Here is a 69,657-nt window from a genome sequence, read left to right on the forward strand (position 1 = left end):
TGGGACATGAAAGAAGACTTGAATAGTTAAAAAACATCTAGCTGAGGAGATTCACTACTGAATAGCGATCATTTATATTTAAATGAATCCATAAAGTCAATGTGATCTTAATCAAAACACTAAGAATTTTTAAAACATGACTAAATAGTTAATAAAGTTCATTTGGAAAACTATGTTTGTAATGAAGAGTCAGAAAAACAAATCTGTAAAAGAAGAGTTTCAAGGAAGAAATTAGTCCCTTCAGAAATCAAAATTCATTATAAACTACAGTAATTTTAAAATTATAATACTGGTTCAGAAACAGACACAACTGATTAATGTTCAGAATGGAGTTTAGAAATAAACCTAAGTACCTACAGGTATTAAGTTTTTCATAAGGGTGCTATTTGAAAATCAATAGTAAAAGATAAAACGTTTAGTTGAGATAAATAGCTAATCTTATAAAGAAAAATAAAACAAAATGTATTCCTACCTCATACCTTTTAGCAAAGTAAATTTCGTATAGCTCAACTACTAATCCAATGTTAAGATAATTAATAATATCATAGCAGATTGAATTGAGTATATTAAAAGGATATCTAAGTGAATCGAACATCATTCATGAATGCAGATATTTTTGTCTGTTTTCTTCACTAATGGAAGATGCCTGACACACAGTTGTCATACAATAAATATTTGTTTGATGAATGCATGAATTACAGGCCAAAAAATTAATAAAGATAATAACTACCAAAGAAAATATAAATGATTTTTAAAAAATCTTTGAATCTCATTGTAATAGGAAATCCAGAAACCACTGGGGGAAAAAAAGATTGATAAGCCCAGTCAAATGAAAATTAAATTTGTCCACTCAATGAAATTCCCATATATAAAAACACATGAGTGGCAGTGTGCCTGAGTGGCTCAGTGGGTTAAGTGTCCAACTTCAGCTTAGGTCATGATCTCACGGTTCGTGGGTTTGAGCCCTGCGACAGGCTCTGTGCTGACAGCTCAGAGTCTGGAGCCTGCTTTAGATACTGTGTCTCCCTCTCTCTGCCCCTCCCCTGCTAGCTTTCTCTCTCTCTGTCTCTCTCAAAAATAAATTAACATTAAAAAAAAAAAAAAAGAAACACATGAGTGGCAAAAGAGACCTTTTTAACATTCAAAAAGAATTTACTAATTAATATTAAAACAACAACCCAATACAAAACTTAACAGAAATTAGTGGATAAATAAGCTATGCACAGAGAAAGGAATACACGTGGTCATCAATAACTTCATCATTATGTAAATAAATGTAAATTTTTTAAATGCCACATTTTCTAACCAGTAATATTGGAAAAGATAAATTAAATGGATTACATCCATTATTCACATGTGTTGCTTTTTTTAAAAAAAGGAACTCTCATGCACTATTAGTGGAAATACAAAAATGGAACACATTTGTTAAGGAAATTTAGCAATATATATCAAAATGCTGAAAATATTTACCATTTGACCCAGTAAGTGCTGGTCAACTACTTTGGGGAGTTCCCCAGGTGAAACTCATTATTCAATTTTTTTATTATTTATAGATAATAACAAATCTGGTCCCCCTACAAGGGTTTAATAAGCAAAGGAACTTATGAGGCTTGTCTTAGATGGCCATGAGACTAATCAATCTCCACACTCACTCACCAGAATCTTAAAAGTTTATATAGCGGCCTTAACTGGGTTCAGACCCATATTCAATCTACTTGGTCTCAACAACACCTTGCTCTCTCAAGGCTTCATCCTTGAAATGGCCGCTAGTATGGGAATCGTAGGCAGAACATACATTTTAGGGACAAGGGAGCAGTCATACAATAGTAGGCAAAACATACATTCTAAAGACAGACCAGATCTCTGGTCAACCAGCAGTCACATCCTCTCTATGGCCTTTTTCAACAGTAAGTTTTTCTAATAATTTACCTGACAGATATACTGTCACAAATGTTCAAAGATGTGTAATAATTACAGCATGTTTAAACAGTGAAATTTTAAAACAATCTAAATATTCATCGGTAGGGGTCTGGTTAAATAGCAATGCATAAAAACAAGGGAATACCACAAAGTCATTAAAGTAAACTGTAAGATATGAAAAATAACTATAATACATATTTAAATTTAAAGGAAACTCACAGAACAATGCGAGAATGCTTTTTTTTTAACCTTTAAAAGTGTAGAGGTAGGTTAATATATACCTCATGTGTGCACTTAGGGCATCTGGAAGGGAATACATCTCACATTTCTCACATTGCACAATTTTGAACTGTCAGATCTTTATAACCATATGTTGACTTTATAATAAAAACTTTCTAATAACTGGTTAAACTTTTAAGACATAGGAAAGCCTTAACATTTCTAAAATAAAGAATGAATTTAATATAGGACATATAATAAATTAACATTAATTAATATCACATTAATGAATATCAACTATATTATTATAGGACATAATGTAGTGGGCATTAGATGTCTTGGAATGAGAAAATCTGTGTTTGAATTCAGCTTTATCCCTTACTTACTATCAATAATTTATCAAACCCATATTTACTGAGATACTAGTACCTGTGTGCTAGCTATTAGAATTCTAGCAATTAGCAAAACAGAAGAGACCTTTCCTTTATGGAGCCCACAACTACTAGTTATATCATTTAACTTTTCTGGAATGCAGTTTTCTCATCTGTAAAATGGGAGTAGCAATGCCCACTTCCCAGGTTACTGTGACAATCAAATGAGTTCATGCATTGAAAGTATCTAGCTAGTGCCTGGAACATAATAAGCACTCAGAAAATATTTGCTGAATGTAAAGTTTATGCAGTAACAGTTGACTTCACTAGCCTGAGTTTTCAGAGAAAATAAAAAAGACAACAAAAGTAACTTTGTTTAGAAGACAAATGATAGATAGATGCTATCTCCAGGCTGCTCTAACAAAATATCATAAACTGGGTAGGTTAAATAACAGACATTTATTTCTCATAGTACTGGAGGCTAGGAAGTCTGAGATCCAAGTGCCTGGGGATTCTGTTTCTTTTTCTTTCTTTCTTTCTTTCTTTCTTTCTTTCTTTCTTTCTTTCTTTCTTTCTTTCAGTTTATTTATTTATTTAGAGAGAGAACATGAGAGAGAGAGGGAGAGAGAAAATTCCAAGCTGGCTCTGCACTGACAGACGTGAGGGCCCGAACTCACAAACCATGAGATCAAGACCTGAGCCAAGATCAAGAGTTGGATGCTCAGCCGACCTAGCCACCCAGGCACCCAGGAGATTCTGTCTCTGACAAGAGCTCTCTTCCTGATTTGCAGATGATCACCTCTTTGCTGTTCCCCTCATGGTAGAGAAAGAGCTCTGGTCTTGCTTCCTCTTCTTATAAGGACACTAATCCCATCATGAGGGCTTCACAATGAAGACTTACCCAAACTTAATCGCTGGCAAAGGCCCACCAGTAAGTACCATTGTAGTAGATGTTACAGTTTCAAGGTATCAATGTGGGGAAGGGCACAAACATCCAATCCATACAGATACCAATATTTATATACTCATTGCATAAGAGGCTATTGCTCCCTCCTCAGAATAAGCCAAGATAGGTAAATATTTCATTTGAGCAAATTTGTCAGTGATCTTATGAACAAAGAATAGATTTGATATGTCAGACTAATTAATGTCATCACAGAAAAAGCTCTTGGGATATGTTTGGATTTGCTAGTTATTGCCAAACTCACATCCTGACATTCCCAGCTTACATCTGTAAAGGAAAGATGATAGGATTGGTATTACATAATTTTTTTCAAATTATTGACTAATCTGACTTTGGAAATATTTATTTTAAATGTATTTTCAACAATTTTTGTTTACGATACAGTTGCAAACCATTTTGGAGCAACTTTTTTGTTTGTTTGTTTGCTCAACTAAATTAAGTTGGCAGTGAAAAGGGATGAAACCAATAATAAGGGGGTAAAGGGTAAAAAGGAATAGATAATACTTATGTTAAACCCACTGAGAACAATAGAGATTAATTGCTTTTATACCAATATTATAATTTTATAAATAATGACTGAAAAGCCATTTCAACTTTGAAGTTACTTGGTTGACTTGAATTAGAGTAAAATCTGCTATTTTACTATAGTAGGCAATAAGGGAGATTGCATTAGTTTCAGCAAAAGCATTTTTGTTTTTTATAGTTTGGGATTATTCTTGAGATTTATTCTCCCTGGTAGTAAAATAAACAACTTAAGAAGATCGAGTGACGTAAGTAACTTTTAAGACAATAACTTCAATGTTAAAGCCAAAAATGCAATAAAAGGACCCAATAATTCAATTCAACATACACATTATGAGCACTTCCAAAGTACAGAGTTTGTCCTAGCTGCTAACTTAACATAAAGATGAAGCATGCCCAATCTTTGTCCTTGCAGAGCATATATTCTAGAAAGGGAGCTATGACACATTCATAAATGATTATTAGACAGTAAAGAATGATTTCTGTTCTTTAAGAGAAATAAAAGATGGTTTAGTGATAGAAGAGAGAGATATTTTTTGGGTGGCAGATGGGGTAGGTGATAGGGTCAGGAAGTTTCCATGAGCAACATGGCATTTGAGCTAAGCCTTGAAAAATGGATAAGGTTTATTTGACAGGTGGAGATGAGGAGCAGGAATGCCAAATGGAAGAGCATAAGCATAAGCACAGTGTAAGACCATGCACAAGAATGAGCAAATGTTCTGGTTTGCCCAGTTCACTCTGACAAATTCTAGGGTGGGATCTCTACATATTATGCAGGAGCAAAATATTGCCATCATTTATATAGTATGTTGGACTTTATTCTAAGTAAAGTCACTATTTTTTTTTTTTTTTGGTATAAAAGTGACATAGTTTAAGCTGTGGTTTGAAGGGATTACACTGACAATGTATTGGATAAGGGCACAAAAGGAAGCTGGAGGAACCATTATAGACTGCATTGACAAAAGGGTAAGTAATAATGGCCTTGGAGTTTGGGGCTAGGGTTGTGGCAAAAAGGAAGAAATCTTAAAACCCAATGAATGACACATAGGAGGGAAACAATACATATTGAGCTCTTATTTCATTCTAGATGCTTTCTATATGAGCATATATATTTTTTATATATGAGCAGGGGTGGCTGGGTGGCTCAGTCAGTTAAGCATCTGACTTTTGGTTTCAGCTTAGTTCTTGATCTCTTGGTTTGTGAGATGGAGCCCCACATTGGGCTCTGTGCTGACAGCGTGGGAGCTCCTTGGGATTCCCTCTCTCCCTCTCTGCCACTGTCCTGCTCGTGTGCTCTCACTCTCCCTCAAATAAATAAATAAAATATTTATATATGACTGTGTGTGTGTGTATGTAATCACCACAAGAATCCTAAGTGTTAATAATATTATCCTCCTTGCTTAACTGAGGCTAAGAGATCAAATAACTTGCTAACTAGATGTGCCCAATTTGAAAAGGCATAGTTTTTCTAGTGTATTTTTCTATAAAATTTACTTGCTAGTTGATTAATGTGGGAATGCGAGAAAGAGAAATGAGTAAAGGATGACTCTTTGGCTTTGACCATGAGTGACTAACAGTATGTAGTTGCCACCAATAAAAAAAAAAAAAATATATATATATATATATATATATCCTAGAGAACGAATAGATTAGATTAGGAAGGAGGGGGATAAGGGTCAAATTTTAGATACTTTGAGTTTGAATCAATTTAAAGGTGCTATCAATAGGCACTGTTTCTAATTCCTGCCACCCCCCTCTCTCTTGTTCACTCACTCAGATCAGGCTTTCATCCCTACCGTTTCACCAAAACTGCTCATATGAGGCACACAAACAACTGCCTCATTGTTAAATCCAATGGCCAATTCTCTACTGTCCTCATAAATTAATAACAGCATTTAATACAACTGTGCTCTCTCTTCTCCCTGATAACTTTTTTTCACTTTGTCTCTAACTCCTTGTGTTCTCCTGCTTTTCCTTCTACCTCTCAGATAAACCTATTAGTCTCCTTTCTTTGGCTCTTCTCTTCTCAAACTTATAATGTCATAGTGTCTTGGGGATCAGTTCTTGGTCCTTTCGTCTTTTCCATCCATGCTTATCCTTGTGGTGGTCTCATCTGGCCATGACTTTAAATACCATCTATCTGGCACCAACAGTCACGTTCATATTTCCAGCCCAATGTCACTCCAGAATCCCAGAATCCTATAATCCAACATCCTGTCCAACATCTCCATGTGAACGTCAAATGGATGCCTCAAATTTATCATGTCCAAATGTGATCTCCTGATCCTCCCCATCAAACCTGTTTTACCTGCCAACTTTCCAATCTCAATTGATCACAACTCCATTCTTCTAGTTTTTCAGGCTAAACAAATCTAATACATCAGGAAATTCTAATGGCTCTTAATTCAAAATATATCCACAAGCTTTCCGTCTCCCATCGACTCTACTTCCAATGTGGTACACTATAACACTGTGCCCAGATTAGAAAATAGCGGTATAATTGGTCTCTCAGAGCTACCCTTACTACGCTACACTTTGTTCTAAGTACAGTAGCTAGAATAATCCATTAAACCTGTAAAATATCTCATGTCATTCCTCTGATCAAAACTCTCCAATAGTTTCTCATTTCACAAAGGATAAAAGCCAAATTCCTTACAAGGCCTGCCAAGACCCTAAACCTTCTCATTTTCTCTCTGACCTTCCCTCCTACCACCACTATTCTTTGAATATACCAGACACATTTGTGCTTTGCAATGGCTATTCCTTTGCCTAAAATGCATTACCCCTGAATATTTTCAAACTTAACTCCCTCACTTTCTTTGAGACATTTACAAATGTTTTTGTCTGAGCCAGGGCAGTGCTGACCACCCTATAGAAGAGCACAACCAATACTCCTATCACCACCCCTGCTAACTACACTCCTGATTCTCTTTATCCTGTTTTTTTTCTCTTCTTTTTCATAATGCTTCTCACATACAATCTACTTTTTATATTTTTTATGCTTAAGGTTTCTTGTCTGTCTTCTGCCACTAAAAAGTAAGCACCATGAGGGAGGGTAACTTTGTTTTATTCACTGATATGTCCCAAGCATCTAGAATATTACCTGCTACCTAGTAGGCACCAGTAAATGTCTCTTGAATAAATGAGATGGTTAGCAAATGGAAATTTAATTCAAGTACTATTTAGTGAGTCTTTACTGTGTTCAATATTCTGAAACTGATCTGGAGCTCAGGGGAAAAGTTAGAGATACATTTGAGAGACATCAGAACAATTCTAATAACTGAAATTGTGGAAGTGTATATATTTCCAAGCAGAAATCCATGAAGCCAAAGGAAAGGCAATTACACACAAATCTTGAGTGTAGAAGGATAAAGAGCCAGTGAAGCATAGATGGAGAGCTCAGAATCACGCACATGCCACTTCATAGAAAGAAATTTTCCAGAAGAAAGGGGATGTTCAATGGTGTGAAGTGTTGTGAAGAGAAGGGGACAAGGAAATGGTAACTGGATTTAGTAACTATACTTCAAAAGTTACTATGAGCTTCAGGGGCGCCTGGGTGGCTCAGTCAGTTGAGTGTCCGACTTTGGCTCAGGTAGTGATCTCGCATTCTGTGAGTTCGAGCCCTGCATCGGGCTCTGTGCTGACAGCTCAGAGCCTGGAGCCTGCTTTGGATTCTGGGTCTCCCTCTCTCTGCCCCTCCACCACTCATGTTCTGTGTCTCTCTCTCTCTCTGTCAAAAATAAATAAACTTTAAAAGTTACTATGAGCTTCAAAACAACAGTTATTAAAACAATTATTTCATAAGAAGTTTTATGATGCTCAGTTACAAAAATAGGACAGTGGAATCAAGAAAAGATTTTGTTACACTAGTGAGAAAGCCAAACATATATAAGAAACATTTTATGATATAAGCATTAATTATTAAATGTTAAGCAATCAAAAACCAAAAATTATTCATACTTCATTGGCACTTCTTCATCTGTTGGTCACTTGAGTAGTAGTAAAACTTAGACAGCAGGCAGCACTTGGACTTGAAAAACAAGAGTTTGAGTCCTGCTTCTGCCACTTTCTAGCTTATGACTTTGGGCAAATTACTTCAACCCTCTGAGTCTCAGTTTGCTCCTCTGCCAAATAGATTTAATAATATTTGCCTTATCTACATCACAGGTTGATGGGGAGAATAAATGAAATGATGTAAGAGAAGGAGTAAACTATAAATCTCACCATTCCAAGCCAATATTATTCACAGGCAGCATGCTGTGTTAAGAGTTTTTCAGCTCTGCTATGGTTTGACCAAGACATTGGGCATGACAAATACCCATTGTCCCCACTTGTAAAATTAAAATATCAATACCTGCCTTGTTTATCTCATTTGATTCTTCGAGGGATCTAAAGAGTGACTGTATAAAAGTGCTTTGCAAACTTGAATGTACCATATGTTTGAAGAAAATACCTACAGGCTCTCTGTTTAAGACTCTTGAAACAGCGGTTCTCATACTTCAGTGTATATAGAATCACTTGGGGAGCTTAGTAAAATTGTAGAATCCAGGGACCCCACCCCAGAAATTCCCAGTCAGTGCTCCTACCGGGACCTGGGATCTACATTTGGTATAAGCCCCCTAGGTAATTCTGTTGTACAGTCTACCTGCAGAAAGTGGCAAGATTGGGAGTACTGAGGAGATGTGAAAAGAAGGGTAGAGGGGTGCCTGGGTGGCTCAGTCGGTTAAGTGTCAGACTCAGGTCATGATCTCACGGCTCTTGAGTTCCATCCCCACGTCAGGCTCTGTACTGATAGCTCAGAGCCTGGAGTCTGCTTCAGAGTCTGTGTGTGTCTCTCTCTCTCTCTGCTCCTACCCTGCTCTCCCTCTGTCTCTCTCTCTCTAAAAAAAAATAAACATTTAAGAAAAAAGAAAAATAAAAAGAACGGTAGAAAGGGTGGTAGAAAGAAGGTGAGGCCCCTTCTTCATTCCTGCTGACGGAGGCCTGGAGGTATAGGAAGGGGTGGGCTTATTCTGACATCTGGGTCTCACTCCTGATGCCTACTGAGGAGGGATGGTCTTTCCTCCAAACAGTCAAGAAAGTTCTAGAAGCTCTTTATCTAACTGCAAAGAATTTGATCAGAAAGTGAACAAATAACATCACTGATCATTTTATTAGTTTGAAATTGGAATAGATGCTTGAACATTGAGAACACATTAATATAATGGGATATGGAATATTTTTATACCAAAATGTTAGACTTTCTCATCCTTGATACCAAAACCACTAGGCATGAAAACTGATGATCAGTATGGAAACAAGCACATAATTCTCTCCTACTGGCCACAAAGGTAATCCTCCCAAGTCTCCCTGTGATTGCATCTCAGTGTTTTGATTCATAGGATGCCCAATACCTTACTTGAATAGGATCTTAGCCATCCTGGTCCTTCACTGATTTCACACAGCTGAGACTTGCCCTGGAAATAATTGCTATTTTCCCACAAAAATCCCCTTTCTGCCATTAAGGGTTATCATTTGTTTAAGTGTGGGATAGTACATTTCCCACAATTAACCTGGAATAATGTCATAGTTCTCCATAGCAACACAAAGATACCATAGATGGTTGCTAAAATAAAAACAGTTAATGAAACAAATCCATGTGTAATTTAAAAAGTAAATCCATACTCCCTTGCAATGAAGTATTTCTCAATGATAAAAATAAAAAGCTTCTGCACAGCAAAGGAAACAATCAATAAAACTAAAAGGCAACCTATGAAATGAGAGAAAATATTTGCAAATAACATATCTAATAAGGGTTAGTATCTTAAACCCATAAAGAACTTGTCAAACTCAACACCTAAAAAATGAATAATCCATTTAAAAATTGGCAGAATACCTGAATAGACATTTTTCCAAAGAAGACATATAGACGGCCAACAGACACATAAAATGCTCAGGACCACTCATCATCAGAGAAATACAAATCAAAACCATGATGAGATATCATCTCACACCTGTCAGAATGGCTAAAATTAACACAAAAAACAACAGGTGTTGGCAAGGATGAGAAGAAAGGGGAACCTTCTCACTGTTGGTGGAAATGCAAACTGGTGGGGCCACTCTGGAAAACAGTACAGAGGTTCCTCAAAAAGTTTAAAATAAAACTATATTACAATCTAGCAACTGCACGGCTAGGTATTTACCCAAAGGATACAAAAATACTAATTCAAAGAGATACATGCACCTCAATGTTTATAGCTACATTATAATAGCCAAATTATGGAAGCAGTGCAAGTGTCCATCAATAGAGAAATGGATAAAGAAGAGTTGGTGTGTCTATATGTGTATACACACACACATACACACATATACACGATGTAGTATTACTTAGCCATAAAAAAAGATAATGAAATCTTGCCATTTGCAAAGATGTGGATGGAGCTAGAGAGTATTATGCTGATTGAAATCAGCCAATTAGAGAAAGACACATACCATATGATTTCACTCGTAGAATTTAAGAAACAAAACAAATGAGCAAGAGGGGGAAAAGAGAGAGAAAGGAGGCAAACCAAGTCACAGACTCTTACACAGAACAAAGTCATGGTTACCTGAGGGGAGATGGGTGTGGGGATGGGTTAAATAAGTGGTGGGGATTGTTGCGATGAGCACTGGGTGTTGTATGGAGGTGGTGAGTTGTTATGCTGTACACTTGAAACTGATATTGCACTGTGTGTTAACTAACTAGAATTTAAATAAAAAGTTAAATTTTTCTTTCAAATAATTTTCATCTCCTTTAAAACATTTCCTGTGTGTATTTACCATAGATCATCAAGACATTTGAAATAAATTCCAGGGAAGTTAAAAACAAAAATCGTCTGTCTCTGAAGGGTGTATACGTTCCACAAACACTAACTCAGAAACGTTCAGGTTTTCTGGTTCAATGTGACAAGTGTCTGTAGTTCCCCTTGGGAAACAGTGCCAAGAGTCTTATTTTACTTTTATCTTTCACTTTTTTCCCTGCAATACTATTACGCTACTTTATGTCCAAGTTTTATCATTTGAAACATAGGAGCACATACAAGCATTTTATTTTCCCTTGCTGAAGATCTATACACGGTGACTTTGCTTCTAGGACATCATGAAAAAAGTCTTTTAGCACATGATTCGAGATTAAATGTGCCAGATAATATGTTTAACGGTGATGATCATTCTCTTCATTAAACGTGTGTACTACAGCCATGCTTTACAAGGAGATAAAGAAATATGGTTTAAAAATTTTTTTTAACGTTTATTTATTTTTGAGACAGAGAGAGACAGAGCATGAACGGGGGAGGGGCAGAGAGAGAGGGAGACACAGAATCGGAAGCAGGCTCCAGGCTCTGAGCCAACAGCCCAGAGCCTGACGCGGGGCTTGAACTCACTGACCGCGAGATCGTGACCTGAGCTGAAGTCGGACGCTTAACCGACTGAGCCACCCAGGCGCCCCGAAATATGGTTTAAACAAATTATGATACATCTACCAGTACAATATAGTATTTTCATTAAAATTACAAATAGGTAAACTATGTTAATATCACAAATGTAAACATGTATGTAAAATGGTGTTCATTTAAATGTATTACAATATTTATAATATTATAAATACAAACATGTATGTAAAATGGTGTTCACTTTAAAAGTAACTACAAAATACAATGTGCATACTGTTTAAAATTATTACAGTTTATTTAAACTGCCTTATTCAAAAAATATTTGGTCACTTTGAAGGCTTATGGCACACAACAAGATGATAAAAATTAGAAGAAAATTTTAAAAAGTAAAAAGATATAAAGTACAACTATGTGAACGTTTATATCAAAACGAATAAAGTCCTGAAGATAATTTAGTGAAATATAAAGTTTTATGTTCCATGAATTGTTTTTTCTGTAGAGTCAAGTGCATAATAAAATATTTTTCAGCCACAGATCATGGAAAATGCCCAAAACAACTTCATGAAGGAAGTTGTCTCACTGAGACAGAAGACAGGTTCTAAGACTAGTGTTCCTAGGGTATATTATCTGAACATTAAATTATTAAGGACCTTGGTCTAATTCTTTGGCTTCTAGTTCCTTCTTTTGGAATGTAAATTCCACTAATCTAAGTCAACAAACATGAGAGCCCATTATATATAAGACCCTGTTTCAGTCTCCTTCTCTGTAAAAAAAAGTCGTTAGTAATGATTAATGTCTGCTTCACACGTTGAGGGTAATTATTCCCCCTTTGCTGAAACAAGCTTTTCCTGATTCCAACAAAGCACAGCACATTTAGAGGTCAATTACAATCACCTGAGCAAATCTCATTGCGTGCTACATTTATCTGAATAATCTAAAACAACTAACGGGAAATAAACGTTTCTAGCTCTTAAGAACTAGGATTCTCAATACCTCAGAAAAGTATTTTAACACAATGAAAGGGTTCCAGAGAAGGGAGACTAAAACACATCACCACAATCTTGGCATTTATTCTATACTAATTACATTTTCGTCAAATTAAGTATGAGAGGAAAATGACTCAAAGCTTCTAATATATTTAACTGTGTACAAGATCACTAAGTGCCCCTGGGTGTGTTTCTTGCCTTTAATAAATTAGCATCATTTTCCTTTGAAGAAGACAGTTTGGCATGTGGGAAACCTGAGAGGACAAAGTCCTGTGAGAAAGTTCCGCATCTTCCCATATACCTCTGTCTGAATTCTGACAGCAGGGAAGCAACAGAAAAGGAGAGAAAGCAGTGGCTGAGGATCAAAACAAAGACTTTAGACAGGATTCCAGCAGGAGAGACAGGATAGGTTTGGTCCCATTCAGCCAGAGGTCAAGTGGTCTCACTTAAGGTGGTACAATGTGCCTGATGACACAATCCCCAGGCAGCATCCCTTGTGATTCGTTTCTCCATCACACACACACTGCAGGGGAACTCCAGGTAGCTCCCTGAATACACACATGTTCACTAGATATACCTGCTTGAATTCCCTGGCCTTTTTCAATTGCTGAATATTCCTTTTTTATTTTTATTTTTCCTTGAATTTTGAGTGGTTTTGTTGGTCCTTTGACATCGGGGTTAACATACATCCTTCGAAATACAAAATATACAGCTCCACTGTACTTAATATGAAAAATGCTTGCAAGAAATTCATGGTTTAATTTCTAGACTGTCTTAAAGGGGAGGTCACATTCAGTATTATTGCTCTGATTTTTACAGTTTAAAAAAAAAAAAACCCATAAAAAACTGTTAGACTTCAAGCTCTGGGAGAGAAGGGACCATGGTATAGACATCAGCATGGTCATAGAACGGTGGTTCCACATTTAGATTCTTGAGTAAGCCTGCCTGGTTCAAATACTAACTTTATGAGCTACGCAATCTTTGGAGAAGCTAGATCAGGTCTCTTGGGCTTAGCTATCTCATCGATAAATTGGAATAATAACGATAATAATATCTATCTCAAAGATAGGTTGAATATATTGAATGCAATAATCTATACAAACCATTTATCACAATGCCTGTGACAAATATATAAAAAATGTTTAATAAATGTAATAAATACCCATGACATATTGGCTAGTAACTAAGCATTTTAAAGGATTTGAACAGAGCTACTTGATCTCCTTTGTTGCAAATAAACTAAGTTGATATTGCAGATATACCTCAAATATTTTCAAGTCTGCTTCATATTGGCTTTTGGTACATATAGTTCAATTCTCCTTTCATTTATCTTTATTAAATTGAGGAAGTACAAAACATTGACCTGCGATATTCTTCCCTGGTTACTGTTTCACTATTTTCTTTGGTTGCAGAATGCATGATGTGTCAGAAAGATAAAGTTTATACTCAAGACACTGATTCATGAGTTCTTATTTTTACTTTGAGTAATTTTCTATTTCTTTGGGACTATTTTAAGTGTTTCCTCTGTTAAAGTTGAGTTTCTCCTCTTGAGTAAAATTGAATTCACATTTTAGAGTATTTTTACATCTTAAAATATTGCATCTTATGGTTTTCTTTTTCCTTTTTTTTTTTTTTTAATGCACTTCTATGACAAATGATCTTATGGGTGATGGTGAGAAAATTCCTCATTCTTTGGCCTTTTTCTTACTAGATTTGGTCAGGAGGGCTGGTTCCTTTGTCCTTGTGCTCACAGTGTCCTGGCCTCTTTCTAGCTATTTTCTGATTTTTTTTTCTAATGTTTTCTGAGTCACTTCAACATATGTAGTAATAAGGAATAGTTGTCACTATCTCCTCTACATTTGAAAAATTAAAGTATTTTCATGACAGGAAGAACAAGTTTGCTAATATTGTTGCCAGCACACTAGATCACAAGGCATTTGGTTCTCCTGGCTTTTCATGATCTTTCCTGTTGTTGTTAATCTTGTTTTTATATTCTTCTCTATATCATATTTTATGCAGAACTTAGAGAACGTGCGTTAAGTTTCAATAAATTCTTACTTTCAATTTTCTGGAGGAAATAATGATAGGATAAAAGGGACTCTAGCAATCGCACCTACACCAAAATCTAAGTATGTCTTATGTCTTATTTGGGTGTCACAGTCCTAGCACGGATCCCCATTCTGTCTTGATCTCTCCAAGGTTGAGCACATAAATCTCAACCTTCCTGGGCCTTGATTTTCTTTACTGTGTTCTGTTTTGTTTCTGTAAGAAGCGGTTGAATAAATGAGTTGTAAGTTTCCCTGCAGATACAAAATTTGTCCTCAGATGAACACATGCTAAAAAAAATACAACCATTGATACTACTGTGGCTCTTAAAAGGAATTAGAAGAAGCAGCACAGAGTAATACAACAAAATCCACTTTAGTAAGTGACCATTCTTTTTTCTGGAAAAAAAAAAAGCCAAGTGTAAAATGTACTTCCTTAAAAGAAACATTCCTGTCCCTTCAATATTAGATGGTATTTAAATATACTTTTTTCAGGGGCACCTGGGTGACTCAGTTGGTTAAGCATCTGGCTCTTGATTTCAGCTCAGGTCATGATCTCATGGTTTGTGAGCTCAAGCCCCATGTTAGGCTCTGTGTGGACAGCACGAAGCCTGCTTGGGATTCTCTCTCTCCCTCTCTCACTGCCCCAACCCCACTCGCACTCTAAATCTCTCTCAATATAAATAAATAAACATTTGAAAAAGTAAACTTTTTTTAGACTTGACATTTTAAAATTTAAAGATGTATGAGTGCTTTAATAATAATAACAACACTTTTGACCATTAATGAGGGTTCAGATGTTATAAAACATTAAACTTCAACCGCATATCTGTAACAACTCAGAAAATTTTGCTATATAAAACTGCACCTTGGATATGTGTTTGTCGTCATCCTTGCTCCTGGTTCTCTTTTCCCTGTTAGTGCAGAATGATACCTCGTCCAGTACATCTTATTGGACAGACAAGCACCCAAAGGGGTTACTGTCTCCAGGAAGAGTTGGCCTTCCCCCTAGCCCTGGGAGGAGGCGGAGGAACTAAAGAATAGAGCCATTTGGTATCACTATCACAAGGACCAAATCATCCTGCTCACAGCAATGACTGTGAAATGGGCAGTCTCCCATTTCACCTGGAGTGGGAGGATGTCACTCATCTGGGGGGGAAAAAAAGCATTAGCAGAATAGAATCTCTGTTATTACAGAGGGAGATGGAGATATGTGTGTAAATAAACTGACTTCATTATTTCACTCGAACATGAAGGTCTACTGAACTACAGGGTGTGTTCAGCTGTTTTTTATTTTAATGAGATTCTGTACAATGGTTTCTACTTTTATCATCCCCAGAAGAGGCTTCAGAAAAACATTCTCAAATTTTCACTCTTAAAAGCGTCCCACAGCTTTTGCTTTCAATATTTTACTCCTTATTTTAAGGTCTAAATCAAAATTGAAGTAACTGTGAAATGATCCCTACCCCCTCTTTGAGGATTCAAGTAGGAGCAAAAAGAGAGGAAATTCTATCAGAAAACCTGGGTCTTCACCTTAATCCTCAAAACAACCAACTGTGTGTTTATGGGCAAGTTGCTTGACTTCTCTGTGCCTCAGTTTCCACCTCTGCAAAATGAAAGCATTGGACTTGATCTTTAGGCGCCTTCCCTGTAGCTGTAAAAATCCATAGCTCTGAAACAAAAATAATTTTTGAGAGCCAGTTCAGTGAAACAACCCCATTTGCAGATTCAGTCAAGTCATTCTCTGGTTTTGATGTTAGGAAGAATTTACCTGATCAGCGTTGGGGGAGAGAGTATGAGACTGGAGACCTAAGAGAGAAGATGATTTCAGTGAATATGTTGACCCTCAAGCAAGTATGTTAATACTGGGCTCTAGAACTAGTCGAGATGGACAAGATGCACTGATTAGTGGTCCTTCTCTATCACTGATAGTGGGTTTGAATGCTGGGACACTGACCAAGTTTAGATACCATCACTGGCCTCATGATGCTTTAGATGCTTTAGGTTAGAAGGTTAGGCATAAAGCTTCAGTCTAGGAGGCCCCGGTCTTGTCCCCTCAGCCACTGCATCATTTCCTGAGTCTTGCCACTGTTACATTCACTGAACAATGGTTGCAGGTTGTTTCAATAACTTAATACAATCTTTCCTGTCCAAACGTAAACATCCCAATGTGAGACTATATTCAGTTTTTTCTTCACTGCACATAAATTTTTAGACTCTTTCCCCAGATAAGATTTTGATGAGAAAAGATAAAAAAGGAGAGAGTACTGCACCATCAGGGGTTAAAAAGTGAGTAACCAAGAATGTAGAATGCAAAGGCAAACTGGCTGGGAACCCAGACTTTCAGTTTACAACAAATCTGCAAGGGTGCCATGGTGCTCCCTAGGTCCTGTTTAGCAAGGATAAGAACAGCTTAAAACCCAGATTGGAGAATGGTGGGAATCTACATTTAAGCAAAGAAAGTTGGTAATGAGTCTGAGTAAGAAAAGTATTGACAAACGAAAATCTTATTATCTGCCATTATCAACGGATAAGGGGTGGGAGTTTACCAAATAACTCAACTCTCATTTAAATTCCAATACATCTCATGATTTTAACATTTTTTTAAAGTTTATATTATTTATTTTGGGAGAGAGAGAGTGAGACAGAGCGCTTGTGCATGTAAGCAGGGGGAGGATAAAGAGAGATGGAGAGAATCCCAAACAGGGTCAGCACTGTCAGCACACAACCCAATAAGGGACTCCATCTCATAAACCAGGGGATCATGACCTGAGCCGAAGTCAAGAGTCAGATGCTTATCTCACTGAGCCACCCAGGAACCCCTTGATTTTCACAATTTTGGCTGTAATCTTTCCAAGCTATTAATAGAGTACTATATAATTTATCAACCAAATGGGGATACTTTCAAGAATAAAGGAAATACTATTTTAACTTGATGATATATTTATACCAGGACTGTTCCAGGAAAACCAGATGTATGGTCACCCTTGGTAACTATCATATCTTCTTGGGTGAGGTATTCTATATAAAAAAACTTTACACTATGATCCAAGTCATGAACACTCATGCAGTGTTCATGCAGTGGTGCCCTCTGGATTTAGAGAGCTCTGTGCAGTGGACTTCACACCAGACTGGACACCAGAATTACTGGAGGATCTGTTAGATTGCTGAGCACTACTCTCAAAGTTTCTGACTGGGTAGGTCTGGGGTGGGATCGGAGTATTTGCTTTCTAAACTTCCAAGCGATCCTGATGCTGGTCCAGAGACCACACTTTGAGAAATATGTATCGTATACTTAGTGGTGATCTCACGTAGCTGTGCCTTGCTTTGTTCTTGTGTCTTCATTTTGTCGTCCTTCAGTATCGCCGTATCAAACGCACTGTCAGTGACAGAGAAGGACCACTATCAGTATTCAGGGAACTCAGCTGTCATCCCTCCCCCCACCTTTTTTGTTGAGCTCTCCGTACACCTGTCCCAAACAATCCTAGTTTTCTAATTCTTTCAGTTCCTTCCAAAGTGCTTCTCATTTCCTTCTGACTAGGAAAATCAATATGCAAGCTTATTAAAACTCTCTTTAAAATAAGTGCACATATATCCTTATTCATGCATTTATTCACTCAGCCAACATGTATTTGTGTTTTCCTTTGGACCATCACTAAGATCTACTTGGAGAATATGTAATTTAAAAGATATCTATTCAATTTTGTTAATTTTGATTTGTTTTGAGAGAGAGAGAGTGAGCAGAGAGGAATAGAGAGGGAGAGAGAGAATACCAAGCAGGATCCTCACTGTCAGTGCAGAGCCTGATGGAGGACTCGATCTCGTGAATGATGAGATCACAACCTGAGCTAAAACAAGAGTTGGTTGCTTAACCAACTGAGCCACCCAGGTTCCCCAAAATTTATTCGATTTTTGAAAGGACATGCCTATAGAGACATTGCTATATAATACTCCTTTATAGAGAGAATGACTAACATTTTTACCAAGATTTTTTTGTAAAATCTTATAAAAATATTCCATTAATTCATAATGTCCATCCCATATTTGTCGTCAATACTGCTCTTGCAAAATTATTTGTTTCCTTACAATACCATCACCAGGTTATCCTTATCCTCTTGGCCCATCCATGCATATTGCCAGTGTCACTTCATATTTAACTGAGATATACAGATTCTGCAGAAGTATAATGGAACAAACTCAGCTTTGAAGGAGGCCTTTCTGGAGCACCGGGGTGGCTCAGTCAGTGAGGCATCTGACTTCGGCTCAGGTCATGATCTCACGGTTTGCGAGTTCAAGCCCCGTGTTGGGCTCTGTGCTGACAGCTCAGAGCCTGCAGCCTGCTTCAGATTCTGTGTCTCCCTCTCTCTTCCCCTCCCATGCTCATGCTCTGTCTCCCTCTGTCTCTAATAAATACATGTTATAAATAAATAAGTAAATAAATAAAGGAGGCCTTTCTCACAGACAGTAAATCCTCATTTAGCCAAGAAATCTACTTTAGCTAACCTCAGAACTTCGTGGCTTGTTAAGCTATGACTATTTCTTTGTTTTTCATTGCCGTCTAATAGATACTCCTTGACACCAGAAAGTTGTTCTAATTAAAATTGGCATTGGAGTGGAGGGTGAAAAAACAAGAACTCTCATGAGCTGAGAGGAAAAAGAGAAGCCCCGGTAGTAGGTCCAGTCCAGCGTGGACTTCGGGACAACGTACGAGACTGTGCAACTGAATCGCCTGCACTTCATCCTGTGCTGATGCTGTCCACACAGGGCAGGACAGTGATCAACTAGGAAGGAACTGGGCTTTACGCTCAAGATTCTTCTCCATCACCTACTAATAGGATCAAAGAGCCCCAAGACTCCTACTGTCTAGGATTCTCCTTCTTTTTAGTATCTAAACAAAATGATTCACACTCTGAGACAGGTTCAGCCACCACCACCACCCCCCCCCCCAATATTTCTGAAGATTTTAGGAGAGACCTTCATGTTTCCATTCCTTCTTGTTCCAAATTTGACTCTCACCCCCACTCATATCTTCTCTCTTGTAAACTACTTTCCTTTCTCCTCCTCACTTCTCCCTACATGTGAGCCACACAACCAAAATGCTATCAAAGCAAGACTCCAACGTGTAACAAAGTTTTACTAAGCTTCGACTAGAACTGAGAGTAATTGCACACAGTGCGGAGGTGGGGGGGGGGGGGAGGGAAGCTTTGGATTCAATGCAGATCTCACTATCCCCCAAAATACATCCACCATTTCCAGTCAGATGGCCTTTTTCTTTCACAGTTATAGGTTGCTACTTACTAGATGACTGGCCATACTAGGTCTCCATGTACTCTCCATTCTGTTCACTCCTCTGTCTTCCAGAAATCCTGCCCTCCTCTCAGAGCACTAGTGTGTAGTCTAAAAACTTCTGTTACTTTATTATGCAGAGCCATTTCATTTCTCAAACTCCACTCTAGACTGATTGTTGGTTCCTTCACATAGCCCAAACAAGCTCTTCTCCCCTGAAACTAACTTTATTGCTATCTTATAATGGTAGTCAGTGTCTCTAGTCATCTTTTTGAATTGCATTTTTTCCTGTCCATGACCATGGCTGCATGAATGTGTGTGAGCCAATTAGTCCTTTACCTAAGCCTCAGTTTACTCATCCACTTCATACGGTTGTTACCAAGATTAAATGTAAAAGCCTAGCATAACACTTTCCAAAAGGTAACTGATAACCATGAGGAATTACCACTGGAAAGGATAATTAATAATGGCATCACTTGGGTAATATTAGCTAATACCCACAGCCAGTAGCTCATGTGCCAGGCTCAAGCTCAAGCTGAGGGTGTCACCCTCTGGCACCAGGGACGACATTTCCTGATGCCTTTCATCGTACATTTTTGGCAAATACATAGTTAGAAATATTAGGCAAATCATCATACCCAAGTGCTAAATATATCACCACTACCCCCCAACAGCAAGGGATGGTGTTCTATCTTGCTTATGTTGTTTACGTCTTTCTCTCAGAGAGGAGAACAGAGCTGGACAGAGGCCCAGCTATGTGCTACACGCTTCTGCGATCCATTGCCTGCCATCATATATCTGCTCTGAGAATAAACTGCACGCACAGTTTTACAGGGATTTAATTCCCCAATGAGATCAAAGTTGGTCTATAGATAATCTGCAAATCATTTAAACTGACAGATGAGTTAATGTCAGTTAATGTCAATGAAATGAGTTAATGTCAATGAAAAAGGAGCCAAGTTTAAGGTGAATACCAGGGGGGAGACTTGAATCAGTTCCCACCAGCCTGCATCTTGTTCCCAGGTTCCTTCAAATCAAAATGACCCAAGGCTTTCCCTGAGGAAAGAGACCCTCACCCCCTGTCTCTTATCCTTTTTACATTTCCAAGATGATGCTTCCTATTCCTACAGATCTTTCCCAGAGCTGTAACTCAAGCACTCATCTAAAAAGGAGGTGCAGCCCGAGTATCTTTGGCTTTTTGTGGTACATGGCTTGTACAACAGCTGTGTGTCAGGCCTCTGCTATGTGGCTTCCATCAGATGATTTCTACTTAGACTCAAAGAATTCTAGAAGTCTTAGCTCAAAAGAACATTTAGGCTCATAGCCTAAAATATTTCCAAATATGTTTATCTCCACCCAACTGGTGACAGTGAGGCATTCCTGTGGGATTCAGGAATAGTCCACCATTTCTAGCTAATCTCATAAAGTACCAGGTGCTGTCTCATAATACATGGGTGATTAATATAGTTAGAGTCTTAGAACCACCTTGACAATAGAGTACTCATTCCCAGCCTTTGTTCTTCCCAGTAAAGCCTATGTCATGATACAATCTACTGTTCTGTTTCCCAGCTCCCATTAAGGCATTTCTTTCCTTAAAAACTACCTTTCACCTTCTGATGTGCCTCTATTTAGTGTTCAAGGCCCTGTTCTTCCTGACTCTAATGTAATGTTTCAGCTTCATCTTTCATTGGCCCTGACATTTAGATGTCCCTCCTGTCAAGTGAAACCACTCAAGGTCCCACTCATATGCCTTGACCCTTTGTTCTACAGTGCAAAATGCCCTAGTTCAGGGTAGAAGTTGAGAGTAAATTCCTCTGAAATAAGAAATAACAGAAACTTACCACAAAGAGATACCACTTCATACTTACAATGGGATTGGCTATATAGGACAGCTATAATCAAAAAAGTAGAAAATAGCAAGTATTGATGACGATGTGGAAAAATTGGAACCCTCATGCATTGCTAGGGAATGTAAAATGGTACAGCTACTGTGGAAACAGTTTGGTGGTTTCTGAAACAGTTAAACATAGATCTGCCATATTACCCAGTAATTCCATGCCTAGGTATATATACCAAAAAATGAAAGAAAGGACTTGAACAGGTATGTGTGCATCAATGTTCATGGCAGCATTATTCACAATAGCCAAAAGGTAGAAACAATCTAAATGTTCATCAATAGATGTGTGCATAAGCAAAATGTGGTGTGTGTGTGTGTGTGTGTGTGTGTGTGTGTGTGCGTGCGTGTGTGTGTATGCAATGGAATATTATTCAGCTTTAACAAGGAATTAAATTTGGAAATATGTTACATCATAGATGGACTTCGAAATCATTATGTTCAGCGAAGTGGCCAGATATAAAGGCCACATATTGTATGATTTCATCTATATGAAATATCCAGAATAGGGAAATCCATGGAGACAATAGAGAAGTAGAGGTTGCCAAGGGCTGGGATGAGGGGAAATGAAGAGTGACTGCTTAATGGGGATGGAGTTTCTTTTTCGGGTGACAATAATGTTCTGGAACTAGATAGTGCTGATAGTTGCATACTGTAAATGTACTAAATGCCACTGAATTTTAAACTTTAAAATAGTTAAAATAATCAATTTTGTTATGTGCATTTTATCAAATAAAAAGTACAAAGTCTATAGAATTGGCATAAAAACTGTTCTATCATATTTATTCAATAACTCATACCCAAGGATGCTTGCCTTAAGGAGAAGTGAGATTCCAATTCTAATGCAATAAATGTTTATTTGGAATTGTTAAAAACAAAAATGTACCTTAAATCAGAGGTCAAAGTGAAAGAACTGGGCCCCTTTTTTTTGTTATTAAAGCTCTAGGCATGATGACTGACACAGTATGTGGATATGAACTGGATAGTATTAATATTTTGAGAAGTTTATCAAGTTGCTCAAGGCATACTGGATTCAAGTCAATTCCGAAAATAATCATCCCTGAGAAATAGCAAAAAGGATTTTTAAATTTTTATATCTATATTCCTGAGACGCTCCCTGACAGAGAATCTGGAGCCCAATCTAACCACTAAAACTTGCATTTCAGGCATTCATCCATTGGCACCAATTATCTGTTAATCTATTAATCAGCGGTAAAGACTGAAAAACACTTTGCAATCTATGCAAACCCAAAGGGAAGGACAGCCTTGGTAAATCCTCACCTTTCAGGACTGGTAACCAACTAGAAAAATTGTTCAGTGTATCAAACCTAATACAGCCGTTAGTTTCTATAAAAATGCACCTTCCTTCCAGACAACTTAAATGGACAAATACCATTGAAGGAGAAAATGTGCATTCCTCCTACCATTTGGGGCAATGCTTTACATAAAGTTTGCAGTAATTTCAACTTTAGCCATTTATTAGGAAATACGATATTATTCCTGGAGTCATTACAATCAGTTGGAACAGAGTTGCCAGGAAAAAACACTGTACAATTTAATATCTGGCACTCTTCCGCCTTTTCTTCTTACAGCTATTGCTTTTGAATAGCAGTTCTGACTCCAGGACCTTTCAAATTTATTGATTCATATATTATTATCTGACGTCCTGGGGCTAGTGAAGATAGAGCATATATTGCATGGGAGAGATAGCAATGACTTTTGAAGCTAGAAGATTTAAATTGAAACCTCTTCTCTGCTTCTTTCTAGTTGAAGGAGTGAGTCCCTTAAACTTGGTCCCTCTTGATCTCTGTCTGTAAAATGGGAATGATAATCTGTCCTACCTACTTCACCATGTCGCTCTGAAGATTACAATGGGTTGGTGATTGCCAAAGTCAATTGTAAGGGGCGATGTTGAAAACAGCGATTAGCAATCATAGCTCTTTATAACCTGGTCATTACTTACAGCTAATCAACTGCCTGTGCTCTTCATACTCTCTTCTCTTATAGTTGTTGAACTGACCTGCCTGGAGATTGTGAAAGAAAACTGCACAAGAGGAGCAGCCTTGTTTTTATTTTGATACTACTGCCAGCAATAGGGGAGAAAGCACAGACCAAGTCGAGATACCTAGCCCCACAGAGAAAAGGGCTGGAGAGACTTATTTAAGAGATAGCATGGTAGATCATAGGCCACCTATGTTTGCTAATTGGCCTCATCCATAGGAAAAGTAAACTTTCTCATATCTTTGGGACAAAAGTAGTTTTACAACTTGGAGCGAGGAGGCAGAGGAAGTGAGGCTCCTCCCTTTCCAAGAACTGGAAGACAGGAGCGCTATCTCCTTAAATAATTGTATTTCAAAGGGTGGCTTTCAGGTCCTTGAGAAAGACATTTCTAGGTGGCAAAACTGGCAAGAGGTTGACTGAAAGATTTACATCTCGGAACGCCTGGGTGACTCAAATCAGTTAAGTGTCTGACTTTGGCTCAGGTCATGATCTCATGGCTCCTGAGTTCGAGCCCTGTGTTGGGCTCTGTGCTGACAGCTCAGAGCCTGGAGACTGCTTCAGATTCTGTGTCTCCCTCTCATTCTCTCACTTGCTCGCTTTCACTTTCTCAAAAATAAATAAACATTTTAAAAGATGTTTCCATCTCAAAGGAGCAGAATAAAGGATATACAAAAACAGGTTTTAGTTTCTAAATTTTTTTTTTTTTACATTTTATTTATTTTTGATAGAGAGAGTCCGAGCACAAGTGAGGGAGGGACAGAAAGAGACGGAGACACAGAATCTGAAGCAGGCCCCAGGCTCTGAGCTGTCAGCACAGAGCCCGATGCAGGGCTTGAACTCACAGACTGTGAGATCATGACCTGAGCCGAAGTCAGACGCTTAACCGACTGAGCCACCCAGGTGCCCCTAACAGTTTCTAAATGTTTTCTAACATTTTCTAAAAAATGCTCTAGGAAAAGAGAGGTTAGGAGCTTAGAGTCAGGAGAACCCTGTCTAAAGTTAGTCAAGCTAAAGGGTACTTTAAAGCCGTTTTGGTTGGGGTGCCTGGGTGGCTCAGGTCATGATCTCAGGGCTTGTGAGCTTGTACTGTTTCAGATCCTCTGCCTCCCTCTGTCTCTGTCCCTTCCCCATTCCCTCTCTCTCTCTCTCTTTCTGTGTGTGTGTGTCTCTCTCTCAAAAATACACATCAAAAAAAAAAAAAAAAGCCATCTTGTTCAAGAACTGTGAGATAATGGCAGCAAACTGATTTTTTTTACAATTCAGAAAACATGTGCCAAAGTGTTCTGGTTTCACCGGATTTCCTCATCAGAGTGGTCACAATTTTATTCATTCAGGAAAAAGATTGTGAATTAATGTCCAGCAGTAAAACTTGGGTTCCCCTGTGTGATGCCCCCTAGTGTTCTCAGGACACAGTGCGGTCGGTACTAGCAGAGCACAAAGTTTTATCCTACAAGACCTGCCACAGAAATTACCCAAGAGTTCACACGCTGGCCATTATAACCTGAATACAATTTTGGGATGTTATCAACAAAGGGGCAAAGAGTCAGTAATGGAAGTCAAAGTCCCTTTACTGCAGCCTTTTAGAAACTTCAAAGGGGAAGCGAATGAAACATAAAAGCCATATCAAAAAGGAAGTAGAGTTAAGTTAAAGAAAAATCTCATTCCTCTCAAGCTACCAAATCCCCTCCGGGTTTCCTTCCCTCCCTACCAGGCCCCTTGATCAATCAACTCAATAACATCTACCAGCTTCTTTCATTCACTTACCTCCTTGTCCTTATACCTTAATCCTAGTCTACCAGTCCCTCTGTGCTGACAGCTCAGAGTCTGGAGCCAGCTTCTAATTCTGTGTCTCGCTCTCTCTCCCTGCCCCTCCCCGGCTTGCACTCTGTCTCTCTCTCAAAAAACAAAAAGTAAAAAGAATGTCTTCTAAAAATATGTTTTAAACAGCTCTAACAGTTACGTAACAAAATTTGTCTATAATTTACAAGTTCCTAGAGAATTTTAGAAAATTGACAGTAGGGACAACCAGTTACATATTTCTTTCGATATTTGTACAAGTAAGCTGGAAAACTAATCAGAACAAGGCATCATGAATGAGGCATCTGTTTAAATTTGCTGCGTGTCGCGTACTATACCCTGTAGCCATCAGCATCAGAGTGCTAGTGGGGCAGTGTGAGCCTGGGCTTGCACAAAGGCATTCATAGTTGCAGACCTGGAAGATGTGCAACCCACATTACAGGCATTGCCCCTGCCGCTTTTCTGTATTTTGTGATCAGAAATGAATACATTATTTCAAAATAAATATACATTGTGTTATGTTAAGCCACCTAAGTTTGTATTCATAAGTCCCAGTGGCAGTAGAAAACTGCTACAGTTTGCAACCTCCCACGAGTCTTCAAACTCTCAGAAATTCTAGGGGAGAGACTTCAAAGACGACTGTTTTCAGTTCCTCCCTTCCCTGCCTGCGCACGCTGCACGTTACTTCAACAGGTGCCACCTATTTGCCTTCCTCTTAAATCTGGGCTGGCTTCATCACTTGCTTTGACCAATAGAGCCAGATAGAAGTGACTCTGTGCCAGCTGCTTTCAGCAGCTTCTTGCTTTCCCCCTCTGGGTGACCAGCCACCATGGAGGAAGTCTGACCGTCCTGAGACCATTATGCAGTGGGGAAGCCCAAGCTGTTCCAAGCATCCCAGCTGAGACACGACATGTGAGTGCAGAAACCATCCTGGATAGTGCAGCTGACACCACGGGAAGAACTGCCCACCTACGCCTAGCCCAGATTTCAGAATCATAAATAATAAATGGCTGTTTAGTAAGCCACTAAGTTTTGGGTGGTTCGTTACCAAGCAATAACTAACTGAAACAAAAATAATTTCCGCTTGCCATTAGTCAACTTCTTCCCCCTTTCCTTTACCTATCCCTCTCTACAGATGATCTTCCCCTTTATTTCAAAGAAATTCTGGTCCTTCCAGCATATTTTCCCTATTTTCAACCCTAATCTCCCCTACCCTATCTGTAGCCATATCAATCTTCTGGTCTTTCTTAGAATTACCCTTCTGCTTTAAGCCCTTCCTGCATCTCTAAGTTTCAAACTTTCTGCATACTCCGTCACTGTCAGTCTCCACTGGCTCCTTTCTTCAGGTGGTACACACACCCAGGCTGACCCCAATCCCTTTAATTATAGCTTCAAGTGGTTTCCCTATCTCCTTTCTCGGTTTGATCTTTTTGAAAAGAGTCTGCACATGTCATGTCCACGTTCAATGTTCAGCCAGGTAGTGAGCTAAACCAGCTGAAGGACCTAAAAGGGTTTATTGGAAAACAAAATGTACCTGGGAGTGGGGCAGGAGGTCTATTATTTAAACAGAATCTAGATGCCAAGACCACTAAGGGTAGATGGGTTGTGGCAAGTAGTGGCAGAGTCAGGAAGAGGACCAGTCTGTGGGGTTAAATGCACCGTGCAGGCTGGGTGCAAGTCCCAGGGAAGACGTAGGGAGGGGACTCTGTCCAGCCAAACCAGGAGAAGGTGCAGGGTTGGAGCCTCTATTATCCAGCTGTGCATGGTTGCTCTTGCTGGGGGGGACAACCAGGCCCCTCCCTTACAGATGAACTTGCCTGCCCAGACTTTTCTGTTCAGTGGTGAGGGCTCCAACCCTATACTTAATGGACGATACTCAGAAAATAATTGGGGTGCCCCAGTAGCTCAGTAGGTTAAGCATCTGACTCTTGATTTTGGTTCAGGTCATGGTCTCACAGTCTGTGAGATCGAGCCCCGTGTTGGGCTCTATGCTGGCAGCACAGAGCCTGCTTAGGATTTTCTCTCCCTCTCCCTCTCTCTCTCTGCCCCTTCCCCACTTGTTTTCTCTCTGTTTCAAAATAAATAAACGTTAAAATTTTTTTAAAAAAGAAAACAGTTAACACTTAGATGCCTACAATAAATCAACATTTCTTTTTTTTTTTTTTTAACAAATCAACATTTCTAAATAAAGTAACATTGAGGTGAAATAACCAAATTAATTCTTTCAAATTATTTTTTCCCTGAAGATATATTCCCTTTGGACTATATATAACTAAAAATCTGCAAACCTACTTTCCAAAAATAATAAATGCCAACACTTTCGCATTCTACTAGGAGGGTGAAACTGTTAAGAGCATGCTCTTGGGAATCAGACTGTGATATACAGAAGAGTACACGCACACCCACAGACATACATCAAAACAAAAGTCTGCATCTTAATGCTGGAAACTGTGACGATCTTATCTTACGTAGCAAGGGGATATTAAAGTTGCAGATAGAATTGAGATTGCTAATTGGATGGCCTTAAAATGGGGAGAGTATCCTGGTTTATGCAGGGAAGCAATGTTATCAAAGGCTGTTAAAGTATCTGAGAGAAGCAAAGGAGCAGGGGAGAGTGACGCAGTGTGAGGACTCAACACCTTTACTGGCTTTGAAGTTGGAGAAAGGTGGCCAGGAGCCAAGGAAGGCAGGAAGCCTCTAGAAGCTGGAGAAGGCACAGGAAACATTCTCCTCTAGATCCTCTAGAAAGGAGCTCAGCCCCACTGACACCTTCATTTTAGTCCAGTGAGACCTTCATCAGACTCGTGACCTATAGAAATGTAAGGTAATAAACTTGTGCCGTTTAAGCTGCTAAATTTGTGACAATTTGTGAATGGCAGCAGTAGAAAATTAATAGTGACTACATGATTCACATCCTGACTGTCATTTACCGCCTGTGGACTTAAGGAACATTACTTAATTTTTCTATTCCTGTTTATCTGTAAATAAGACTAATAATACTATCTGCTTGAGGATGAAATGAGATGAGATAATATATAAACTATTTTGAATAATGACAGACACACAGTAAATGCTCAATGTTAAATGTGGCTATTGTTATTTCATTGTTGCTTTGAATTTACCCTTCTCTTTGATTTTTATCCCAAGATTTTACCCAAGAACCATACTTCAAATACCTTTATCCTATATCCACTTAAACAGCACAAGACAAATACCTACTAAAAGATTAATACCCTCGAAGTTATGAATTGCCTGAAAACCTTCTTAGAGTGTTTTGTTTCTAGCTTTGAACATGTAACTCATCTTGCTTGTTCCTAACTTGCTGGAACAAGCCGTGGGAACACCATTTTTTAAAAAGAACTTTGCTACTTCTTGAGGACTTAATTACAGAGCTGCTGGTTGATGAGTTTGCATTTTAAACCAAGACCTTGAAATAAACACAGTCATTTCAGCTCTTGATAAAACCCAGTGAAAGTGCATTCACTGATTAGCCTGTCGCCCTAGGACTCAGCCATGACAATGGGATAAAATTAGCCACACTTGCCAAAGACCTGATACCCATTACAGATTTTGGCAGTTTCTGAACTCTTAATTCTTTCTGAAGTATACTGCATTTGATATATTTAGTGTGTTTACAGGACATCTAGGCATTTTATTTGAAAAGTGTAATAAGTGTTTGCAATATGTGACTTAAATAATTTATATTTTCACAAGACAGAAGTTTTTTTACACACCTAAAACATAAAGTCCTTTTATTTTTACTAAGTCCTGGGATCCACTAAGAGGTCACAATCCTAAACAACATCCTTCTTCATGCCTACAAATCATGAAAAAGATCTGGTCTTGCATTGGTCTGAAGAGTCCCATGCTCCTACTCTTTATGGTTAACAACAGGAGACCCTTTTATTACGATTGACAAAAATATACATAAAAAATATCAAATAACATTGTTCGGACAAAGATGTGATGAACCATACCTTTGGTAATTTCAATGGCTGGTGAAAGAGAATGGATTGAGCTTCCTTGTTTGCCATTAATTCATTCTTTCAACAAGTGTTTATTATGTTTATACAATGCCTCAGGAATTATGAAACTCTCTCAAAAGCTAAATCATGTATTGTTTAGGAATATACATATACATGTGATTAAATGGATTTTAAAACCCACAAAATTCAGAATAGTACCGCCTCCAGGGGAGATAAAGAGATGGGAAGGGTGAGGAATATACAGGTAGTCCCCAAGGGTATGGGTGTGTTGGAGTTCTGGAATAGGTGGTGGGTCCTCAGCTGTGCATATATATACATATATACACACATATATATATGTATATATATGCTTTACTTATGTTCTTTCGCTGTATCAAATACTCATTTTTAAAAAGAACAACCAATTCCTATTTTAAGGAGCTTATAGTCTTGTATAGTCTCCAGAGCTTGACTGTTTCTCATATCTTACATCATAACCATAGCCTCTCTCAACCCCGCCATCCCATATTTAAAAGTCTGTCACCATTTTTTAGGGGAAAAAAAAAACTACACGAACCCACATTTAAAAAAATCCTTAATTAAAAAGCATCATAAATTCACATGTGCTTCCCTATCCTGAGTTCAAAGGCCCCAAATCATCACTGTCTAATGAGAAAAGCAATAATGCACTTTTTTCTTTCTTACCTGTTTCCTGCTACTGGAGCTCAAGGCAGGGTCAGTCCCTGACATACCTTGTGTTTAACATAGTGTTACATAGTCGAAAGACAGGTTTGTAGACCAAGTTCTACCCTTAGCTCAGGGTGTGAATTTATGTAAGTAATTAAATATTCTGTGGGTTTTTAAAAAACTTTATCGCTGTCAAAATGCCCACATATATAACCTATCTCCCTGGGTCTATCAAATATAATTACAAATATGAAAGCATTTTGAAAAGTTAAGTGGTTTATTAAAGTTGAATACTATTATACGTATTCTTATTACAAATATATGAATTTAATAAACATTTATAAAGAAATGTGTTGCCTGTAATTCAACACAAATAAAAAGATAAAAAGAGCATAGTGGGGCCAAAAGAAGGTAGATTTACAATCAGAGAAGCTTTGGTTCAAACCATGGCTGTGTTTATTATTAGCTGTGTCATCTTTATCAAGTACATTTATTCTTTTGAACCTCTATTTCTCCACCTGTAAAGTGGGATAATAACACTAGCCTTATGGGGGGGCACCTTGGTGGCTCAGCCAGTTAAGCATCTGACTCTTGAATTCAGCTCAGGTCATGATCTCATGGTTCCTGAGACCGAGCACCAAGTTCGGCTCTGCATGGACAGCACGAGCCTGCTTGGGATTCTCTGTCTCCCTCTCTCTCTGCCCCTCCCCTTCTTGTGTTCACTCCTCTCTCTCAAAATAAATAAATAAACTTAAAAAAAAAATAATAGCCTTAAGGGATTGTTGAAAAGATTATCTAAAATATAACAGTAAATCCTACTATTCATCCAGTGGAAACGGAAACTGGTACAGCATCTGAAGAGAGATACATGGCAACATCCACCTCATCAAGTTGACATAGCCTTTGAACAAGCACTCCCAATTCAACAAGCCTATCGCACAGTCTCACACAACTATGAAATGACAATACATGCAGGGGCGCTTATTATAGGATTATAACAGAGGTTTAGGAATCATCTAAATACACAAGAATAAAACACATCCATACAATAGGAACTTATAAAACTATTAAAAAACCTGAGGAAGTTCTTTGTATATTTATATGGAATGACCTTCAGGAGAACTTGTTCAGGGAAAACCAAGTCACAAAGGGAAAAGTAGGTAATATACCACAATTTGTGCTTTTTTTAAAAAAATAGAAAAAATATAAGCTTAGTATCCATGAAATATTTCTCTGAGGACACACAAGGATGGTATCACTTTGAGGAGGGAGGAGAGAGGTTGGAGGCACCCTGTGTACCCTTCTTGACATTTCAAATTTGGAACCAACAAAGTTTACCACCTATATGATAAAGTTGAATGGATATATGGATGGATGGATGGATGAATCACAATATCTGGCATAAAGTAAGTGCTCAAAAACTCTTAGCTTTCACTCCCCACTCCTCTCCACCTAAATTATTTTAAAACTAAATGTATAAATTTTAACCCTTTACTAATTTTCCCTCCAATAATTGCAAATATTCAATTATTTAAATAAAAGAGTAAATCTGTCAGTTTAAAAAAAAATCCATATTTGCCTATGGCATCAGTTGCAGAAAACGAAATAGAACACTGTATCTTTCGGCAGATTCTGACTCTTTGGCAAAAAGAAAAAAAGCAAAACAAAAGCCCATTTCAAACCCAACGCAAACTCAAGGACATTGGCAATGAGAGAACAAGCTCAAACATCTCTGTACCTCCCTCCTCAAAGGGAACAAGGTGAACTCTCTTCCTGCAGAGCCTGAGCCACGTCATCATGTGAATTCAGCCTCCTTTCCCACCTGACCTTTACAGCCACTTTCCAGCAGCAAAATGAAATTTCCTGATTGAAGCGTCAATGAGGAAGGAAATGTTCCAGGAAAGGGAAGAGGCCAACAGACCTACAAACTCAATAACGCAAGTAGTTGGGAGGACAGACAAAGTAATTTGAATTTATTAACTTTTCCATTCTTCTATGATTAAAGTGATCTCCCTTTACCTATCCTTCTGCTCTCTATTTCTAGGACCATTTTTAGAATGCTTTTGGAGTCCTAAGAAACTAAAACAGGCTGGAGTTCGGTTGGTATTTCCTATTTCAGTTCTCAGACTCCCTGCCTTTTCAGTACCTTCCCTTTCTTTTGACTTCATTTACTATATCCATCATGCTTTTGCAGCTCATTATGTGTTTAATCTTGAAAACATGCTTAAGGATATAGAACTGTACATGATATAGGACACTGAAAAGGTAAATAATAACCCCAGACAAGAATGTTGAAAGTAAAACAGTGCAGCCTGCCATAAAAGTCAAATGCATGAGAACAGTAGATGCTATGGGCCCCTAAAGGAGGAAGTTGCTGTGGTCTTAGGGAACTGGAAAGGTTTTATGAAGGAAGAAATACTATTGGGCACCAGAGAACTTGGATAATGGAATGAAGAGGTGAGGACATCCCAGGTGGGAGAAACAGTGTGAGTGGAGGTATGGAGAATGGAAAACCTGAACCACATTAGGCCAGGAGTTGTCAGTTTGGGGCGGTATTTCCCAAAGTGTGTTTACGAAGAAGCACTTTAAAGATCAAAGGGAAAATGAATAATAATCAAGGAGACACAGATTTCCAAAAAAATGGGTTATTATCCATGTGAAGATAGATGTAGATGCCAAATTCTTAGACTTAGGCAGGCTCATTAATTTAAAATGAGAGTTTTGTTTTTCATTTGGAGTATAAGAACAAATAAGATAAATTTGGGATAATTAAAAACTTGGTTTTTCCAGCTATCATAATATTTTTATATGCTATTAGTATCATTCCATCTGTGAGAAAAGACTAAAAATAAAGACATCCAGCAATTAGTATTATCAAGGCCACATAATTTCTTTCCTTCCTCAATCTAGTGCCCTCCCTCCTTAAGTTGGTGATTCTTAGTATCATCAAATGTGCATTTACTTTACCCAGATTAGTACAAAGTTTCAGGCTTTCAGTACAAGTCCTTTCTAATTTAATATCTCTCCAAATCCTTTGAAAGACCTGTGCTGTCATTTTGGTTTCTTTTCTTCTAATTATCCATGAATGCTGGATTTATGTTCCTATTTTTCAACAATCTAGCATAGTCTTATAAAATGTAGCCCAGCATATAGCTCCAGAAATAGTTAGACAATGAAGAATTTTCAAACCTAGGGCAGATAAAAACTACAATATTACTCTCCATTCCATGATTTTTTTTTCATCTCTGTTGTCATCAATTTAGTCAAGAGTCCTTCAGTATGAATTCTCAACATAGCAGTAAATTTGTTTCTGTTCTTTCTATCCATACTCATGTCTCTGGGGCAAATGTGAAGGTCAACTTTTGCCTTTATTACTTCAAGGGTGGTTCTGCCCTGAATCACCATGTACCACTGTACTTTCATTTTTTTTCCCTCAACAAGAGGAAAAAAATCTATAGCCCCACATAGTTACTCGCTGTTTCTAAGGTATCATAACATGTGAGGTCAACTTCTGTTTTTGAAATACTGGAAATTTTGGAAACATTCACAATTATTAAGATGAAAAGCAAATGTATGGCTAAAATTTAGAGATTTTTTTAAAAGATATTTAATACTTTTAAAGTTTTGTCAAACATCAAGGGGTATCCAGTCGTTTATTCTTTTAACAAATATTTATTGATTCCTTGAATGTGCTAGTCAATATGGACTAGAAGCTGAGGACACAGCACTGAACCAAATACTAGCACCTGTCCTCATGGAAATTATATTCCAAAGAAGAAGCAGGTAATAAATACAAACAACACATGTCATATTGTAAGAAAAACTGAGTCAAAAGGTAGAGAGTGCCTGAAGAGAACACAAGGAAGTTCTCTCTCAGGACATAGCATCTGAGCTGAGACTGGGGGATGAGAAAAAGACATTCATGTTATGGGGTTGGATCAGGACAAACTTCCAGGCAGAAGGAATACAAATGCAAAAGCCTGGAGGCTGGAAAAAGTTCCTCAAAGTCAGGAGTTAGGAAGGAGGCCGCTGTGGTTAGATTGCTATTTTCACTCATCTCTATAATCACACATATGCCCAGTTCAGAGACATTATTTCTTGTTTTCACTTAATGCACCATTTTAGTTCCATGTTAAGTAACTGACTTCTTCACTGTAATTATGACTGTGTTTTTCTTATGCATTTGGATCTTTGGAATTCTCTGAATGAATCTGTCTTTAACAATAGAGAAGCCTTCTGAGAGCCAGTATATTAAAAAGCATCAGCTACCATTCCAGTGGTCAGGAAGAGTTAATAGACCTCCCAAAATGTCCAGTTCACTGCCAAGAAATCCTGTATACCCTGAGAGAATCTGGCTGGGTATTTGCAGCCAGCTGGTATTGAAAACTAAAACCCATTGTGTAGAACTGGCCAGTATGTTTTAAATATAATACAACTAATCTAGGTTTTAAACGCATACACACATTGAATTAGACTATGCTAATCTTTGCCTTTGAGTGCCCTGGTTTTAATCACATTTCAAACTAACAAAATGTCATGTAAAAATGGAAGGAGCAGGGCTTGATTGTCCCTTTTGAGCTCAGCAGGATCCTGGTGTCTGCTCCATCTGCTTCCTGTAAGCACTGGGCCAATCAGAAATCAGTCAGTCTGAAGATAACAAAATGCTGACTGCTTCCCCAGTCCTGCTCCAGTTCTCTGGCAAGTGGGAGAAGAGCTTCCTTGGCAAGGAATGGGGTAATCATTGAGAGGATGGACTTTGATGCCTGGAAGACTTACGTACAAATTCTAGGCTACCATTCACTGGCATTAAGACCTCAGTTCCTAGGTAACTGACCTGACCTCTCCAAGCTTCACTTTTAGTAACTGTAAAAGAAGTATGATAACTATGCACTTGATTCATTGTGAGAATTAAGTATGAGACTGTGCCACACATTCTTATGTGGCATAATAAAGTATATGTAGCACACAAATACTTACGTGGCGTAAGTAAACTCTGTGGCACACAGTAGGTGTTCAACAGTAGCAGATATCATCTTTATTAGTCTTAACAATAAATTCCATTCTTCGGGTGAGTAGAGAAACACCTCCTAAGCAATTCCCAATCCATAGAGATGTGGCAGGTACTGAAGGCATATAAGATAAGCAACCTACCAAGGCTATCTTGTACCATCAAGATGGTACAAGATCCAATTTATTCCCCTTATCTATGTAGGGACCTCAGGAAGACCATTGACCTAGGGACCCTCACTCTTTTTTTTTTTAATTTTTTTTAACGTTTATTTATTTTTGAGACAGAGAGAGACAGAGCATGAACGGGGGACGGTCAGAGAGAGGGAGACACAAAATCTGAAACAGGCTCCAGGCTCTGAGCTGTCAGCACAGAGCCCGACACGGGGCTCGAACTCATGGACCGCAAGATCATGACCTGAGCCGAACTCGGCCCCTTAACCGACTGAGCCACCCAGGCGCCCCCTAGGGACCCTCATTCTTAAGGGAGGTGATTCCAACACGATCTATCTACTGTCCTGTGCTTTCTTTCCAAAGGTATTTTGGTCTTTTTTGGATTCCCATGTGGGAAAAAGAGTAACTGGCAGCAACTTCACTTCCCCTACCAACTCTAAGACAGCTCTGTTAAACCTCTGTCCCCTGGGTACTCGGTGACCTCAAAGTTATAGAGAAAAAAAAAAAATACCTGCTTCTAATACAATAAAAAAGCCTAGAATGTCCTGCCAAGAAAACACTACAAACACTTGAAACTTACAAATGATTTCAGGTACTCATCACCTGATGGCGTTATTTGCTGTTTGTAACTCAGTAACAGTCAGCCAATTTTATAAATGCCTCTTACTCTTCCCATCAAAGTAGATTCTGTTAAAATGCCAGATTTTCTACAACAAAATAATACAGGACTTGAAATATTACTTTAAAGCAAGAACAGAGAGAAAAACATTTCCTAGGCATTTTGAACATCCCTCTACTCGATGTACACACCTTCTTGAAGCCTTGATGGTAGGCTTCGGAAGGCTAGATCTCAGCAATGGCAACAGTGGGCTCTACCTCTGGATCCAGCTGCCTTAGGCCTGGACATGAGAACAGCAACGGGAAGCCTCGAATAGTTGGCTGTCTTCCAACACCTTGTAACCCCTTGTTGGCCTCTGTCCCAAGGCTTTAGCCCCAGTTTGGTGATGGGTTATTTGAAAGTCACCCTCCAGGATAACTTCTCAACAGAGTGGTCCCTGGGCCAGTGGAAACACTTGAGTTTATGGCAGTGGTGGAGTCACTGCCAGAGATTCTGCCTCTCCCTGACCTCACTTCCGGCCATTCAGCTCCTTACTCCTTCTTGGCTTTCTTTCAGTTCTTCTCATACAACTTGCTCTTCCCTGACTTAATTCTTAGCACATGCAGTCTTTTCTAATTTGAATGCTTTTCCCCAGATCAGCTACACTCTTTGCAGGGCCCACAGCTAAGTTAAAAAAAACAGGCATTCTTATTCAAATTTCATTAAGAATTTCAAGATGGTGACAGCAGAGCTTTACATTAAGTATGGGACCCTTCTAAGCATGGGGACCTAAGCAAATGCATAGGACTTAACGCTCACAAAAACTGGTCCCGTGTTTCTTCTGCTCTTTACATAGTTGGCTCATCATCACTGATGTCATTATTTCTAGTTATTCTTTCTCAGTTTTTTTTTTTCTTTAGAGCACTTGTCACAATCTTAGATGTTAAATAATTAGCTTACTTTTTTTGGGTTTAGCTCCTGCCCACCCAACCCATTTTAGGCTGTAAGCTGCATAAGGGCAGAGGTGCTATTCAGTCTTAGTCACATGGATCTCCAGTGCCTGGAATATGTCTGGCATAGTAGGCACTTAATGAATATATCCTGCATAGATGGATTAATTTATGCGTTGTTGGGTTTTTGTTGTTGTTGTTTTGCTTTCAGCTTCAAATTCTTTTAATAATTGAAATCTTCAGTGCATGAAATAGCTTTCGACTTGTCAGAGAGAAAGCAAGAACCTGTAAGAGTAATCGTGCCTGAGTTGAGTTAGTGTCATAGAGTTCTCTTCTCATCTGAGAAATGGTCTCTTATTTCCCCAGAGATAGCTTGCTTTCTAGTATGACGTCATTGCTTTTATGATTTCTGATCTACCCAAATTTCCAGATTTTTCTTGTATAAAGAAAACATCCCAGTCATTCTATGAGGTGTATTTAGAAAAGTAAGAGATGGATATTATGATGTCTCTGTGGGAGAAGTGAATGAGGAATTATTCTGACACCAACTGGTGTGCTGTGGACTGGGGTACAATTCTGACAGTAACCACCCAGAATTAGCACAGATCCCACAGATTAAAGAGCCCAGTACCCAAAAAGACACTTCAAATACCAGCTGTAAGTGGAGTCCCCAAGCCACCCACACTTTTGACCAAGTGAGATGGTCGTGAGTTCTCTGTGGGAGAGAAGGACAGGCCTCTCAAGCAGTGGCTTGAGAGAGTAGAGAAAGAAAATTGGCATGGGTTTTTATTGCAGTTAGGGGATTGAATCTCCTGCAAATGTCAAAGGAGGAAACACAGGACTTTCTTCTCAACTAGTGCAGATGTAGGGCACAATGGGAAGGGGGAAGGTGACACTTAAAAGTGGTTGGCAGTCAAACATCAAAATATGGAGTCAGATTTGTCATTACACACACTAAAGTAGACAGAATGTTCTCTGCGTCCCCATTGACACATCACATAGTTTCAAAATTTGTCATGCAATTTCTTGTTTCTTCTAAACTTCTTCCCACTTTCCCACCCCCATCAGATTATTTTGAGGTAAATCCTAAGCATCAGACCATTTTACTTATAAATATTTCACTATGAAGTAAAAAATACAGACTTTCCTTTAAAATTATACCTAGAATTCCATCATTAAACCCAAACAAATTGACAATAATTCCTTAACATTATCAAATATTCATTCTGTGTTCATATTTCTACAACTAGCCTATATTTTTTTAAGTTTATTTTATCAGAATTGAATCCAAAGAACATAATTACATTTAGTTAATATGACTCTTAAGTCTTTAATTTAGGTTCCTACTATATCTAATTATTTTTTTCCTTGCAAATGTGTTGCTAAAGAAACTAGGTTGTCTTATGGTCTTCTGTCTCTTTTAAACTGATAGTAGTATCTAGAAGCTTGATCACATTCAAGTTTAATTTTTTTTTCCTTTTTTGCAAGCCACTTTTCTGAGGTTGCTATAAACTTCTACAAGGAAGTACATGATATCCAAATGCCTCTTTTAAGTGATGCTAAGAACCACTGATGGTTGGTTCACAGATCCATTAATTCATTAAGGGCTGTAAAATGATGAATTCTTAATTCTATCATTTATTTTGCTTACTTAAAATACTTATGTAAGAAGGAACTTCTCTTTGCCAACCACTTGGTTACTTGTGGTATGGTTCTATAGGAAAATTAGAAGAACTGCTTGAGTTTTTCCCTATATTTCTCATTATTTATAATGAGTTGGTGACCTTGTGTCCTCAAAAGGCAATCTCTGAGTCTGTTGGAAGATTTATTAATTAATGGTTTTGAATACGTGGGTTTAAATATGTTTGCTTTTATTATTCTCATTATCAAATTTTACAACCTTAAACTAGTGAGAATCAGTTCAAGATGGTTTTTGAGTTCATTTGACATGATCCCAGTGGTCTTTGATAACTCTCTTATTTGTTGTGACAAAGCAAATCTTCAATGTTTCCTTGGACTGGACATTTCTCTAAGACATTCTTGTGCCTTTAGTTGGAAATGGTACTTAGAGACCAGTATCTGAAAGCTAAAATTACTTGTAGCTATTGGGTTGATATTATAGAATTGTTTACGTTTCTATTTTTGTATTTCCATTCTTATTTCAGATTGATTTTTTAAATTCTGCTCCCACTCACTAATTTGGTAGTTTTACAGTATTTTAATGTTCTTAAAGTGGTTATACCAGAGGTTGCAACAATCATCTTTAACTTACGTAAGTTTAACTTAAAAGAATATTTTAGCTCCTTTCAGATAATGAAAGGTTTTGATCCCATTCACTTCTTCTGTAAAAATATATACTATTGTTGTCTTATATAACTTTAAAGTATATGTATTTTGTTTATATGTTTATATAGTATTATTGTTTCATACTATCAATACTCATTTAGATTTACCTTTTTCAGTGCTTGTCATCTCTGCCTGCATCTTTAAGCTTTCATCTGGGATGTTTTTCTACCTGAAAACCTAGTATTTCCTTTAGTGCAGATCTTCTGGTTATGAATTCTGCCAGTTTTTATTTGTCTGAAAAAGCATTTATTTTATCTTCATTTTCTTTAGGCTGGAAATTATTTTATTTCAGTAATTTGGAAAATACTGCCCAACTGTGTTCTAGAGTCAATTGTTTTTCTAAACTTTGTCTTTTTACTCTGCTTACTTTATTTTGTTTTGTTTGCAGTTTCAAGTTTTTATTTAAATTCCAATTACTTAATATATAGTATAATATTAATTTCAGGAGTAGAATTTAGTGATTCATCACTTACATATAACACCCAGTGCTCATCACAACAAGTGCCCTCCTTAATCCCCGTCACCTATTTAACCCATCGCCCCAAGAACCACCACCTCCTTAGCAACTCTCAGTTTGTTCTCAGCTAAGGGTCTGTTTTATGGTTTGCCTCTTTTTCCCCCATGTTCATCTGTTTTGTTTCTTAAATTCCAAATACGGATGAATATGTCATCATCTGTTGTTTCCTGTGTTGTTAATTTTAACTATTCTGACAGATGTGAGGTGATATCTTATTGTAGTTTTGATTTGTATTTCCCTCCTGATGAGTGATGTTAAGCATATTCTCATGTACCTGTTAGCCATCTGTATGTCTTCTTTGAAAAAATGTCTATTCATGTCTTCTGCCATTTCTTGACCGGATTATTTGTTTTTTGGGTGTTGAGTTTGGCAAGGTCTTTATAGATTTTGGATACTAACCCTTTCTCTGATATGTCATTTGCAAGTATCTTCTGCCATTCCATAAGTTGCCTTTTAGTTTTGCTAATTGTTCCCTTTGCTGTGCAGGAGGTTTTTATCTTGATGAGGTCACAGTAGTTCATTTTTGCTTTTGTTTCCCTTGCCTCTAGAGAGGTGTCTGGTAAGAAGTTGCTACAGTCAAAGTCAAAGAGGTTGCTGCCTGTGATCTCCTACAGAATTTTGATGGTTTCCTGTCTCACAGTTAGGTCTCTCATCCATTTTGAGTTTATTTTTGTGTATGGTGTAGGAAAGTGATCCAGCTTCATTCTTCTGCATGTCACCATCCAGTTTTCCCAATACCATTTGTTGAAAAGACCATCTTTTTTCAATTGGATTTTCCATACTGCTTTGTAAAACATTAGTTGGCCATATACTTGTGGGTCCATTTCTGGGTTTTGCATTCTGTTACATTGATCTATGTGTCTATTTTTGTGCTAGTACCATACTGTCTTGACGACTACAGCTTTGCAACATAGCTTGAAGTCTGAAGTCTGGAATTGTAATGTCTTCAGCCTTGCTTTTCTTTTCCAAGATTGCTTTGGCTATTCAGGGACTTTTGTGGAACCATACAAATTTTAGGATTTTTGGTTCTAGTTCTGTGAAAACTGCTGGTGGTATTTTGATAGGGATTCTATTAAATCTGCAGATTGCTTTGGGTAGCACAAACATTTTAACAATATTTGTTCTTCCAATCCATGAGCATGGAAGATTTTTCCATTTCTTAGCATCATCTTCAATTTCTTCCATAAGTGTTCTATAGTTTTTCAGAGTACAGATTTTTACCTCTTTGGTTAGGTTTATTCCTAGCTTCCTTATGGATTTTGATGCAATTGTAAATGGGATCGATTCCCTGATTTCTCTTTCTGCTGCTTCATTATTAATGTATAGAAATGCAACAGACTTCTGCATGTTGATTTTTTATCCTATGATTTTACTGAATTCATGTATCAGTTCCAGCAATTTTTTGGTGGAATCGTTCTGGTTCTCTAGAGTATCATGTCCTCTGTGAATAGTGAAAGTGACTTCTTTCTTGCCAATTTGGATGCCTTTTATTTCATTTTGTTATCCAATTACTGAGGCTAGGACTTCCAGTACTATGTTAAATAACAATGGTGAAATTGGACACCCCTTTCTTGTTCCTGACTGTAGAGGAAAATCTCTCAGTTTTCCCCCATTAAGAATATTAGCTATGGGTCTTTCATATAGGGCCTTTATGTAGTTGAGGTATGTTCCTTCTATCCCTACTTTGTTGAGAGTTTTTATCAAGAATGAGTGCTGTGCTTTGTAAAATGCTTTTTGTGCATCTATTGCAAGGATCATACAGTTCTAATCCTTTCTTTTTATTAATGTGGTGTATCATGTTGATTTGTAAATATTTAACCCCCCATGCAGCCCAAAAATAAATCCTACTTAATGGTGGCGAATGACTCTTTTAATGGACTGTTGGATTCAATCGGCTAGTATTTTGTTGAGAATTTTTGCATCCATGTTCATCAGGGATATTAGTCTATAATTCTCTTTTTTAGTCAGGTCTTTGTCTGGTTTTGGAATCAAGGTAATGCTGGTCTTGTAGAATGAGTTTGGAAGTTTTCCTTTCATTTCTGTTTTCTGGAACAGTTTGAGAAGAATAGGTATTAATTCTTTAAATGGCTGGTAGAATTCCTTTGGGAAGCCGTCTGTTCCTGGAATTTTGTTTGTTGGGATATTTTTGATTAATGGTTCAATTTCTTTGCTGGTTAAGGGTCTGTTCAAATTTTTGATTTCTTCCAATTTCCATTTTGGTAGTTTATGTTTCTAGAAATTAATCAATTTCTTCCATATACATGGAGGTTAAAGAATATCCTATTAAAGAATGAATGGTCAACTAACCATGAAATTAAAGAAGAAATTTTAAAAATACATAGAAACAAATGAAAATGAAAACATGATGGTCCAAAAACCTTTGGAATGCAGCAAAAGTGATCATAAGAGGGAAGTATATAGTAATACAGGACTACCTCAAGAAGAAAGACAAATTTAAAAAACACAACCTAACCTTACACTGGAAGGAGCTAGAAAAGGAACAACAAATGAAACCTAAATGCGCAGCAGAAGAAGGGAAATAATAAGGATTAGAGCAGAAATAAATGATACAGAAACAAACAAAAACAGTAGAACATAGCAATAAAACCAGGAGCTGGTTTAATAAAATTTATAAACCCCTAGCCAGACCTATCAAAAAAAGAGAGAGAGAGAAAGAACCCAAATAAATAAAATCATGAATGAGAGAGAGATTACAACCAACATCTGAGAAATACAAAAAATTATAAGAGAATATTATGAAAAATTATATGCCAACAAATTAGGCAATACTCTGCTTTGTAAGAGATTTTTATCTTTGACATTTCTTTTCAGCAGTTTTAGTATCATGTGTCTAGCTGTGATTTTCTTTGAATTTACCTTGCCTGAGGCTTGTATTGCTTGTCAAATCTATGGCTTGATGTCTTTCATCAGTTTGGGAAATTTTTTCAGCCATTATCTCTTGAAGTATTTCTTCTGCCCCTTTCAATTTTTCTCCTTCTTCTGAGATTTCAATGAAACATATGTGACTTTTTTCTATATCTTTTTTTACATCTTTCTCTTGTTTTAGAATTCCCAACCTCTTGTCCCTTCATTCTAGATGTTTTCTCTTACCTGCTGCTCTGTTTATTAATTCTCTCCTGGGTAGCACATGATCTTCTAAGTCAAACCCTTGTGTCATTAATTTTAGATACTATATTTCTCATTTCTTTTCATTGAACTTCCCATTCTTTGCAAAAGTTATTGATCTTGTCTTTTATCTCTTTAATCAAATTATACACATAGTTTTGAATTCTATTATCTAGATTCTCTGTGAATCTGTTTCTGTTTGCAGTTTTTAATTATACTGTCTAGTTTCCTGATACACCTTTTATTTTTTATTGAGTGCCGGATATTGCACATTAAAAATAATAGATGCAACTTGAGCCCTATAAGAATACAATCTTTTTTCCCAAGAGAATTCATTTTACTTCTGGTAGAGACCATGAAAACTGCAATTTTGGATTTGCTTAACACACAAAGGGATTAAAATTATTTGAATCACCTGGGCTTTAGTACCTGAGAACATTGGTCTAACTTCTATACACTCTTACTTGGGTAATGGATGCATCTACGGGGTGCCAACCCAGTACCTAGGAGTTTGTCAGGGACCTTCTTGTTTTCATTCTCCCCGCCACCCAGTCACATGATTTTGTTAAAATATTGCTCAGCTTTCCAGGTCCTCAACCCATGTTTCTGAACATGGCAGGCAAAGCTGTGGCAAAAACAGCTCAAAAATTCTGAGCTCATCCCTCTGGATTTACTATCCTGGATCTTAGTCCCATAATTCTTTGCAGCCTTGGTGGTTCTCTGATACTTTCAAAAAGGTTATTTTAATATTTTTGCACCCATTTTAGTTGTTCTTAATGGCAATATTAGTCCAAATTATCGTTTCAGTCTCTATTGGAAGCCAAAGGCTGATGTCTATGCTTTTAGATTGCTAGTACAGCTATGGTAAAAGTTAATTAAAGCTGTTCTGTAAACTAAAAGAGTACTCAAAAATCTTAAATCTGAAAAACTGATGGTACATTAAATGATTTGAGGTGATGGACTTTTGTATTTTCACAATTATATATTAAGTGCTAAAAATTTCTTTGTGGTAAGTTAAAAAATGAGTTGATTTGAAGAAAAACATTAATGAGAGAGAAGTCGGTGCCTTAATGTGGCAAAAATCATTGATATCTTTCACATATAACTGCAGTTTGACAGTCTGAATTTTAAAAATTGATCATTGGCAAATAAAGAAATGAGAGAGAGACTCCTTTCCTGGCTTTATTCAAAATATAAATTAATTATTCATTTTAGTTCCTAGCTTCAAGCCAGCTACATTTTCAAACTACCTTAAATAAACGTTCCAAGACATACAGACAGCAAAAACTTTGCATAGGAAATGAATACTTTAGGAATAGCTAAATCTATAAGTTTATAGAGATTTGCCTTAGAAGTATAGTATAACTGATACTTTCTTGCAAGGGTATGTATTACTGATTCCTCCAAGAAATCCACTAAAATAATGCAAACATTCCAGAAGATCCTCCCTCCCAGAGGAAGACAGGAGAAAAATATGGACAAAGACTAGACAGAACAAGCTCTGCAGGAGCTTTAGAAATGCTTTCTATTAATTTTATTTGAAAAGGTCCCAGTTCCTTTTTCTTCTACCAACTATACTTCTGGAATTCTTTCTCCAACTTCCAGATTGCTCAGCATCAAATTTCGCTTGATTAATGTGATATACATGTTGTTTTTGCCCTCCAGTATCCCTCTGGAAAAGTCACCTCTCCCCCACCCTTCATGTGCTCCTAGTTGGGCTATCAATCATTGTGTTCCTGTAACCCTAGTGGGTTGGGCACACACTGGGTATATTAGTTTCCTATTGCTGCTATAACAAATGATTACAAGTTTACTGGCTCAAACAATACACATTTATTCTCTTACAGTTCTAGAGAGCAAAAGTTCTAAAGTCAAGGTGTCACCAGGCTGCATTCCTTCTAGAGGCTTTGGGGGAAAAATCCATTTCCCTGCTTTTTCTAACTTCTAGAGGCAGCCTGAACTCGTTGCCCCATGGCCACATCCTCCACCTTCAAAGCCAGAAGCATAGCCTTTCCAATCAGGCTCTCTCTGACCTTGGATTCCACTCTGCCATTTCCTTCTCTATGATTCTGCCCCTCTTACCTCACCTTTATAAGGAACCCTGTGACTACACTGAGCCTATCAAAATAACACAGGGTAATTTCCCCAGCTCAAAATCCTTAATCGCATCTGCAAAGTCCCTTTTGCTTAATATGGTAACACATTCATAAATTCCAGGAATTCAGCCTGCCACATTGGGTCAGTTTGGGTCAGTTTGAATACTCAGGCCACAGAGATTTTTGAAGAATGAGCTCACAGCCCAATCAGAGACAATGAAAGAATTTTCAAAGGTTGATATGTGGATGTTGAGAAATTCATCTCTTCCTACCAGTGTTGTTTATCAAAACTGCTGTGAATGTCCATCTTGCCTGACACACGGAAAGAGATTAGAGCAGACTCCAGTCAGTCTGGAACAATCAGAAGCAAGGAATGGACAGGTGCAGGGGAGAGACTGGGGAAGGCCACACCCCTAGAAATGTCCTTAAACTTCCCTTACCAAGTAGATTCTGAAATAGTGTCTCCACCCACAAACATCTCAGTACCATGGTTCAATTCATTCTCTTATTGGTTAAGCAAGTTTGAATGTTTTTTTTTTTCCCTTACTCATTTAATTGCTTATCTATAAACTGATCTCTAAATTCTAGGTCAAAAACCCCTGGTCAGTATATTACTCTGGCTTAAAAGATCAAACTAATCATAGGGAAGACCTTATTTTGTATTCAAGCTTTTTGTGGTTAGAATTTCTGCTGCTTTTCTCCACATGAGAAAGAAAGGAAAAGAAAAGGATACATGCAGCATCTTTCCAATGGAAATATAATAGCAACTTTCCTCCTATGCTAAAGTTCTCCTCAGTAGCAGACTTCTTTACCAATTACCTTTGTTTTTTTAGCTTTAATTTTCTTTGCAGAAGGACTCATTTGTTTAATTATCCACTAACACTCATTTCTGCATGAGTGGAGATACTGGCTATAAGGAGCCCTAAGTCGTTTCCTAAAAGAGATGTATTCTTTGTAGAAAACACAATTCTAAACAACATTTAAGTATGGTTTTTTGGTGTTTTTTTTTTTTGTAGAAACATTAAAATTGCTTTCATCATAAGATGCAATACTATTTTTCGCCATATAGGGATCTTCTTCATAGACTAGCTTACTCCATGGAGAAATAAATGTATTAAGTTTGGATCAATTATCAGCTACACAGATCTATGCGCCTCTCCCCACTCCAACACACACACACACACACACACACACACACACACACACACACACGACTATAAAATTTTCAGCCTTCCATATTCTTAGTAACATTTCTAAGTCAAGATTACTTTCCACTTGTGATTTATAAGGTTTATTACATAACCAGCTTCATATATCTACTTCAAAATTTAAACAACCTGGGACTGCCGGGAGGTCTAGTCTGCTTTCCGTGATGACCCTGGAAACCACTCAGACCAGACAACCAGTCACTGCCACCAATGAATCTGGCTCCATTGCCAGCATGTTTGCTGTTAGTTGACAACATTTTTATCTGACTTCTGCTAAAATTAACCTCACTTGGAATACAGTCTTTCTGTTTCATCAGTATAATTACTGGCCCTCGAGTGCCTTCCCAAAGCTGTTGTTTATAATGAATCATGTAGCAGAAAATATACAACTTTGTTCTTGAGAGCCAAGCAAAGACAATTCAATCCTATGGCAGAGAAAATGCAAAAGCAATCAGTATAAAAACCCAATGGTAAAGGCAATTTCTTCCTCTTTAAGTGAATCATTTTTTGGTGAAGGAAACACATGCACAACACACACACACGAGCCTGCACTTTAAAACATCTCTCATTCTAAAAATCAGTGACCGACATCTATTTGGTAGCTCATCTCATCCAGATTAATTATAAACTGGGTATATGTCATGGCACCATGACCATGACCACGAAACCATATGTCAGGGCAAAATGAGGAACTAGAGAGCTAATACTGTATCAGGAGTCATGAGAAGGGCTGATGTTTCTCCAAATGCTTTCTTTGTACTGGTAAATGACTGACATGTCACCATTAGTGCTTCATTCTTTCAATATAACAGCTGGATGTGGCTAAAGTGCAACACCCTTGGGGCAGGTTAGCATTCAAACTTCTTCTTCTGTGTGGAGGATGGACAGGTTCTTCCCAGCATCAAGTTTAGTTTGGAGCAGTAGCCTTCAACCCTGCCTGCACATTAAAATCACCTAGGAAGCTTTTACAAAACATGATTGAAAGGGTTCTACTTTAGACAAAGTGGATCAAAATCTCTGGGGGTGGGGCTTGGGCACCAGTACTTTTTAAAGTTAAAGTGCTCCATGTAACTTCCAATGTGGGGTTACGATTGTGAAGCTAGAGGGTTTCGATGAGAAAGGAATGGAGAAGATAGGGGCTAAGCATACAGTGTGAAGGCACAATGTGTGCACACTGACAAACCTCACCCAGGAAGAAAGGAATAAAAGAGGGAAAGACCTGAGAAGGCTGTCCACATGTGAAGGAGGGCTTGTCTATACTCCAAACACGCCCTCCACCCCCAAATCTGCCCATTTGCACTTTAGGTCTATCTGTTGGTGGGGAAGGGAGATGTGACCCAAGCCTTACCAGCTGTAGCCGTGAAACCCTCTGAAAAAGTGATTGCTTTGAGGAACCCAAACTGGACCAATCTAAACCCAAAATCCTTTAGATACAGAACTTTTACTGGAACTGTTGGGAAAGAAGCTCTTTTTCCAGTGAGAATGCTAAACTGCCAAGATGTGAGTCTAGATCTGCTAAGGCTTGCTGCTATACTGAGGGGAGAAGCTGCCTGAGAAGGCAGCCAACGTGGAAGGCTTTCCAGAAGGAAGAGAACCAATCCTAATGGCATTCTGTGAACACTGGATCTTACCTCACATATTACATAGACCACAGTGGTGGGAACCAATGAACTCTAATGCTTGAGTCATTTTGAGTTGAATTATCTATAAATTACAACAAAAAGAATTCTGAATAACAGACAAGTGGCAAAGCCCAAATGAGTCAATGAAATTGTCTAGGTTGCACTGTCAGATCTGTTACTGTCCCTACTCTTGGGGGAGACCTGGTTGAGTCAAAAGCGGTAAAGGTTACCCTAAGCTATAGAAAAGAAATTGAGATTTTCAGTGTTTCAAAGTAACTATGTTAGACTTTTCCTTTTATTTGAAAACAAATGTCAAAAAGAAGAATTGGTGTCTTTAACTAGGTCCCTAATTTTAAGAAAATCTAAACTTTTTTTGCTAATTGAGTTAAACTGAGCGAGATTAATTATAGCATCAGTTAATTTTTAGCAACACTTAACCTCCTATGGTGAATCAATCTCTGATAAAAACTTAGTTTACAACTTTAAGTGGAAAAAAAACCCCATAGTTTTCTGCAACAAACATTACAATAAATTGGGTTTCTATGTACATTAGTAGTCTAGTCTGGAATTTACGAGTTAACAATCCTTAACTACTCAAATCAGCATTACAATATTTTAGTAAAGCTGAATGTCCTTCATAGCAAACAGAGACAAATATACAATTTTATGGTAAGATATGGAATAAATTTATATGTAACTTACATTTTACAGTCACTGTTTTGAAAATATTTGTCACCTTCACCTTATCCATTTACCATGTAATGAATGGATGATTCAAGTCTGGTCATCTCAGATCTCATGGGTCAACAGACTCCCTTCTTTCCCAGCTCTTTATAAACAATTTCTAGTTGGAACTAGAAATCCATAACATTCAGTTATACTTTTTAACCAAAACTGATTTAAGTAAGGAATTATAATCATCTAATTTTACAGGTCTGTACTTGAAATGCCCCAGTCTTGTGTTTCCCCGTGAAGCAAGTAGATGCTAGTAGACTTTGATAAAGTTTTAGGGACAAGACTCCACAAGGGTGAAGGAATACACTTAGGAACAAACCATGTGAGTCAACAGGTCTCAGGAACAAGGCTACGCCACCACAGGTAGATGTGGGTGTGACAGGCCAAACCAATCATCTGCCCCCCCTCCTAATTGACACTCCTTACATTTGTTCAACATTTAATGATGTGTGATCTGGCAGTAGGCAGTTTTTGTTTATTTGTTGTTTGGTTCCATGTTATGAATGCTGCTGTTTTAATTTCCACTTGAGGTCATTGCTTTATGCAGCAGGAATGGGACTAATTAATGTGTCTGTCAGTAGGTAAGACGTTGCATATGGAAACCCGAAGTAACTGGTGCCATAATTCTGACTTATCCCAACTGTATCTTAACATGCCTTAAAAACTTGTGACCTGACTAACCTGCTCTCTGATCCTACCTTTGGCCCATCATTCCCGGTTTGGAGCAGGCCACCGCTTAGACTAAATCCTAATACTGGGGTAACTGTTGTCCTTGAGCCTCGAAATGTTTTCTCTGGCATTTCACTTCCTGAGGTAGGTGCATTCGGCCACTAATCCAAAGGGAGCTCGCAGAGCTGTACCTCCAGGTCATCTTCACTGCCTCTCATCCTGGCCTGTGCCTTTTATCCCATCCCATAGGCTCAGTAGGACCACAGCACATAGTCAGCCCATCTCTCACTCTGAACATTTCCCAGGTAGGAGTCACACACCTGTCCACTGTGTGCTTCTCACTTAAGGGGACACATAGCAAATTCTCCAAGTGAAACCCCTTTCTCCCTCTTTTTTTAAGAGTGAAGCAGTCTAGTTTATTAAGTTTTTTTCATGTTTATTTTTTCAGAGAGACAGAGAGTGCAAGAGGGGGAGGGGCAGAGAGAGAAGGGGACAGAGGATCCAAAGCAGGCTCTGCAATGATAGCAGAGAGCCTGATGCGGGCCTCGAACCCACCAATGGTGAGATCATGACCTGAGCCGAAGGCAGAAGCTTAACTGACTGAGCCACCCAGGTGCCCCGAAGCCCCTTTCTTTTGAACCTAAGCACATATAACTTTTCTCCCCTTGGGGGGTAGGTCTCTAAGGATATTCTCACACATTCTCCTTGATCCCCAAAAAACTCTTTTTTATCCTAGAGGTGGATGAGGTATAGAATCCTGTAACTGATGTATGTGTAACTACATTTCAGACACTTAACTTGGAAATCTGTCTCACAGATCATATTGTTATCTATCACCTGAGGGTTCCTCCAAAACTTCCCTTTTAATCTCCTGTTTTGGCAAGGACTGCTCTAGCTGGCCTACAGCACCTTTAGAAAACCTCGTAAAATCATCCAGATAAAAAATGAAAAGATTCTTTGCTGAGAATATTTAGAACACCTACCCTTCATCATGTCTTACGTGGAGAACAATTGGATGACGACCACCTTGTGCTCTATTTCTCATCTCTGAGGTTCCATGCCATTTTTAGGAAAACTTGGCAAACAGTGTTGCTTTAACTTATAGCAAAGGCAGAACCACCTCGACTGCCTGAAATAACACCCTCCTTGATCTACCTGTAACAGTGTCCGATTCATTCCCTGAAGAGTGTTTGGTGTACTGCAGACTGAAAAGACACACAATTCAGCTCAGCAAGATTTCAAGAGTCAAAACTGCTATAAATAAATACAAATCACCTATCTACTCTGGGGTGTGATAACTTGAGTCAACGAACCTTTACAATTGTGTCTTCTAAGTAACAAGACAGATAAATCCATGGTTGACATTAGAAGAGGCATAGGATCTTCTCAATACTTAGAGAGGCAGAACTTTTTGGGATAGCGATTGTAAAAATAATACATCCTCATAGTTTTTTGTTTTTTTCTTTATTTTTTTAATGTGTATTTATTATTGAGAGACACAGAGCACGAGCAGGGAAGGGGTAGAGAAAGAGAGGAAGACACAGAATCTGACGCAGGTTCCAGGCCCTTAGCTGTTAGCACAGAGCCTGACATGGGGCTTGAACTCACGAACTGTGACATCATGACCTGAGCTGAAGTCGGTTACCCAACCAACTGAGCCACCCAGGTGCCCCAACACATCCTCATAGTTTTAAGAATCAGTACTGACCATCAGAGAAAAACAAATATCATGTGATTTCATTCACATGTGGAATTTAAGAAACAAAACACAAGAACATAGGGGAAGGGAAAGAAAAATAAGATAAAAGCAGAGAGGGAGGTAAACCCTGAGAGACTCTTAAATACAGAAAACAAACTGAGGGTTGCTGGAGGGGTGGTGGGTGGGGGTATGGGCTAAATGGGTAATGGGCATTAGGGAGGGCACTTACTGGGACGAGCACTGGGTGTTATATGTAAGTGATGAATCACTGGGTTCTACTCCTGAAACCAATACTACACGGTATGTAACTAAACTGAATTTCAGTAAATAATGTACCCCCTCCCCCCCAAAAAAAGATTTAGTAATGACTAGATCTTCTATCTAAACTATCGGTGATTAACAACACGTAAATACCATGTAAATACTTTTTAAAATAGTTTTCCATACATATATAGAAATATAAGGATAGCTTGCTAGCTTAAATAGCTAGATAGGTAAATGGAGAGTAAGACCTTTTCTTTTAAAAGGAAGCATAACATCTAACATAGCATCAAATGCCTCCACATTTTTTTTCAAAGCACCGAGTATTTTATCTTCCACTTTATTTGTTTGTGAAAATACTGGGGCTCTGTTTTATCGCTAAGAAGGGAGAAAAAAACAAACCAAAACAGAAACCCCCTTCAGAGATTGCCAGGGAGAAAGCAGGAGGTAAATGTGGAATCCAAGGTGGATTCCTGGAGCAGACAGAGGCTATGACAGGCTGGGAGCTGAGAGTGCGTGGAGAGCAAAGGAAGTGTGCTGGTTTGTTATGTTGAACATGAAGAAAATTCAAAGGTATTTGATCTTTCACACTTTGTTTGCCTTCTTTTAAGTTCAGTCTTATTTTATTGATCCTTTTACTTATATTAAAGATAAAAATTTATCTGGGAATATCCATGGATCTGTTTTCAACAGGAAACATTTGGCAAATGATCTGATCGGTGCTGGAGATACAGAGACGAACCCAAGGCCAACTGTGTACCCAAGATATTTCCAGTTCCATGGAGAAAGCAGCATTAATGCACGATGACAGTACGATATGGTAAATCCGAGAGTGGAGTCACTTACAGAGGGCCATTGGAACAACAACCCCCCCCTCCCCAAAGAAGTAGCTTAGTCTAAAGCACTCTAGGCATAGAGAGTGGTGTGTGCAAAAGATACAAGAAGTGACAATACAGGATTTATTTCTGGAATGCAGACTAGTTCCACAGGCAGGGCAGCCTGCCCGGTCAGTGCCTCTGTCTGGTTTGCTGCAGTCTGATGTACACACCTACTGGCTCCCACGGATTTGATAAGCTAAGTAACAAGAAAGGGAAAATGTCTGTGAGGGCTTACCCACATACCAAGCCAGTAATAGACATCCTGAGATCACCTTGGTATTTAAGTTAAATGTACTCCACAGAGAAGCCATCTCACTACCTTGTCTAATTTATGAATGAAAATATGTGTTGCTACGTGCAGTAGACTCTGGTCAACCGAAATAATACACTTTCTCTTCCCTTTCTTTTCCCTTCCCTTAGACCCAAGCCTCCCATTAATCTCCTCATTTGTTCCTACTTAGAGCATCTGGTGGAATAATGTTTTCATTGTTTTTAAATAAATGTATTTTAAAATTAAAAGTGACTTGAAGGTATCCTTCAGTGACCTTCAGGACACTTTTCTAAGAATTTTGGAAAGGGGGGAAAAAAGTAATTCAAAACACTTACAGGTATTGGAAATGCCTTCTCCTAACTGGGATATTTTCTTTAGGTAGGTTTCTTCCAGATGACCAGCAGCACCTGCAACTTGTTAGAAATGCAATTTCTCCAGCCCCAGCCCAGACGCACCCAATCAGAAACTCATGCTGGGGCCCAGCCGCCTATATTCTAACAAGGCTCCAGGTGATTCTGATGCAGGCTCAAGTTTGAGAACCGTCGTTCTAAAGTAGTAAGTAAGGGCCTGGAAAACCCCACAAATATTCCTATACAAGACTGCCAGTTATGTTATAAAAGTGTTTATCATTAAAATGTATTTCTTGCGATTAATGCACAAACCCCTTAAAGTGATCATATCTTACTTGGGGAAGTCACAGCCACAAACTCACCAGAGGTACCTGAGGCATCTTTCTCCTCCAAACCCCTTCTTTTGTTGATGAAAACACTGAGGCTCAGAAAGGCCAAGGAACTTGTCCAAGATCACAGAGCTGATCAGTGGAGGGCAAGATTTAGTCTTTAGACTTCTTAACACAAATTCAAGATCTGGGCAACAAATACTAACCAACTACACAAATAAATTCAGTTCCTCTAGCGAAAAACAGTGATTCAAAAACATGGACTATAGTGAAAATAGTTGTGTTTCTAAGCAGGTTTTTTTGTATTGGGAAACTAATACACATTCATGTAGGGAAGCTGGAATTAATAAAACTCCTAAAAAGACAAAAAATACCAAGAAAAGTGTTTTTAAGCTTTAGTGTGTGCACATATATGTGCAAATATGTGCACAAAAATATTTTGTAGAATAATATATACATATATTCCACTACATATATATACATATACATATACATATACATATACATATACATATACATATACATATACATATACATATATTCCACTACATATATATGTATATATAGCAGAATAATGTTTTCGTATACACATATATATGTACATATACATATACATATATACATATACTCAACTATATATATATATATATATATATTATGTGTGTGTGTATATAGATAGATATAGCAGAATAATGTTTTCATTGTTTTCAATGAAAGGGAAGGGAAACAAAAAAAGGTAAGGGAGACAAGGGAAACAAAAGCAAAAATGAACTATTGGGACTTCATCAAGATAAAAAGCTTCTGCACAGCAAAGGAAACAATCAACAGAACTAAAAAGCAACTTACAGAAAGGGAGAAGATATTTGCAAATGACATATCCAACAAAGGGTTAGTATCCAAAATCTATAAAGAACTTATCAAACTCAACACCCAAAAAACAAATAATCCTGTTAAGAAATGGGCAGAAGACATGAATAGACATTTTTTTCAAAGAAAACATACAATACAAATGGGTAACAGACACATGAAAAGATGCTTAACATCACTCATCAGCAGGGAAATACAAACCAAAGCCATGATAAGATACCACCTCACACCTGTCAGAATGGGTAAAATTAACACAAGAAACAACAGATGTTGGTGAGAATGAGGAGAAAGGGAAACCTTCTTGCACTGTTGGTGGGAATGCAAACTGGTGCAGCCACTCTGGAGAACACTATGGAGGTTCCTCAAAAAATTGAAAATAGATCTACCCTACAACCCCACAATTACACTAATAGGTATTTACCCAAAGGATACAAAAGTACAGATTCAAAGGGGTACATGTACCTGATGTTTATAGCAGTATTATCAACAATAGCCTAACTATGGAAAGACCCCAAATGTCCATTAACTGATGAATGGATAAAGAAGATGTGGTGTGTGATGTGGTGTGTGTGTGTGTGTGTGTGTGTGTGTGTGTGTGTGTGTGTGTGTGTAATATTACTCAGCCATCAAAAGGAATGAAATCTTGCCATTTGCAATGACATGGATGGAGATAGAGTATATTATGCTAAGCAAAGTAGGTCAGGCAGAGAAAGACAAATATCGTATGATGTCACCCATGTATGGAATTTAAGAAACAAAACAGATGAACATAAGGGATTGGGGGTGAAAAAGAGAGAGAGGGAAACAAACCATTTTAATGATTGATTTGTATCTCATTAGAATCGATTTTTTACATTTTCTTATTTTTTACATTTACATTGTTTCCAACATTTTGCTCTAGGAATAGGAAAGAGAGTAAGATATGAAATGTCAGTAACATGCAGGAAAGGTGCATTACATAAGCAGGCCACAATTCAGTACCAAAGAAGGGACCCTTGCGAGCTGGAGAATTGAAAGACCAGGCCCCTATGGAGATACTAAGATGGGGAGGAGGAATATTTCAGGAAATGTGGAAATCCCCAAGTAAAAATGACCAGTCACAATGTTCCCAAACATGGTACGTGTACAGATGTGGCAACCCCAGAAAGCGCACAAAGGTTCACCCAAGGCTAACACATCCACTCGCCTCTCTGTGTCCCATAACTCTTAGAAGTTACTTTTCTAGAAAGACTTCAGTCAAGTAATAATAAACCTCTTCAGTGTTTCATTTATCATAGAAAGGACAATTCATCAAAACAAATCTTCAGAAGAATTCTTGAAAGCTAATATAATACACCCTTTTTCTTTCTTAATCAATGCCTGTTGTTTCCTCCCATCAGAATAAAATTCTGTCTTTTTTTTTAAACTCAGTGCAAAAACAATGTTCTCTAATAATGATGGATGACCTATTTATATCATATGAAAGTGAGAGTATATTGCTTCTAACCTAAAAGGCTATGTTTAGGTTGCTCAGCTAAAATGTTCTCTAGTTATAAAATATTTATAAAGTAATTTTCCTATGTTTTGCCCTTTCAACAGGTTTGAGATTATAAGCATAGTGTTTGGGTAGGAACTACATTCATATCTTACCAGTTCAACAATTTTCCCAAACAAATAACAATCTTTTCCCAATTGGGTCCTTACTCAACACAGTCATAGTCTTTATTTTTAATTCTATCTAAATTTTAGAAAGAATTTCAACACCTGTGTTGAGTGATAAATTTTTTAATTGAAGTATTCTGATCTTCAAGTGGCCACTTACATTTTCACACTTTCCTTTTTAACTCTTTGGCAGCATTTCTAAAGGGCTGGTCTTTTTTGGATTTTAAATGTCTGTTCAAAGAGAAGATTCACAGAGATTTAATCATGCAGAGCTCCAAATGAAATAAAACAAAACTTCTTTTCTGAAAGGCCAGGTATTCCAATGTTGACCTTGAGTTTTAGTGGAAGAACCCATCTCCTGAGCAGTTGGTAGTGACACTGACTCTGTACCATTGTTGGGGGAGGGGACTCCACTATGGAAGTCCACCAAGGAAGATACCATTCACCTCTAAAAGAATTTCAAGGAAATTCCTTCCTGAGCTTTTTATGGGGACTGGTCTCAAAAACAAACTTTCTGAGGCAGTATTTCTGAAAGTGTGTTCTGTGATTCACAATTACCCTAGGATGATAATAACTGTTTCTCAGTTTAAAATAAAACAAGATTACCTAATTATACAGCTTTTGGAAATGGTTAAGCAAAGGTGAGCCGTTCAACATGCTAAATTACCTGCTGAAGAAGGGAAGGGGTAGAGAGGCAAATGGTGGTTCCCAAAGCTTATCTGACCATGAACTCTTCCTAAAAACAAACAAACAAAAAACAAACAAACAAACAAAAAAACAAAACAAAACAAAACAAAAAACCAAACTATTAAATGTCCCAGTGAAGAATTTGAAGCCACCAAGGCAGCATCAAAGGTCAATTGTCTCTTCTTTTATGTCCTGCCCTAACATTACCTCCACAGTTTTACTGACAATTCTGTAGATACTTCTACCCTTTCAGCTCTGTTCTTTATGAATTTACATCATCCTATATTTACCCCATGTGTTGGAAAGGCTTTTCTGTCATGAAAGCGTGTAATTGCCTTATTTTCTAATTCCTGCAAAGGGACAGGTAGCTGTTCCTAACGTGTGCCATGGCACTACTTTATCTCTTTAGACTTTTCCCCTGGTGTCTTTCCCTCGTGTACACATATTTTGAATTGAAATCAGTGGAATTTTTTTAAACATAATTCAATTGCCTCTCCCATATTTGTTTTCAAAAAGTGATGGCTTCTTCCATCAGGAAATAAGGAATGTGCTTTGCTTCCTGTCAGAAGAAAGTAAACAGCCAGCTTCCTACTGTGGCAGAGGTGGGGGGTAGAAGAAACCTACTCCATAGCCAGGCCTCTATTGCCAACCCCCTGCACCTCATATTTCTAATCCCTTTATCCCTGTCCCCTGAACAAGAATTCAGGTCTGTTGGCCTCCTGATATCTAAGTGTGATTGGGAACCTTAGTAGTAACAGCTCTGTCCTTTCTCTGGATCAAGGAATCCTGGAATCCAAATTGAAATGAGAAAAAAGTAAATCTCTTATATGAAACATACTTTCCAAACTGGCTTCCACTGCTCTGACTTTATCCTGCCCTGGTACTAATATTGAGTCCAAGAGAGCACCACTTCCTGCAAGGTCCCTAACCTCTAGCCCCACCTCAAATTCCACAGGATTCTAGGGTGACCAACCACTGAGGGGTTTTCCAAAATTCGGGACTTTCAGGATAAAAGCTGGGAAAGTCCTGGACAAATTGGGATTGGTCACTCTGTTCTTAAAGCACCTTTGACAGCAGTCCTTCCTGATAGGAGCACAGAGTCAGGGTAGCAGAACCTCCTCTCTAGTGATTCCCACTCTTGTCTCTAGGAAGCTAGTAAGCAGCTGAAGCCAGGATAAAGACCCAGTGAGGAGTCTGGCTCCTCTCCTCTCCCCCTCCTCCCTTTTAGCACCTCTCAGCAGTTCCCAGAGCCTCCTCTTTGTATCCTTTTGTCCTTCAAGTCTTGGTCACAGAATGTCCTACTTTATTATTTCCTTACTAATAATATGACTTATTAGTAAGTCATTCTAATAAGGGGAATCACCTGGAGACTTTATCTCCCTTGAGTCTGGGCATAAAGTCAGCACAATCAAATGGCCCCTGGGATGGATGGCAAGTTCATTAAAGGAACACTTATGTTCTTTCTACCTAGTTGTTATTTGTGACCAGTGGGGTTGATAAACTCTTCTGGTCTGATACGGTTCCTTCTAGAACTATTCGGCTGAGTCACAGCTTCCTGACCTAAGACCTAAAGAGTATGATCTACACATAAGGTAGTAATACTCTTTTTATTACTTATATTAGTTAGGATGTATCTACTTTAAGTAACAGAAAACCCTATTCCAGCTGATTTATAAAATAAAGGGATTGTATTGTTTCAAAAAACTTGAAAGTTTAAAATAGGGAAGTTTTCAAAAGAGGCTTGACAGCACTCTGTGAAGTCATCCAGGATCTAATGTTTTCATTGTCTGCCCTACTTTTCATGGTTTTGCTTCATCGTAAGACTGGAGTCATTACCCCCAACAAAGGTTGTTTTTTGTCACAAATTGGATCAAGTGAAATCTGCAGGCCTTATTTCTCACTTTCAGCTCCAGTGTTAGTGCTTGGATTTCTGTTACACTAGTGTAAACCAGTCACAAATCCCTGACTGATCACTGGCTTCCAAAAACAAACAACCAAAAACACCATTCTCACCCAGCATTTAAAGAATCAGGAAGGGCTAAAGATTTGCAGACAAAGGAGAGGTCACCCCAAGCCCATAAGGGTCCACACCTGGATACTCTCTCAGTCTCCCACACGTCCCAGCGATTCTCCTCCCTCAGGAGCAAACCAGTCCTCACTGGCTTTTCCTCTCCTGTCCAAAGCCAGGGCACTGGTAGGCATGCTCCCCAGGAGATGATGGAGGCATTTCCCTTTAAAAACTGGTTTGCTCCACCTAGAGGCATACTCACCACACTCAGCTAATAGGGGAAGGGCCCGTGCAGGGACTGAAACATAGTCTGGGGCCATATTGTCCCCTATTCCTCCCACCAAGTGTGGGATCAGACTCCAGGTCCTTCCACTTGCGTGTGCCACCTCGAGAGATGTTAAGGACAAACTCCTATTGGGTATTTGGATGACTTTCTGCAGTTTTCATCATTTATTCCGTTCCATTATTACACATTTATTTATTTATTTATTTATATTTTGAAAGAGAGCGCGCGTGCGCACACAAGTGGGGGAGGGGCAGAGAGAGAGAGAGAGAGAGAGAGAGAGAGAGAGAGAGATTGAATCCCAAGGGGGCTTCATGCTGTCAGCACAGAGACTGACACAGAGCTCTAACTCACCAACCATGAGATCCTGACCAGAGGATCCTGACCAAAACCAAGAGTTGGATGCTTAACCACCCGAGCCACCCAGGCACTCCTTTATTACACGTGTTAATGTTATAATGTGAACATCTTTTGTTCTCCTTCTTTCAATTCGAATACATTCAAACTGCCTTATTGAATTTGTAGGTTTATTCGTAATTCAATACACTTGTATTTATGTATTATTTATTTATTACTTAAACAAACTAGGGTAACAAAGAATTATCCAGTAGAATTCCCAAGGACTTTTTGAAGAGATTTTAAAATAAATAAGCAAATAAATACATGTACATACATACATACATACCAGACATACTTACGTAAATCCATTCTTCTGACTTTCTTCAAAGTAGTGAGGTTTCCCTCATAAGTATATTCAATTTCCCTCTTCAACTTTTTTTATACCATTAGCATTTAGACTCTTGAGCTTTTTAAAAAGAGTTTACTAAAAAAAGTTATCAAAAACTTCAACCCTCATAAGCTATCCCAGATTCTATACAATAAATTTGAATTAGTCCAGTTTTACTCAGTGTTATTTGCATAAGTTCACTTATTCAATGTCAGAAACCTAATATTAGATTACATTTGCATTGTTTCTTAAAAGTTGCATTTTTAAACTGAATTTGCGAATACAAAAAGTAAGTACGAAACATGGTTTAAAGGTAGAGACACAGGTGACTGGAGACATTTTGGTAGATAGTGTGCTTTCGCATACAGGTCACAGGTTCACCCAGACACTTCCGTCCCACTGACTTACCCAGCTGGCTCCCCATCAGACCCTCTCGCTGCCACACTTCCACTACCTTCTGCCTTTTCCAGCCCCATATGATCTTCTTCCCAGTGAACACTACTCTGCACCTGCCTCAGCTGCGGGTGAAGCCAGAATGAATAGACCCTCTGTGGGATTTAGTAATACAAATGAAGAGTGCACATGAACACCAGCTCTGTAGCGTATAATATGAAGCAAGATGCAGATGAAAGGCTGGGTCTCCCCAGCAACAGACAACTTCAAGAACGGTGTCCATTATAAGGCCAAATGTTGCTGGGGGGGTGGTGGTGGTAAGGAAATAATCTGCTTTGCCCATTTCATAATCTTAATTTTACTCTTTCTAACCAAGGGTATTTTAGCCATTTCTTATAGTCGAGTTTAGTCATCACCATGATTAAAGTAAACAATAGAATAAAAAGTATAATTAAGTTCAGCCCCAAACTGCCTTAAGAGATACTCCAACAAGCAGTTGGAGAGATGCTTGGCTCAGAAATGATACTGTTTGTCTTATTAACTTGTACCTATCACTCTTCCTGAACTGTGTTTGATGCAGTAATGAAAGAGAAAGAAGTACTGACACAGAGAGTTGGACTCTGTCTCCATGACACCAAATCAAGAACTGCCTCCTTCACCATCTTTCGCCACCACCTGGGAGACTCTGTTGGCAGAAGACAGAGCAGAGCAGTTTCTGTGGCAGACTGAGGTTGTGATGCAAACAGCTCTGATGACATTTCCTTGAGTGGCGCCCTGTCACCTGAAAAGCCACTTCTGCTTCTCGATCACGCCCCAGTCCTAAAATGGTCACAGAGAATTAATCATCTGAAACCCACATGTCATCACAGATGGGGGAGGGAGGAGGCCTGTAGCGATAAATGACGATGTCTTCAAAGCAAGTTCTAAAACCACAGCTTCAGTGAATAGAAATGCTTTTGTCTAATAAACTTTATTTATGTGGAGTTTACCCATAACGGACATATTTTAAACATATAGTTCAATAGAGTTTGACAAATGCTACACACCTCTGTAATCACCACCACAGTCAAGATTATAGAACATTTCTATCACTCCAGAAAGTTCCCTTGTGCCCTTCCCCAGAAATGGCCACAGGAAATATTTTTTATTTTATAAGCCATAGAACATTTATTTGAACATTTTTAAAATTGGAGTAGCATAAAGAAGAATCTGTTCACTTGCCAGAAAAAAACATTTAGATCTTAAATCCTTAACATAAAATCAGATAACACTTCCCTCAGCATAGTTTTAGCATGAACTAACTACTAATGAGAAGACATTGCCATACTACTTTCAAACATGGCTAACATTTGAAGTGTAACATTCACCCAAAAATCTGAGTGGGAAAGGAATGTTTTAGCTTACTTGATATATCCTGAAGTTATAAAGGTAGTACTAAGGCTACATGATAGGTAGCTCACATTGGCGAGAAGACTGGAAGAGGGAGGAAGCAAAAATGGAAAGAAAAAAGACCACGTAAAATACATATCATTCATGTACTTATGTAAAATTATACATATGTATGTACATATGTGGAAGTTGAATTTAAAATACAAAAAAAAAAAGTTACAGAGACCTCAATTCTTGCAAAATTTTAACAGTCTCCTAGTGAACTCCCTTCAAAACATTTCCAGTTTTATGTCACATCAAATAACTTTCTCGTCCATCTTAAAAAATAAAAACAAACTACAATCTAGAAGAGATTATTGACTGATGGAAATAGAGTCTGAGATTTGGAGTGAAAAGTGCTTTCTCAGCCTGCAGCTGAACATTCTGCTCCGAAAGTGCTTCCCTGCCTGCTTCTCCACAAATCAATAATAGATCAGACAAGAACTTTTGTTGTTGCTACTTTCTAAGAGATGCAGAAAACTGGGCAAGTCGGGAACCCAACGAGAATTCTTGACTGTAAACCCCATATCCATCTCTGTCAAGTGCAGTCTGTGGAAGCATTTCGGAAGGAGAGCCACTTTCAGCCTGCTCTCTTCAAAGCAGTCTGCAGCTAGGAAGCTCCAGTGATTTCTAGTGTGACTTCTTAAGCAAACCTTAAAATTGGTTCATGCCATTAGAAAATGAAATTATAGCTGAAATTTTATCCAAAAACTGACATTGGTAAGGAAATCTAGGAGGGAAAAAACCCACAATTGCACAACAAAAGATTTACCTTACTTTTTAAAATACAAAAACAATTCACTAATAAAAATATGGTAAGGAAACAAAACAGATGAATGTTGGGGGGAAGGGAAGGAAACATAAGATAAAAACAGAGAGGGAGGCAATGCATAAGGGACTCTTAAATACAGAGAATAAGCTGAGGGTTGCTGGAGGGGAGGTGGGAGGGGAATGGCCTAATGGGTGATTGGTATTAAGGAGGACACTTGGGATGAGCCCTGGGTGTTATATGCAAGTGATGAATTACTAAGTTCTACTCCTGAAACCAATACTATACACTCTCTGTTAAGTAACTTGAATTTAAATAAATAAGTTTAAAGCTATGCCTGGGTGACTCAGTCAGTTGAACATCCGACTCCTGATTTCAGCTCAGGTCATAATCTCACTGTGAGTTCAAGCCCCGCGTTGGGCTCCACGCTGACAGTGCAGAACCTGCTTGGGATTCTCACTCTCTCAAAATAAATAAATAAATAAACTAAAAAAAAAAAGTTTAAATAAATAAATTTAAAAACAAAATAAAAATATGGTAAACTAGAAAAAAATTATCCATAATTCTTCCTCCCAAAAAGCTTTGATAAAATTTAGTCTCGAATATTTCTTAACATCGTGGAAATCAAACCATATATAACATTTTGTATCTCAGTTTTCCACTTAACTATTGTAATGTATATGTTTTACAAATCATAAATAATTGTTAATAAACTTTTTTATGGTTGTCATAATTAAATCCGACAAAAGTAATACTCTTGCATCCCCAGAGCTGGACAATCCAGCTGGTTCCAATATTTTGTTATCACTGTGGCTAATGTATTTATATGTGAGTCTTCTTCTGTATTTTGGAATATTTCCCTAGAATATATTTTAAGATGGGCAGTCTCTGCATTTGGGTGTAAAAACCTTACATCTCTTGTGACATATTTCCAGTTTGCTTTACAAAGCATAATAGTCTCTTTTTAGGGCAATTTGGCAGTGTGTATCAAGATCCTCACAAATATTCCATTATTTTCCTAGAGAATAATCAGAGATGCATAAAATGGTTTTGTTTACAGTATTATTGCAGTACTACTTCCATTAAAAAAAGTTGGCCACAATCTAAATGTCAAAGCTAAAAAAGCAGTTAGAAGAAAATTATGGCAGCCATAGAATATACTTATATACCCTTAAAATCCTTTTTTCAAAAAATATGTAAAAACATGCAACATGTCAAAATATACATATAATTAAGACAATGAAAAAACTAGAATATAAAATTATACATATATGCCAATTATATACCTAATTATATACATATACACATATAATTATATGTATGTGTTCACAGAAAAATGTCCAGAAAGAAACACATCAAAATGTATACAAGATTGTTTTCAATGATTATTTCATAAGGGATGATTATAAGTGTTCCTTGTTGTATACCTTAATGTATATTTTTACATATTCAGACTATTAATCCTTTATTGCATTTCCATGTTCTATCACATTTATGTAAAAGCATATATATGTGTATATTAAAGAACAGATTGAATAGACTGTTTAAAACAAAAAAATAATTAGAGACACTCCAATTCTTACAAAATAAATTTTTAAGGTTTATATTTGGTCTATTTTGTTTGAATAGAAAAACTGATTAATTTTTCAGGCTGAGTTCTTATATTTAAACACATCCAAAGTCCTCAAGTAAATACTATGTGACCACTCAGCTTTCCGTCTACAGGGTACATTCCAAACTCCTCAAATGCCCACACAGATCCAAGATCCCTCAGAATCTGGCTTCTACTCACCTACACAGCCTCCTCTCTGATTATCAACCCTCCCAGTTCACAACACTCTGCCCTCCTGGCCATGGGAATGGGCATTCGCCAAGCAGAAACATACTTCATCCATTCAATAGAGGCAACTCCTACAGGGCCACAAGACTCTCCTGAGATGTCACTTCTGAGAAGTCTTCTGTTCCCTCCTTCCCCGCAGGCTGCTGCGTGTCCTTCCTTTGAACTGTCAGCATGCCTTCACTTTTGCAATTCTTGATAATTGTACTCATCACACTTACTATACCCTCCCTTTTAAAAAGTCAGCAATGGCAGATTTTTTTTTTCTTGTTTTGCTCACTGCTGCATGCCCAGTGTCCAGAAAAGTACTTAGAGGTACCCAATCAATGTTTGAATGTTTCTATGACTGACTTACAGAATCAACGAGTCAATGAATGATTGAATGGATTCAGCAGAAAACTTCAGTGTCTAAAATACAAGGTATCCAGCAAGGGGCAGAAGTAATGCCAAAAAGGAGGCAGAAAAGGAAGAAAATATAGAGAGACTTCAAAGATAAGTAGATTGGCAATGTGGAAAAAGCAAAGACTTTCACCCGAAACACTGCTATGTGACTTTGAGAAAGTTCCTCAATTTGCACTTGTAAAATGGGATATAATACTCATTTGGTTGAGAATTAACTGAACTATATTTATAAATGCACACACAGTGCCTTGCATGTAGTAAGCATTCAGTGAATTTTTTAAAAATTTTCTTAATGTTTCATTTATTTTTGAGAGAGAAAAAGTATGAGCGGGGGAGAGGCAGAGAGAAAGGGAGATACCAAATCCATGAAGCAAGTTCCAGGCTGTGGGCTGTCGGCACAGAGCCCACAGCAGCACTCAAACTCATGAACCATGAGATCATGACCTGAGCTAAACTGGAAGCTTAACCTACTGAGCCACCCAGACGCCCCAGCATTCAGTGAATGTTTGACCTTTTCCCTATCCCCTTCCAGTTTGATCTAGTTGTTTAGATACCTATGAAAAACTGGTCACAAATTCATAAGAAAAAATGCACTGGATAAAATTATGTTTACTATAATTTTTTCAAGATAAGTCATTCTAACAGTAAAGGGAAGATGCCCAAACTCTTACAAGGTTAGGCATCACAACCACAAGGAGATGCTTTTAATGTGACCCATACTGAAGGAGGGGGCCCCAGAGGTCGCTCAGGGGTGAGTTTTGTACAGAACTCACCTTATATACTTTAATGACGGGGCAAAGAAGTATTCCCAGAACACAGGAAAACTACTCTCTTATGGGTTTCGTTACCCTTTCTGTTGATGAGACAAACACATGCAATATTAAATTCTGTCCTAGAGCCATTTGGCTAAATGTGTGGATGTCTAGAACCAAAAATACATTCATCGATTTTGGGATTAGACTCTATTAATATGCTTTTCAAACAGACATTTCTGTTCACCTTGAAGCACTGGTGCTCATGTTAGGCTGGATGGTTGGGAACACTGGTCTTACTAGACGACAAAAATCAGCTCTTTGAGGTCATTAGAGCCACACATGGGAGGGCGGCCCACCACAGCCTGTTCCTGGTGAGCTGGCACCATCAGGGACGTCAAGGTGAGTTTTCTAGAGCAGAATGCTGCATCCACAAGCCTCACTCGGGGCCTCCCTGGCAGAGCAAGAAAATTTGCCACAGCAAAAGAGTTTTTTGCTGAGAAAAAAGGAAAATAAGCCATGGGATTAGAGCAGCAAGAATAAACATTCCTGCTGCCAGTATCATAAAGATTCTTTAATTTAACAATGAGCACAAGCCTTTATTGCTTCCACCAAAATTTATGGCTCCCATATCTGGCAGCAACACAATAAATCTTCACTCACATTGTCATAGCCTTTTTTATTTAGAACTTTTCATGCTTTATTTAATTGTTTTAGTTTACAGGGAGAGAGTGCAAGAGAGAGAGCAGGGGTGGAGCAGAGGGAGAGAGAGAGAATCTTAAGCAGGCTCCCTGCTCAGCACAGAGCCCAGCACAGCGCTTGATCCCACAAACTGTGAGATCATGATGTGAGCCGAAATCAAGAGTCAGAAGCTTAACCAACTGAGCCGCCCAGGTGCCCTCACTTGTCATTGCCTTTGAAGTATTAGTTTACCTACCTTGGTTCTGCATTATGAGCCACGTGGGATTTTGTCAGTATTCTTAGGTGTTGCGTTTTGCTTCTTTGTTAGTTTGAAACTCTATTTATACGTATGAATATGTGTGCTAGACATACAAAGATGAGTCCCCTTCTCCTGAGTATATATTTTCCCTTGCCATTTTATGTCATTGTAATCCTCAAACTTCCTACATTTGAATGTCGAGCACTTCTTAATTTGACTAGTCAACTCATTTGGCTATCAGCCAAAGTCAGACAAAGGGCAGAGGGAATTGCAGGCAGGAAACATAGTTAAGCAAGGTGGGACTTCACCATAGAGCTTGGCTACAATTAGGTGTCTGGGGAGAAGCTGTTTGTTCAGAGGTAGGGGAGACAGAAGGGGTAACGAGAAACCGATGAAGGAAGAACGGCGCCTTGCCAGCAAGTGGAAGGAGGAGGAGCAGACGGATAAAAACGGCAAGGTAGGAATGATAGCAAATTCATGGGTGGCACCTGAGGAGAGACTTCCTAGTAGGATGTGGTGTGGCCTTGGGGGAGGTGCCGATGGTAATTAGGAGCTGAGGCAGTTGTCTCCAGAGGAGAAAGCTCCCCTAGCACTGCTACAGTGCAGGAAAATTCATGTAGACACAAGATCTAAACACAGGTTTCATCCGTTATGAGATGGAAAACTATTGAAGGACTCTGAGCAGATGAATTCCATGATTGGTCTTAACTTTGAAAACATCACTGGCTATTTCATTGAGAATAATTAACGGGTGGCAAGTTTGATTGACAGAAGGGAGATTGGTTTTAGAAAGCCATTGGCATAGTCCAAAGGAGAAACAATGATAACTTGGACCAGTGTGGCAGCAGAGGAGGCAGCGAGAAGTGACCCATTCTGGATATATTTTTAAGGTGCAACAAACATAGGGGATGAAAGAAAAAGAGAAGTAAAAGAGAATTCCAAGGTTTGAGGCCTGAGCAACTAGAAAAAGCCTGGTGCCATTTTACTGCAATAGGGACGGCTGTACGGGGAGCACCTTTGGGAGGGGGAAGAGATTTGAGGGATTACCAGCTTACAGCCATGAGACTGGCTGAGCTCATTAAGGTGGTGAGTGTGGGAGTGCAAGGACTGAACTCTGGGGCACAACACTCACAGGAAGGGTGACCAGCTATTCTGGTTTTCCCAAGGCTGAGGATTCCCAGAACATGGGACCTTCAGGAAGCCTCTGAGAAAACTGAAATCATTGATCACCTGTTCAGAGGTCAGGGAGATGAATGTGAAACCCATGGGAAGGAATAGCAGGGTGATGAGAGACATGTTGCCCGGGGAGCCAAGTAAGGAACACACAGCCCTCAACTCTGTTAAATGCTGCTGATGGGGCAAATGACAGGAAGACTGACAGCTGACCACTGGACAGACAACAGAGAATCACAGGGGACCCTGACAAGGGCAGTTTTAGTGGAAGTCACCTGGGACAGAAAGCCTGATTCTGGTTATACGAGAGGATCTTAATCTGTTTAGGCTGCTATAGAAAAATATCATAATCTGTGTGGCATAAATGACAGAAATTAATTTCTCATAGTTCTGGAAGCTGGGAAGTCTGAGATCAAGGTGTTAACAGATTCAGTTCCTAGTGGGGACCCCCTCTACCTAGCTTGCAGACAGCTACCTTCTCATTGGGTTCTCACCTTCCTGTGTGTGTATGTGTGTGTGTTTAAGCCCGCAAAGACAGATAGAGACAGAGAGGTTGAGATTCCTTTCTATTCCTATAAGGCCATCAATCCTATTAGGTTAGGACCTCACCCTTATGACTTCATTTAACCTTAAAGTCCTTATCTCCATATAGGGTCACATTTGAGCTTAGGCCATCAACATATGAAGGGGATAGAAGAAGTAGGGGACACACAATTTAGACCACATCAAAGAGAGAAATTAGAACGAGAAAAATAAAAACACTTTCAGGGAGTTTTCCTGTCCACAAAAGGTAGGGGGAGTGGTAGTTGATATATAGGATTGAAAGAAGGTGTTGGTTGGTTTTAAGGTAGATAGAAGGGGGGAAATGTGTTTGTATCCTGATGGAAATGATCTAGCAAAATGGGAAGACAGTCCTTGACTAGTTGAGAGGGAGTAGGACCTAAGGACAACTGGGGGATAGGCCTGAACAAGGAACACAGATGGCTCATTCGCTGGAAGAGGAGCGAGGGCAAAATTTTTGGACAGAGATGCACGTGGGTCTGTAGATGTAGCATGTGGGCTCATCAAAATTCTGTTCCGATAACTTCTGTTTTCTTGATTACATATAAAGGAACGGTCATGAGCTGAGAGTGAGGATGGCAGCAGCCGATGGCAGTTTGAGCGCAGAGGGAAGGCAAGAGAGTCATCTAGGAGAGTAGGAGAGTCCTGTGGAGAGGACATCCAATATAATTGTGAGGGAGCATTAAGGACTCCCTTTGCATTGAGCACCCTTTACAATGGAAGTCCAACACTTACAGCTTAGCAGAATCCAGTATGATCATCGCAGGGGGGCTGTACACAAGGCTAAGGGTTAGCCGCCCTGGGGTCTGGTCAGTCAGGGTTTCACCATCCATGTATGTGAGTCAATCTCTCTGAACCTCCTTGTATTTTAATCTGTAAAACTGGGATATTCGTGTCTGCACTGCCTTCCTCAGAGGATTCAAGAGATGGCACCTGAGGAACATCTTCTAAACTGTGAAATGTTCAACACAACAGAGATTACTAGAAAATTGTCCTGATATACTGAGCTTGTTAGAATAAGATATTTTCTTTAAAATTTTTTAATGTTTATTTTTGAGAAGGAGACAAAGCGTGAGTGGGGGAGGGGCAGAGAGAGAGGGAGACACAGAATCCGAAGCAGGCTCCAGGCTCTGAGCTGTCAGCACAGAACGGAATGCGGGCCTTGAAATCACAAACCGCGAGACCATGACTTCAGCCAAAATCAGACACTTAACTGACTGAGCCACCCAGGTGCCCTGAGAAGAAGACATTTTCTTTACATATGTGTGAAAACTTGTAAAAAATAGGAAATCTAGGGGCGCCTGGGTGGCGCAGTCGGTTAGGCGTCCGACTTCAGCCAGGTCACGATCTCGCGGTCCGTGAGTTCGAGCCCCGCGTCAGGCTCTGGGCTGATGGCTCAGAGCCTGGAGCCTGTTTCCGATTCTGTGTCTCCCTCTCTCTCTGCGCCTCCCCCGTTCATGCTCTGTCTCTCTCTGTCCCAAAAATAAATAAACGTTGAAAAAAAAAATTTAAAAAAAAAAAATAGGAAATCTAGTTTTATCACGTGAAAGATGCCCCTAGGGTTGTGTCGTGCACAGCACACAGTGGTTGTCTCCACTGACCCTCAACACTCACCAACCCCTTTAACTGCCCACCACATCACAATTATTTCTTTATGCCTATATTTAGAGTTATATCAGAATATAATGTCATTTTTAAGTTTTAAGATCTAAACTGAACGTTATTGGTTTTTGTGCTTTTGGGCTCTACTCTCGGTAGGCCTGGATTAGAATAGACCTTAGAAGATTACTGCCCTCTAGGAAGGATTTTACGTACACATTGGTCAGGTGGGAATCCAGTGGTACAAATATCCTATTGCACTGCTATGTTAATAACCAAGCAACCATTTAGAGAACAAACAAATTAGATTCTTATTTCATTGGAATCCATTTTTCTAGCCAAGTGCTATCGACTAAAAGCTGAATTTAAGGAGGGAGAGAACCACAAAAAGTTTCTTAGCAAGGTCAAATCCAGTTTTCCTTTCTCACACAGAGCCTGTATCTATTTCTTGGATAATTGCCAACTTGAGAGATAATCACTAATAATAGCTACCTTTTAGTGAATTCCCAGTCTGGCGCTCAGCTGAGTACTTTAAGTGTATCATTGCGTTTAATCCTCAACCACCTTATGAGATCAATGTTATTAACTCACTTCACAGATGAGAAAACTGAGTCTTGAAAAAGTGAAGTCATTTTGCCCAAGTAGCCAGTTGGTTGAGGAGTCTTGGTTCTAACCCACTCTCTTGGTA

The 69,657-nt window shown here is 38.4% G+C and overlaps 1 long non-coding RNA gene across 1 annotated transcript; it reads left to right on the forward strand.

Annotated features, from left to right (window-relative positions):
• Positions 1 to 31,743: 31,743 nt before the first annotated feature.
• LOC113603386 (uncharacterized) lies at positions 31,744 to 60,228 on the forward strand. The gene is made up of 3 exons (XR_003424964.2): positions 31,744 to 32,028; positions 52,602 to 52,778; positions 60,089 to 60,228. It is a non-coding gene; the product is annotated as an uncharacterized LOC113603386 (long non-coding RNA).
• Positions 60,229 to 69,657: the final 9,429 nt, after the last annotated feature.

Source organism: Acinonyx jubatus, chromosome A1, assembly GCF_027475565.1.
Source record: "Acinonyx jubatus isolate Ajub_Pintada_27869175 chromosome A1, VMU_Ajub_asm_v1.0, whole genome shotgun sequence".
Lineage (NCBI taxonomy): Eukaryota > Metazoa > Chordata > Mammalia > Carnivora > Felidae > Acinonyx > Acinonyx jubatus.